General features: G+C 36.9%; 3 protein-coding genes and 1 non-coding gene across 4 annotated transcripts in view; 2 read left to right on the forward strand and 2 right to left on the reverse strand.

Annotated features, from left to right (window-relative positions):
- LOC136226777 (uncharacterized) overlaps positions 1 to 1,360 on the forward strand; it is a 3,378-nt gene extending 2,018 nt beyond the window's left edge. The window contains exon 4 of the mRNA XM_066015429.1: positions 1,061 to 1,360. Coding sequence (XP_065871501.1) covers positions 1,061 to 1,147 — 87 coding nt within the window. The 3' untranslated portion in view covers positions 1,148 to 1,360. The remainder of the gene's footprint in view (positions 1 to 1,060) is intronic.
- A 3,966-nt stretch (positions 1,361 to 5,326) lies between these two features.
- Positions 5,327 to 10,040, reverse strand: LOC136226900 (BTB/POZ domain-containing protein At3g56230). Its single transcript, XM_066015579.1, has 3 exons — positions 9,697 to 10,040; positions 7,973 to 8,155; positions 5,327 to 5,844 (listed from the first exon to the last, which is right to left on the reverse strand). Exons 1-3 carry the CDS (start codon positions 9,868 to 9,870, stop codon positions 5,374 to 5,376), a joined length of 828 nt encoding a protein of 275 aa, XP_065871651.1. The 5' UTR covers positions 9,871 to 10,040; the 3' UTR covers positions 5,327 to 5,373.
- A 13,710-nt stretch (positions 10,041 to 23,750) lies between these two features.
- On the reverse strand, positions 23,751 to 28,312 carry LOC136227654 (APO protein 1, chloroplastic-like). The gene is made up of 6 exons (XM_066016375.1): positions 28,173 to 28,312; positions 26,585 to 26,695; positions 25,811 to 25,866; positions 25,257 to 25,627; positions 24,309 to 25,148; positions 23,751 to 24,126 (listed from the first exon to the last, which is right to left on the reverse strand). Exons 2-5 carry the CDS (start codon positions 26,637 to 26,639, stop codon positions 24,314 to 24,316), a joined length of 1,317 nt encoding a protein of 438 aa, XP_065872447.1. The 5' UTR covers positions 26,640 to 26,695; positions 28,173 to 28,312; the 3' UTR covers positions 23,751 to 24,126; positions 24,309 to 24,313.
- A 23,001-nt stretch (positions 28,313 to 51,313) lies between these two features.
- On the forward strand, positions 51,314 to 51,420 carry LOC136228148 (small nucleolar RNA R71). The gene has a single exon (XR_010688482.1). It is a non-coding gene; the product is annotated as a small nucleolar RNA R71 (small nucleolar RNA).
- The last annotated feature ends 20,669 nt before the right edge of the window (positions 51,421 to 72,089 follow it).

Raw genomic sequence — 72,089 nt, forward strand, 5'->3', positions numbered from 1 at the left:
ATTGCAGATCTGATGGAAAATGATATTTTAAGTAACTTTAATTCTTAAACTTTTTGGTTTGGATGTTGTTTAAGCGTCGTTTGTTTAGGAGAAAAAAATTGTTGTTTAGAGAGAGAAAATGCAAAAATGGTGATTTGGAAAATAAAAAACGATAGTTCCACAGTAAATGTAGTTTTAAGAAATTTTAATTCTTTGAATTTTCTATTTTGAGATTGTTATCTGTCATTTTGTGGTTGTTTATTTTCATAATAGAGTTTATGTTAGTAAATTACAAAATTCAGGGAGTATGCTATGTTTTTAAATTTAGGGGTCATAAGAAAATAAGTCCAAAGTTGATAGGCCTATATTAATATGTTGAATTTGTTATAGAAAATAAAAATATTACTTGAATCTATGCTTAGTGTCTGTGTGATTTAGCTGTTACTTCTCGTTGTTGTTAACTGTTTATTATTTCTGATAGCCGGTAGATGTTAGTCGATTTTCTTTCTAAAATAGCTACCAATAATTGTTTTTCATCCTAACAAAACTAGTTGGTAGATTTTAGCTGATTTTTCTTCTAAAATCGCTACTAGCATTTGTTTTTCATTCTAACAAAACGCTTATATATTTAATGTTTAGATTAAAAAATCAAAAAATGAGCTCGAAAAAGAAAACCCCAACCAGCATTTAGTATTTGTAACGGTTTTTGGTCAATGGATCGAATCGATAAAATATTGTTACGTGTTATTATAAAGTCGACGTACATTAAGAAACATATTGCCTTTTTACGTGATTGAAGTATTATAGAATTTCTCGTTAAAGTAGATCCTTTAATCTAGGAGATACGAATTATTTCATTTAAAACATTATATAAAATTGATAATAAAATCTATTCTTAAATCTTCGCGGTTTAGTTGAATAATTGTTTGAAATGGTGTCAAAAATTTCTAAAAATAAAATGACAAGAGTTTGAATCTTAATAATATCCATAATTATAAACTAAATTTTCAATATCTTATTTTTTATTTAATTATTGAAAAAATTTCAATATCTTATTTGTGTATGAATTTTGATTTTGCAGAATGAAAGCATTGATGGTGAGGTAGTGAAACAATCAGTCTTGCAAGCTATCAAGAACTGGAGTGAGATTAATGCTGCTGAGGACTAATTAATCAATCAATTAATTAATTAATCAATTAATCAAATTAATTTTCAGTTCTTATTATTATAAATATATCCTATTTTGTAATTTTAGTTTCAGTTTTTCTTAATTTCTTAGTTTCATCTATCTAGGTTGGTTGTTGTTCAAGTAATGAAAAATTAGGGATGCAAATTCAAAAAGGGAATTGCAATGCATTAATAAAATCAAATGGTTTTTCAATTAGAATATATGAATTAATTAAAAGCATTATGAATAAGTGGTAAAGATATCAAGTCGCTTAAATTAGATATCGAGTTTGAGTTCTAATTTAAACATTAAACTTTAATTCAGAGAAACAGTATAGTCAAATATCTTATAGATGTTATGTGATTCAACTTACATTTGTTATAAGGTTGACACATATGTTTATATATATTTAAAATACATCTTACTAATATAGTTGAGTTTTTTTTCTCCATCTATAGTGTGAGATTCAAGCCCATCGACATCTTTTAAGACCACTCCTTGCTCGGATCTTCCAATCCGACATTAAGGATTAGGTCATATAAAGAGTAAATAAACAACTTCAAACCGATTAATCAGATGTAATTACAAAAAAAAAAAAAACTAAAATGATATTTATTTATTTTTGTTTAATTTATTTAGGGTAAACAATTAATTAAACCTTATATTTTTACTAGATACATAGTTCATACATATATTATAAGGTACTTAAGTTTTGCCTTAATCAACCATTTAGTCACTCCTTTTATTTTTGTATATCAAAGTACAAAACTATAAATAAGTAAAAAACTTATTTTTTATTTATTTTTTCAAATTTCATCAACGTATTTATAATAAAATTTCTATAGTATATATACACTAAAATTTCATTAATTGTACATATTAGTATATAAAAAAAGTATATTATTCATTCTATTAAATTTTGATACTATTAAATATTATTATTATAAACCTAGATAAAAAAAATTAAAATCATATTCTTATTTTATTTTAGATGAATTTTATAAGAGATAAAAAATTTACATTTACAATTACAATTTTATATAGCTCTATTTCCTAATTTAATAAATTTTAGATATTTTCATTCATTTTTAATAAAAAAAAATGTACATTAATAAATTAAAGTTCTATCATTACATAAAAAAATACGATTCAAATACTATACATTATAGATATTAATATTACGTCATAAAGAAAAGAAAAAAAATATATATATTTTAGCATTATAAAACAGGATAGAAGATAATTTTTTCATTATTTAGTTTAATTTAATCATCGACTCTAAAAAATGATTAAAGAGTTATCGAAAAAAACTAATAAGAAACTATATAATTATTTTTAAAAATACAAAAAATTATAGTATAATATGTAAAAATATAAAAATTAATAAATGGTTTATCCATATATTTATTGCAATGAAAATGCATATAAAGAATGAGAAGTTAGTGAAGATAGAATGATTCCAAATGTGTGAAAAGCAAATAGCAAATAGCAGACACTAGGTTTTAATTTAACACCGTGAACATTGGCAAATCGTGCAGAGATATGGGTTTTTGTTTTCATCTGAACTTCACAAGAATTCAAGAAAATTAAAAAGATTCCATATTTAAATAATTATCATTTCTTTTATACAATAAAGTTTTTACCTATTTTTAGTTTGTTTCTCTTCATTCTTTTCTGTCACATATAATTATAAATAAATGCTATTATATCAAATTTACCCATTAGTTTAAGTTTTTGGGTTAAATAAAATTTTGATATGGCCCTATTTAATTATGTTTCAAGGCTTATTTCATTTTGAAAGGCCCACTAACAAAAGAGAGCCCATAATAGAAGCTATCTGATCGCTTAAGTCAGAGGTAAGATGATATTTTTACACTATAAAGAACTGATGAAAAATGTAATCTTTACTTTCTCTCTCTTTATGATATATGATATTTTCTTTATTGGGATTGATCATTAACTTTAGCATCGGAGTGTATCCATGACCTCATCCAAGTGTAGGATAAGTCAATTCTTAACTTGGACCAGATTCAATATTTGATGTAGTAAGCATGAAACCTGGATCCCCAACCTTTGGATCTTCATCTTTTCTAGCTTGAAACACTTCTCCACAACATGGAAGGAAAGTTGCCTGAAGACACTGGTCGAAAACGACTTATCTCTCGACTAGAAGGGTGGAAAGATGCCTCTAATTCTACGTTGGGAGGGAAAGAAATAATCTCAATCAGTGACAACCAAGACCTCAAAATTGATAATTCGAGGATAACACAACAGATAAGCTTGATGCAACTTGGAACTCTACAGATGCTAGTATAATATTATGATGACTTGCCACATTATGAAATGCAAGAAACTCAAGCCCAAATAATTGAAACCCAGCTATAATTGCAATAGGAGAACTAACAATTGTGGGCTTATTTAACTAAAGACATAACTTCTTCCCCCGAGCACATAAAAAGACAAAAAATACAAGACTAAAAGCCATTCTCAAAGCATAAGTAGTGATCAACACGATAGACAAGGTGATCATCAAAGAAAAAGACAAAGAAATCTCAAATACTACTAGTCCTTACGATAGTGCTGAGAAACCTTCGATTGGAGAATCTTAGAAAGTATTTTTCCAACATTTTCCAGATAAAGGAATGCTCAAGAAAATGGTAGGAGATCAAATATCACTCCCCCCCCCCCCCCCCCCACCCTTTTTTGCAATGCATTATTGACACTTCTTTTCCACCATGCTGGAAAACCCTTATTTACCTCAATATTCAGATGTGGAAGATCCAAATGAGCATTGTGCTACATTCATAAGCATGATGAATATGTACACTCAGGACATTGCCATGATATGAACACTTTTTCCTACCACTCTATTAGGGGTGGCACATAAGTGGAATAGAGAATGGGCAGCTGGATCTATAAATTCATTTCAAAATTTATAGCTCAATGTGTGGAAGTAATTTAAGTTCGAAGAATAAGCATTGATCTTCATGATGTCTAGCAGTGGAGCATGAAACCTCTTCGTGATTACCTCACAAGGTTTCACCAAATGGCTTCTTTTGTTAAATCTTTAAATCAATAAGTTGCCACTACTCTAACAAAAGGAACCACTTATGAAGCTTTAAGGCATAAATGATAAACGGGCCCACCCAAACCTTCGAGTAGCTAATAGCTTAGGGACAAAGCTTCGTGCAGTATGATGATAGTAAAAACTTGTTGATTATGTTGAGGAAGAAAAGGACAAAGATCGTAAAGATCATGCTCAAGATGATAAAGGTAAGCAAATTGATAATAAAGGGGAATTACACGGACTGAGATAAACAACCAGTTTGAAAGAAAATTATGTTTTTAATATACAATTCGGTTTATGGGGCTTCTAATAAAATATGCGTATTTGAGTTTCGTTCTTGAGCAGATCTGAATCATCTCGCCCACTCTTCCAAAATATTTTACTTTTATAATGTGGATTTAATGAGTCATCCTCTAATTAGGAATTCGTATAGCATGTAGATAGTGCCACTTGATAAAGAAGATCGAATTTCTCGGTTCCCTTTTCTTATTAAACATAGAGTGAATTTTACTAATATTTAGTCTTCACTCTTATATAAAGGGGTCTAACTCCCTTGCGTAAAGGTAACATTCAATCTTTGATTATAGCTCTCGTGACCCCTCTCTCTCTCTCCCTCTCTAAGCTTTCTTGCTTTCTATCTCTAGAAAAAAAAAACTAACTTGCGCATTGGAGTGTCCTTCGTTAAGGATCTAATAGCCAAGTGTTTCTTTGCTTTGCAGGAATATTCGCCGTACATACAAGTCTCGTCAATCACTTTGTTACCTCCATCCAAAACACAACGACTGGATCTTCTTTGACTAGAGTGTCAAGATCCTTACACAGACAGAATTTCCTACCAAGTTATCATATAGCATTTTGTATTTTAAGAAGGTTTGAAAACAATATATATTTCGGGAATTTTAATTTATGATGTTTAGAATATAATCGGCGTGTTTGGGATGTTCCGAATAGAATAATATGATGTAGTTATATTATACAAAATTGATTTATAACGTATGGATCAAATCTAATAAAAATATTCTTATGAGACCTTTTTTAATTAAATATCTTTTTTTATTTTAACTTATATATTAAACGAACATTTAATTATAATTACACATTAAATTCCTAATTTCACGAGGCAAACTTCAAACTCGGTTAAAAATGCACGATACATATCTCAAACAATATAATTCTCATTCCTTCTTCTACTTTTAACATCCATTAAAAAAGCCCTTGTAACATGAACGGCAAGGTGCGGATTTTTAGTGACAAATGTTTCATACTTAGTTGAAAAAACTATGTCTTCCAAATTCTTAACAATGAAATTCAAAGCATTCTCCTTTAATACTTTGTTAGAACAAACATCGGAGATTTCAAGAACATCGAGAGCATTCGACGAATTTAGCGACCGATTCAAATGTCTGTCGCAAAATTTGAGCAAGAATGGGATTTCATATTTATCTGCTGCAATGGTTAAGGAATAGACATGTTTTTCCAACTTCTCCAGAGGTAAGATTCCTGTGTAGAGAAATTCCAGTAGAGATTCCAATTCTTCGTTGTTTAGTTCCGGTATTGTTATTGTGTCGTTTGCAGGTGCTTTGCACGAGTCTGAATCTAACATGGTCTTGAATATTTCTGATCTTGCTGCCTATCATATAAATTAAAAAAAAAAAAAGTTCCGTTAATTAATTTTAAATGAATTCGGTCAATTCGTTTAAGATTAGTCCTACGATCTTTAAATTACTACGGAGTTAAGGAAGGAAGAGGGACTAAGGATGCAATTACAACACCGTAGACACACTTCTTAGACAAATGAAGAAAGAAACTTTACCGTACTTCATGAGTAGTACATCCAACCAATGAAAATTATTTTAATACCACTTCATGGGATATGATTGGTGTAAAGAAATATATATATATATATATATCATTAATTCATTAGTTGGATGTATTACTGCCGAAATACTCTAAAAATTTACGACGGTAATGAAGACCAAGGCGAATTTTGGTGACCAGGGTGGAGTGATCCCTTGTGCACCCCTTTCTCCGTCACTGCCCATAAGTTGTTATTCTTCCCGTTAAAGTATATTGCGTATTTTAGGATGTACATTCAAGATATGAAACCACTTAACGGAATGGTTTTATATGTATCGTGTATTTGAAATAATTATCTATGAGGTGGAGATGGAGAAAATTTTATTTTCGATTCGAGTAGATACGTGGATCAGAAATGTCCTTCTCACTCCGCGAGTTCTCCATCCTTATTTCCTTAGAATCCCTAAAATTATTATTGTTATTATTATTATATATAATAAAACATGAATTAAAAAAATACATATCATTTATATTTAATTAAAGTATCAAATTATTATAAGTATCTTTTATTAGTTTATAGTTAATTTTATATCATTTTAAGAAAAAAATAAAAAAAATAAACTTTGTGCTTTGACGGGTTTATAAAGACAATTCTCACGATTTAAAAGTTTGCAAATAGGGTATATACTCTATGCAGTCTACAAAAATAGGCATTCAATAAACAAATCATTGTTGTGACTATTTATTCTAAAATAAGACCATTTCAAGCAATTAAAAAAAACTGATTTTGTAAATTACTCAAAATACAATGTCTAATCTTACAAGCAAATCAACTAAACTATAAATATTGTTTGATAAAAAAATTTACTCACAAATCCTTTAACGCAAATTTCACAATACATACCTCTATTTGTAAACTTTTAAACCATAATAACTGTCTTTACAAATTGGTCAAACCATATTATTTATTTTTATACTTTTCTCTAATTAATTTTTAATTAATATTTTAAAAAATAAAATAGCATTCCCATAGGGATTCCCAAGAGGAAGGAAATGGGATTTATATATAAATAGAAGGAGACTCGTGAAATATTTAGGGGTATGAACCATATTCATCTCGTTTACAATCCTAATCAAAGATATGATATAATTTCAACTGTAAGAACAGTTGAAAATTAGTTTTAAAAATATACTCTCTTTTAAAAAGCCTAATGCTCCTTCAGCCCCCTTAACTTGTTCAAATTGGTCATTTTACCCCATCAACTCATCGAATGTCCTATTTACCCTATTAACTCCATAAAAGTATTTCCCACCCCCTTAACTTGTCCAAATTAGTCATTTTACCCCTCCTCAACTCATCGAATGTCCTATTTACCACCTTAACTCTATAAAAGTGGTATTTCTCACCCCTTATGATAATATTTACCCGCATTAACTCCATAAAAGTGGTATTTCTTACCCCTTTATAGTGCATTAATAGCACTTATTCAAATGAGTTTGAAAATATATATTTCTAATATCAACTTTTTATTTTATTTTAATTTGATAATTATATCGATCCTTCATGTGTTTATTATAATAATATTATATTACAATAATTAGATAATCAAAATTTAACAAACAAAAAAAGTTGAAAAGAGAAAGAATGAATAAAAGATACAAATAACAATAACATTTTTTTTTTGGACAAGTTGAGGGGGTGAGAAATACCACTTTTATGGAGTTAAGATGGTAAATAGGACATTCGATAAGTTGAGGGGGTAAAATGATTAATTTGGATAATTTAAGGGGGCTGAAGGAGTATTAGGCCTTCTTAAAATATAAAAGATAAATTTGAATTACTTGTTAGAAATTAAAAATATTATATAAAATTTATCATGTTGAATGGTTGTAATAAATAAATAATATGAGAGGATGTAATTGAATCCTTATATAATAGGAGGAGTAGAAAGGAGAATTACTAATATGGCTTTGTGTGTAGAAATGGAAGGCCCGCCGTTGCCGGGCTTGAGTTGAATATCAGTGAGAATTTGTTCTCTAAATAAAGAAATAAATCCACTTAGGAATTTTATTTTCTCATTCAATTCTTCTTCTGTTTCCTTCATATTGTTTATCCATTTTGGAACATTTTCCAGTGGCTGACCCTGAAAAATTAAAAATAACAAATTCTATAATTTTCAAAATATAAAATTAAATTTCTAACTATTCATTTTGAAATAAAGGGTGGTTTATTCAACATCAACTATCATGTTCAAAACAACTTAAAAAGTTTGATATATATGAATTGGGTCGGGCCAGACTCGGGCAGGACCGGCAGTAGGGAATGACGGTGCATGAAGGCCGGTTATTGGAATCCATCCTGAGAAGGGAGGTTCGGTGGAGACTTGTTCAAGGATTGAATCGGACAGGATCTAACCGGGCTTAACACATAAATACTTTGTTCAAGCCCAAAAGCCCATACTATTTTTCCACATCAAGTTCGGGCTAGGCTGGCCAAACTAAAAGAACTATTGGAAAAACACAGCCTAATCCGCTCAATTAATATATCTACATTAAAAAATTTAATTTATATTTAAACTTAAACTATGATTATTAACGACAAAAAATACATCAAACTAAAATTTAATTAATTCAACAAACATATAAATAAAACAAAAAAAAAATATTTAAAAAATTTAATATATGGTAACAAAATATAAATAACTAATATAAAAGCATGTGAATTTGGAATTTTGAGATAAATCTTAAGCCTAACTCATTTTATGTGCGGATTTGAACGAATTTGGATAGGTTGAACCAAACATCAAATATGCATATCCAAGTTTAAGGGCTAGTTTGACATTATTTTTCAGCAGAACTTAAAAGAGTTTTTCGAGCTTCCCAGCAAAAAGCATTGCTTTATAAATGTAAAACTGATTTCCTTAAAAGTTGGAAAATTAGCTTTTAAGAAAAGCTATAATTTGTAGTTTTTTTGAAAAAGTAGCTTTCCCAATTTATGAGAAAAGCTAATATTGAATTTTTTTTGGATAAAAATACCCTAACTTTTAATATAACATAATATATATTTTTATATTTTTTCTTGATTTTTAGAACTTTTATTATATATTTTAACAAATATCTATCAACACTTTTCCCCACAGCATGTTCTGTTGGCCACAACAATGTCAAACTAATCATAACCCATAAAAGATGAACTTGTATAGGCTGGACAAGCCAACTGGTATATGACAAGTCTAATTTCAGGTGACCCTCCACGTACTAGAAGAGATTGCATCCCAAGACTTTCTTCCCCAGTTCTCCCTCAATTTAACAAAAAAAAATAAAAATCAATTTATTTTCTCAATCTCATGCTATAATAAAAAAAAAAGTGCTAAGAAAAGAGAATCATGAAAATCTCAAAGTTTCTTATTATAAGAAAAAGGCTTAATATCTTCTCAGCCTCCTCAAGTTGTTCCAAATAAACAAGTTGAGGGGGTTAGTTGTCACAAGTTTAAGTTCGGGGGGTCAGTTGCAGTATTGGGACAACTTAGGAGGCTTGGAAGGTATTAAGCCTAAGAAAAAACAAGAAACTAAGTGAAAGTGTAAGAAAAAACAAGAAATTAAGTGAAAGTGTAAGAAAAAACAAGAAAGTAAGTGAAATTGTAAGAAAAAACAAGAAAGTAAGTGAAAGTGTGAGAAAACTTGCCTTATTAGAGGAATTAGGCAAAGAAACAAGATTAATAACTTCATTTCCTCTATCAGTTTCAAGCTCTTTCACCAATGAAATAACAGTTTTAGCTCCTTCAAAACAAGAACCACAAATGGTATTTCTTGGAGGTCTAAGAATGGTTGGCATTGAGCTACAAATTGAGCAATCCATGTTTAAAGAAGAAGAAATAAAAATGTATATGGTGGTTTCTTTTTGTGACTTGAATTTAAACTATGGTTTTAATTAAGATTAGTTAGACCATAATCATGCTGGCTTTTTCTTAATTAATTTTATGATGGGGACAGACAACTATTAGCTATAAGCTAAATGATTGGTTGGTATAGGTTTATTTGATTCTTCAATTAATTTAATTTAACTTAATTAATGTTATCATGTAATGTACATAAATAAAAATCCTTAAATGGAAGGTGCAACTACTACTATTCTTCTTTAGGATTTCGTTATATTAAATTCAACTAATTTTATACCTTTTTACCAATAATTTCTTTCCTTTTTTTTCCCTTATCTTAATATGAAGTTTTGATCCATTCCAATCACTGTTATTGTTAAAATCTGGATGAAAGGAATTTATGAGAAATCAAATCCAAAGTTGAATGATTTAGTTCAAAAATGAAGTTTTATTGTATTGATGTTTCATATCGGATACTTGAAGGACTATGGATGCAATTAACCCGTATTAAAATTGTTAACATGTCCGTTTGATTCTTCTTTTTTTATTCTTCTGTTAGTGTTATTGTTGTATGGGACAATTACAAAACTAGCACCTTTTTGGGGGTTAGTTTTCATTTCTAACACACTTTCAAAATCTCACCAAAACTAACACATTTCATTAACTAATTTCCAACCTTACCCTCATCTCTAACCTTTTAATAACGTTGTCTTCCCCCCATTTTTCTCTTTTCGTCCCGCGCGCTCTCTCTCTCTCTCTCTGTCTCTCTCTCTCTCTAAAGAACGGGATCAATTTACAGCTAACGATCAACAATCAATCCAACCCATAGTGTGTGCTTCAAGATTTTATACACAATCATGTAAGTTTTTCATGAATTTACAATATTTAAAGCTTCGTCCTATTCATTGTTGATGTATCGGTTTGTTTCTTTGAAACCCAATGTATATCGTTGTTGTCGTCTATTCATGCTATTATTGTTCGTGCGAAACCCTAAAATCAGTGACATCAATGTAAGAAGATGCATTTGATTTGGAACTTCAATCTGCGATTTTCTCGACAGTGTCGATTATTGTCGATACTGTCGATATGAATGTCGATAATGTCGATATGAATGTCGATACAAGATTCATATCGACATACAGGACTGTGTGATTTTCCATTCTAAATCATAAAATTCAAACACAAAGCACATAAAACATAAAGATAATTTTTATATTATATATTTAAAAAGAAAGAAAGAAATACATAAAACATTAAAAAAACGAAAAAACAAAACAAAAACAAAAAAACACAATTATTGGTACTCAGGACCCATTAACACCTCAGCGTAGTCCTTTTTGGCCTTCGCCAAGTCCCGCTTGAGGCGCCTTACTGTCCTCCTAAGCCGCCTGTTTTGGGCCATGACTGACTCCAGAAGGTCAGAGGTCTCTTCTGCAGCCCAAGACATGGTTTGTGCATGCCCCTCATGAACCTGACGATTTCGTCCGTGTCTCCATCACGGAAGGAGAGGACGAAAGAAGCCATGAGTTCTTCGAACTCAGGCATAGGTGGTGGTGGTGGTGGTGGCGACTGTGGTGATCCCGGTGGTGACGCTGCCATTGTTTACAGATAAACTTGAGAACTGAAGAGTTTACTAGAATGAATAATAAAGTATGAACAGGTAATGAGTCTATTTATAGATGAAGGAATTGTAATATGCATGGGGAATCTCAACAGACTATAAAGTGATATTCGAATAAGAGTGACATTCGAAGAAGAGTGAAAGTCAAATTAATCATTACCTGCATTTAATGCTCACTAATAGAGTATTTCAGAAAAACGTCTATTCATATTCCGTCGATATATGTCGATATATAAGCTGTATCGACATTCATACCGATAATACTTTGCAGATACGTGTCGATAGGTGTCGAAATCTCTTTTGTATCGGCATATATCGACGTATTTAATGCTTAGCCTGATAGTCAAAGTCATCATTACATGCATTTAAGGCACCGCTTAACAGATCATTCTAGAAAAACGGCTATTCATATTCCGTCGATATACGTCGATATATGAACCATATCGACGTATATGCGCCGATATGTGTCTTTATGCAAGTTGCATCGACATATATCGGCATATCTCATAGTTTGAAGTGTGAATACCAATACTTATTTCGTTAACTTTCTTCGTTTAGTTACAATAATATACTAATATTATTTACTTATGTATTTATGGTAATGCAGAAATATGTCCACCCCGAATATTTGTCTGTGTATGGTTTTGTGGGATGGAGAATGGAAAAAAGAGGGGCCAATGGACACTATGATATACGTTGGTGGTCAATCTAAGGTGCTGCATTTTTCAATCCCAACTGATTACCAAACTTTGAGAGATAGAATTCACGCTTCCCTAAATGTTGATGCAACCTGTTTTGACATACAAATGGCAATGCACACAACATACGGTCCAAATAAACTTTTTGGACGATTAGCACAAATTGTGGATGACAGTGATATAGCTGGTTTCATTGAGTTTTGTAGATGGAATAAACCCGATGTGATGCCATTATATGTGACTATGACTTCTCGAATCCGTGTTGCGGAAGTAAGGCGACCAATGGTTGCTGAAGTGAGGCGTCAAAACGTTGCGGAAGTAAAACGACCAATTGGTGCAGAAGTAAGACGACCAACTGTTGGTGAATTCACTCCACAAAATGTTGCTGAAGCAGAGGCAACCAGAATAAGTTATTGTGTGCCTAACATAGAAATTGAGACTCGTGGTCCGGCAAAACATGTCATGAATCCATATACCCAATCTCCTCTTGGGCTAGACGATATTACATTGGATCAAGGATATGGTAATGGATGTGATAACGATGACCATGGATACGATAACGACTACAATGGATTTGACAATGATGATCACGTATATGATAACGATCATCGCCAAAGATCCGTTTCAGAACCATCGATTGATAATGTTCAACCAAGTTTGCATGAGATTGCTGATGATGCAAGAATGAGAAGTAGAACGGATCCATTTCGTTTTGTTCCACAAGTACCAGAGGATGTAGACATTCCGATCAAATGTACAGGATCTTCCGGGGGTGATGGGTTGAAGGCGCATGATATGTTCAAAAGCAAACGAGAACTGCAAGATGCACTTGGGAGATATTCAATTGATAATATGTTCGAATGGAAGGTGCACAGATCAACTAAGTCCTTGTTTGAGGTTCGATGCAAGCATGTTGACACATGCAAGTGGCGGGCTAGAGGTGGAGTCATACTTGGTTCAGATATGTTCATACTTCGGAGAATTGACAGTATGGACAGTCACACTTGTGATAGGGGTGGACAATTATTGCCACATCACAGGAGTAGCAGGTATCATACTTAGTGAGAAGTTAGACATGGAGAATCGGGTGTACCGTCCAAGTCACATCATTTGGGAGATTGAAAAATTATTTTCAATCAATCTATCTTACATGCAAGCTTGGAGAGCAAGATGTTGGGTGGTAGATAGCACGAGTGGTACACTTAAAGAATCGTACATGTTGTTACCTGATTATTGTGAGACACTGAAATTTGTTAATCCAGGTACGGTGACACATATTGAAACGGACGATGAAGATAATTTCAAATTCTTCTTCATGGCCATTGGTGCTTCAATCCGGGGTTTTAAGGCACATATTCACCCCGTTATATGTGTAGATGGAACACACTTAAAGGTTAAGTATGGCGGGGTACTATATGTTGCGGTTGGAAAGGATGGTAATAATCAAATTTACCCTCTTGCATTCGGAATTGGGCCAAATGAATGTAATGAATCATGGGCTTATTTCTTCACCGGGTTGAAAGAATGTATTGGTGAAGTTGAAGACCTCGTCATAATATCAGATAGGAACAAGAGCATTGATTATGCAGTCAATATGGTGTATCCAAATGCGGTACATGGAAGTTGTGCTCAGCATTTGAAACAGAATGTGAAGGCTAAGTTTGGGGGCGGGAAAAAGTTAGACATAGCGTATTGGCAAGTTGTAAAAGCATGGCGGACCTCTGATTTCCAGGAAAGATTCGCCAGACTTCGTAGTATAAGTCGGGGGGCAGCGGACTATCTAGAGGAAGCTCGTCGAGAGAAATGGACACATGCGTACTTCTGCGCACGTCGATATAACATTATGACGACAAACATATCAGAATCATTCAACGCAAGAATGGGAGATGGTAGATGTCTACCGATAACATTATGACCACCTTAAACGTTAAAAACAAACTTACATCAATCATTATAACAATTTCCCTTTCCTCCTGCTGCTTCTTCTCCCTTTCCTCCTGTTCTTTAGCCCTTTCCTCCTGATGCTTCTTCTCCCTTTCCTCCTGTTCTTTAGCCCTTTCCTCCTGCTGCTTCTTCTCCCTTTCCTCCTGTTTTTTAGCCCTCTCCTCCTGCTTTTTCTTCTCCATCTCCTCCTGCTGCTTCTTCTCCCTTTCCTCCTGTTCTTTTTTAGCCCTCTCCTCCTGATCTTTATTCTCTTTCTCCTCCTGCTTTTTCTTCTCCATCTCCTCCTGCTGCTTCTTCTCCCTTTCCTCCTGTTCTTTTTTAGCCCTCTCCTCCTGATCTTTATTCTCCTTCTCCTCCTGCTTTTTATTCTCCATCTCCTCTTGCTGATTCTTCTCCTTTTCCATCTGTTCTTTCTTAGCCCTCTCCTCCTGCTCTTTCTTCTCCTTCTCCTCCTGATCTTTCTTCTCCTTCTCCTCCTGGTCTAACTTCTCCTCATTTTCTCTATTCTCCCTCTCCTCCTGAACAGTTTGGTCATCCAGACCTTGTCCTCCAATCCCCATATCATACATATCAACATCGCGTTGTGACTTCAGTTCCTGCACATGACGTTCTACAACGGACAATCTATTTACAAGGGCATTCAGTTTCCTATCTTGCTGACCAAAGTGTTCAGTTATCATCTTCTCCTACTCAGCAAACTTGGCATTCATCTTTTTCTCGTGCTCATCAAACATCCTCCTCAGTACTCGTTCAATACCAGAGTGTTTCTTCTTCTGGACAGGTACTCTAGGTGAGACAATGAAGGCATTTTCATCATTATCAGTATCAGATTCACTGCCATCCTCTACATCAACATATCCGCCTTCATATGTACCCAATCCCTCATGTTCCTCCTTTTCCATACCTTCATCCTCTTGTTCCTCTTTCCCCTCTTCTTCCACCTCCTTCCCCTCTTCTTCCACCTCCTTCCCCTTTGCAACCTCTTGCCCTTTTTCCTCCTCTTGCACCTTTTCCAAATCGGCAAAGACATGGTCATAATTACAATGCAGACCATCCACATGGTTTACTAGATGATCATACCATGAGCTTTCTTTCTCGGTGTCTTCAGCTGTAAGTTTTGTGGCATTTGGTTTTACACCCGACTAAAAATACAATACAAATGTACAAATAAACAAACCAGTCAGATGTATAACACAATAGTGACACATGTAGGCACAATGCTTGGTCAACTTACTTCAAAAATGGTTAGGACTTTGGGCAATTGAGCGATAGCGGTCTTTTTCCATCGTAGCCATCGTGGGATGCGATTGCCTTTCTTCTCATACCATATCCGGGTGGCATCCCATACTTCCAACAACCAAGCCTGCAACAAAGGTCCAATTCATTATTTATGCCTATGACCAACATTTCTAGTATAAAGAATATACACACATCATACCTGAAATACGTATGCAAAACCATATAGGTTGTATGAGACACGGTTAATCCTTAAATTCTGCCTATAAGCGATCAATTGATCAATTCGGTCTTTTCCACCATCTATTCCATTAACAAGAGACCTGTAGGTCACATCCCAGCCACAAACACCCCACGGGAACTCGTTAAACAATCTTGGAAATTCAGCAAGTTCCAACACCCAACGAAGAACTTTTTTTTCGCGAGTGTTATCCAACACGCAGCCAATGGCAAAATACAACATAGCAAATGAAACTGCATCCTGATCAGACTGATCCTTCCAAACAGTTTGCAGCATAATTGTTTCCACGTCTTTATAGGATGGTGTAGGGATGCCTGGAAAAAACTTATTCCTAAATCTATATGGCTTCTTTATCCCACTGAACCTTTCCAGAAATGCTTCCATGTCCCCAAACCGTAACCCACTTAGGAGTCCAAACTCCCAATCCCCAAATCTTAACTCAACACCTCTAACTCTGAAGCAAAGCTCCCTGGGTTTGATGTCTTCACGTATGATCTCCCTTGTTAAAACGGTGTGGCATAGGACTCCTGCAAATACTGTATTGGTCATTTCCAAATACTGGACGAAGCAACTCTTCCTAAAGAGATTTAGTTGGTCTGATGTTAACAACCCCTTTATCTGTTCTGCTGCTTTTAGGTTACACCTAACCGTGATGACGCTTTCCGTTCCAAATGCTTTTTTGTATTTATATGCAGGTTTCTTCTTGGCTTTCTTCTTCGACGGAGAGGCATGCTCATCTCTCTTCCTCTTGTCTACACGATCATGCTGAAAAATGTTGTAGACATATCATCAGGGAACATAAAATCAAGCTAATTATAACGTGGACCTAGGATGAGCTAGGTCGATATGAATGTTCTATCGGCAATATAACGTCGATATGAATGCTCTATCGGCAATATAACGTCGATATGCATGTTCTATCGGCAATATACTGTCGATATGAATGTTCTATCGACAAACTGATCGACGATATCAATGTTCTATCGGCAAACTGATCGACGATATTAATGTTATATCGGCAGTATATCGTCGTTATGGATGTTCTATCGGCCATTAGGCTGTCTATGAATATGTACTATCTACAATTAGGTTGCCGATGAACATACACATCGACGAATTTCAACCAAACCGAATGACTTCCTAACAACAGACGAACCCAGGAAAAACCCTAACACCAGAAGCAGTAAACGAAACGAACCGAAACAAAATGTTCCTTCTCAAACACAACAAATGTACGTGCAATAGAAAAGAGAAACGCAAATGTAAAGTCAAGTTATTTACCCTCTTTTTCGTTCTTCCTTCTGAGTTCGATTCGTTGTCTGAGCTTTGTGTTCTCGCCATGTCAACTCCAAGTAACAGAGATTCGCCGGATGAAATGTACAGAATCGGCCAATGAATCGCCGGAAAGTTAGAGAGATGAATAGAGGGGTGTTAGGTTAGAGTTATGGAAGTTCGAATATTGAAGAGCGGGAGCGGACTGTTAGAGATGAGGGTAAGGTTGGAAATTAGTTAATGAAATGTGTTAGTTTTGGTGAGATTTTGAAAGTGTGTTAGAAATGAAAACTAACCCCCAAAAAGGTGCTAGTTTTGTAATTGTCCCTTGTTTTATTCCAAACATCAAATATGAAGTGTCTAATTAGTATTGACAAATAATTGGTTATAACTATTTTAAAAGAAAAATCAACTAATATCCATCCGTTACCAATAATAACAAACTTTAGATAATAAATAAGGTAATCAAAATAGTCTCAATATTTTTGAAAAAGTACCAATTTAGCTCCAATATATAAGTTAATATCATTTTAGCTTCAAAGTTTATGAAATTATGCAATTATAGCCTTAAGTAGAACTTGACACCTCAACTTTTATGAAATAGTACCAATTTAGCCTCAGCTATAATTGTACTATAGATTTGGTGTTATTTTGCATGTTAAAACTAAATTCATATCCAAAAAATTTAAGGTTATTTTGATATCTTATCCGCTAAACAACAAGCGTGAACTAAACGGGTCCGAATAACTAATTAAGAATATGGAAGGTGAAGGGAAATGAGAAGTTGGTTGGATGTGGATGTGGAATTGGAGTGAGTTTGAAAGGAAATTCTGTTTTGAATAAACAATCAGTTTAGTTAGGGAAAGAAAGAATCATAAAGTTAGGAAGCAGAAAATGACTTTATAACAAAAGCCCCACCCCATGTGTATGAACCAACCACTTCTCAAATACTAGGGAACCATACAACCTTAATTTAGTTGCTCTTTCTAAGGCCAGGTTGGCCTGCCTAACCCTAGGGATACAAATGGGGCGAGATTCTCCGTCCCCGTCGGTGATCGGTCCCGACGGAGATAGAAAATCGCCGATAAGAATCTCTGTGATAATTTTGTCCCCCGTAGCGAGGATGGGACGGGAATGAAGAATGGTATCCCAACCCACAGGGATCTAAAACCCCGCCCCGTTAATCCCCGATGGATCCCCAATTAAATGGACTAATCTTTCAAATAAAAAATTAAATGGGATAAACAAAATACTAGTCATGGACTAAATAGGGTATTTTTCTTATCTATCTTTATTCCTCCTAATTTAAAGTCATAATAATTTACTGCCAATGCTATAAAATCAATTTTATTTTTAGAATGATTATTAATTTTTGGTATTTTTTAGAAGTTTTAGTATATATTGATTTTTTTTATATAAATGGTGTTTCCCCGCGGAGAACAGAGAATGGAGAAAATTTTCTTTTTTGAACATCTATAAACGGGGATAGGGATCCCCGTGGAATGGGGATAGGAACAAATATGTCCCCATTTAACTCATAGAGACGGAGACGGGAAACCTTCGACTAGTCAAGAGACGGGAATGTGAAATGCATTCCCTGCCCCGCTTCGTTTACATCCATACCTAACCTTTCCCCATTGTAGCTCACATTTCCTAATCATTCGGGTATGCAATGCAAATTAGATGGTTTACATATTATATAAAGGAAAGTTTACAAACAATTGGTTTCTCTAGTATTAGAATTGTATGTACTGATTTTGGTCGTTTTACTCTTTTTTTTAAGACGAGTGTAATATATTTTTCGTATTTAATTTACTTTTTTACAACTGAGCGATTAATTGATTACATTTTACGCAAGTTTAGAGAACTAACCGAATATTTTATGCAAGTTGGAGGGCTATCATAAAACTTTAAAAATTCAGAGGGATAGTCAAGCTTTTTTAACAACTTAACCTTAATTGATTCTAATTACCTAAAGATAAGTCCATGATCATTTATTTATAAGATGAGATGTAAAAATACTCTTAATGTTTACAGTTAGGAGCAATTTTACCTCCTAACGTCTAAAATACCTCTAAGGTTGATAAGTTTGGTCAATTTCAGACATTATTATAAAACACATATTTTATTCCTTATTCTGCACCAATTATATATTAGTTGGTTCTAAAAAAATCATACTTTATGATTTAATAATAGAATTTGAGATTAATATTTATAAATTCGGTGAAATATTTGAATTTTTTTCCGAACTCGTACAAAAGATAATGTTTTTTTTACTTCACGTCTAATCCTATATTTGTGATCCATTACTAATGATTGATAAAATGACGTACATGTGAAATGTAGATGACAAGATTCATGACCGAGAACGGCGAGAAGACAGTTTGATGAATTATTTCTCAAATTGACCCAACTTGTCAACATTAGAGCTAAAATTGTAGGAATAAAACTGTACCATTTTAAACATTACCAGTAAAATTGCTCCTAACTATAAACGTTAATTGCATTATTTATTGTTGACTAATTTATCAATTAGGGACTAATATTATCCAAAACTTACAAGTACATGGACCAACCAGGGCCCAATAAAAGCAAAGAGACTTGTTGAAAATATTTAAGCAAAAAGGACACCTTTTATATGACTTCCATTAATAAGTATGGATCATTTGGAGTTCCTGCTAAATAATTCTATCACTTTCAACATTTTGTCCTTAATTTGATTGCAATCATATGATTCATTTTGTTCTGAAAAGCACTTGGAGTTATTTTGAAGTTTAAACTTCCACAAATTAGGAGTACAAGATCAATTAAGTTCATAAGTCAATAAAGACTCATTTTTTCAAATCTCATGTCCACCCGAGACAAATACACTCGACAATCGGAAAAAGTTTTAACGCCAACAAGAAACTTACGTATTATCCCACCTATGAAGCCTCTTACAACAGCATTAGGAATTGAACCCAGATGAAAGTATTACAAGAATTACTTCCTTACCGCAGTTAGCGCATGAACAAATTTAAATAATATAGGTGGTAGATTGTGACTCTAATCCATTACTTGTCACCATAAGTTTCTAAATAATTTAAACGAGAAAAGTACAAAAATAAATCTTGTGATTTGACCGATTTGTAAAAACAGTCACCGTGGTTTAAAAGTTTACAAATAGAAGTTTACAAAGTTAAACCTTAAATTTTGAATAATTTGCAAACTCAGTCTTTTTAATTGCTTCAAATCGCTGCCTTTTGCACAAATAGTCGCGATAATTTTGAAGGATGACTTAGTTTATAAACTGCAAAACCGTGGTGAAGCTCTTAGCCTAGTGGTTGAGAGCTTACCTATGCCTTGGGAGGTCATGGGTTCGAACCACATCCGGGTTTGGTGGAGATTTTTTTTTCTTCTTTAATGTAAGCGCATTGTGCGCAAAAATTTAAAAAAAAAACTGCAAAACCACAAATTCTTGTTTGCAAATTTTTAAACTGTGCGACTTATCCTTACAAATCAGTCAAACCACAAAGTTTACTTTTATATTTTTCCTATTTAAAATTTGTGGATTAGGAACAAATGAATTAATTTGGTAGAATCATTGCCAATGAAGCAAAGTGATTATTGAGGGAATAGAATTATGATAATTAGGTGGAAATCACTGTATCATACAATTATCCAGACATAATATTAAATTAAACCAATATTTTAGTAGTCAATTTGATGTTCTTATGAAGATAAAGTAAAATAATTGCTAGATAATGAAGGACCTTTAAGTGCAAATGCAGTCTTCGTTATGCATTTATAAAAAAAAAAAAAAAAAAAAAAAAAAAAAATCATTATTAATAATTGGCAAAATGCATATTTGAGTTCCTGAAATTGAATTGATTAGCTTTATGATGAATAGATTAAAATCAATTTTTTTTTCAACACGTTTTCTTAGACGGTCCAATTATGTATATAATTCAAACTTTAAAGACGTAGAACTACCAATATGCCACTATTTCTTAACATGTTAAACTCTTCTTAGACGGTCCAATTATGTATATAATTCAAACTCTATTTCTACCAACATGCCACTAAGTAAAACAATTAAACTAATGGTTCGTTTGGTATGACGTAATGCAATGGTTCGTTTGGTATGACGTAATGCAATGTAATGTAATCAAACTTGTAATATAATGGAATTGAATAGTGATTTCATTACCATGTTTGGTTGATAGATAAAAAAAAAAAATTTGTTGAAATGTAATTATCATTACAATACTTATATTTATTTAGTTAAATGTAATCATAAAATTTTATTTACACAATTAAAATCAATAAAAACAACAACAACAAAGCCTTAGTCCCGAAATGATTCGGGGTCGGCTAACATGAACCATCATATAAAACCGTGAAATCAAGTCGTGTCAGCGACACAAATTCGCTCCCTCCACTCCGTCCTATCCACTACCATATTTTCCTCAATTCCCAGTAAACTCATATCACTCTCGATCACCCTCCTCCAAGTTTGCTTAGGTCTTCCCCTACCCCTCACCACTACATCCCTTTGCCACTCTTCGGTTCTCCTAACCGGCGCATCAAGCGCTCTACGTCTCACATGGCCAAACCACCTTAGTCGGTTTTCTCTCATTTTATTCTCAATAGATGTGACCCCTACTTTTGTCCTAATTATTTCATTACGCACCCGGCCCTTTCTCGTATGACCACACATCCATCTCAACATAGGCATCTCCGTCACCGACATCTTATGGATGTGGCAGTGTTTCACTGCCCAACACTCCGTACCATATAACAATGCTGGTCTAATTGCCGTCCGGTAGAATTTTCCCTTCAATCTATTAGGCATGTCGGGATCACAAAGGAAACCCGTAACACTCTTCCACTTCGACCAACCAGCTTTAATCCTATGAGCAACATCTCCATCTACTTCTCCATCCGTTTGGATAATAGATCCTAAATACCGGAAGCAATCCAAGGCCTGAACAACTCTCCCATCTAGGGTGATTGTCTCTGCCTCCCTACTCCTATGGCCGCTAAACTTACACTCCAAATATTCTGTCTTACTTCGACTCAACTTAAAGCCTCTAGATTCTAGAGTTTGTCTCCATAATTCCAACTTTCTCTCCACTCCTTCTTTCGTCTCATCAACCAACACAATATCATCTGCAAACAGCATGCACCATGGCATACCATCTTGAAGTGAACTTGTTAGTTCATCCATAACGATGGAAAAAAGAAATGGGCTTAGTGCGGAACCTTGATGCACTCCAATCGTAATAGAAAACTCTTCAGTCTTCCCAACACTAGTACGTACACTCGTGCATACTCCCTCATACATGTCCTTTATGATGTCAATATATTTCCGCGAAATGTCTTTCCTTATCAAGGCCCACCAAAGTACTTCCCTTGGTACCTTATCATATGCTTTCTCCAAGTCAATGAAAACCATATGCAAGTCTTTCTTCTTATTTCGATAGTGCTCCATTAATTGTCTTATTAGATGGATGGCTTCCATAGTTGATCTTCCCGGCATAAAGCCAAACTGGTTTTCCGAGATCTTCACCGTCGTCCTTAGCCTTTATTCGATCACTCGCTCCCAAAGTTTCAAGCTCTGTTTTTTCTCGTTATTCGTGTTTTTACGTTTTTTTGCGTTTTTTCGAATTTTTCATTTTTTCGTGTTTTTTTCTTCCATTTTTCATATTTTTTCATGTTTTTTCTAGTTTTTTTGTTTTATCGTTTAATAAGAATTGTACATAATAAATATTAATATTAAAAATACAAAAGTGAGTCGTAACGAGGATTCATGTCTATTCTTTATGTAATGATCATTACATCAATTTGTATAGTAATGAGTCTCTATTATAATAGACATTCCATTACAACATTCATTACTGCGTACCAAACATGGCCTAAATGTGTTTGATTGTTTTATTTTAGGATTAGGGTAAAGTCAGTTAGGGAGTTCACGTGGTAAACTCATTTTAAGAGTTGACATTATATGTTTAAAAAAAAAGTTACCTAACATGACGATCTATATATCACGTGACATGTTAAAATGGTGACATGTTGACAGTTCCACACACGTTAACGTAGTTTGAATCACACACAAAACTAGACCGTTCAAGAGGAGTTTAATAAGTTTTTTTTTTTTAAGGGATCAATGACTTAATGTATCGTTTAAAAGGTCGGGATCTTAATCAATAAAAAATTGAATTAATCAAAAACTTAAATGTGAGTTTTCCTTAACTATTATAGGATGCTCTTTAATAAAATATGAACAGATGAAGAAAGGGTTAATTACACCCTGGCTCCTCAACTTGTCTTTTTTAACTTTTATTATGCCCTTGAACTTCATAACTAGGAATTATCGCTCCTGAACTTTGCACCTTACGAACATAATAACGCATTTTACCATTAATCAAGATGACCTTTCCAATAGCATGTAACTCTCCATTGTAGAGTCGATGAAACTGATATTCTTAACTAACTTTAATTTTTGAACTTTTTTGTTTTGAAGTCATTTAGATGTGGTTTGATTAGAATAGAGAAAACGGTTGTTTAGAAAAAGAAAGGTTTGAAAATTGTGATTTAGAAAATATAAAATTGTGGTTTTGAACAACTTTAATTCCACAAGTTCTCCATTTTTAGATCGGCATTGGTCATTTTGAATTGGCCAACCGTAAAAATGGACATTGTGTTAGTAAAGTGCAAAGTTGAGGGGTCACAATGTCCGAAATTGAAGTTCAGGGATCATAATGAAAGCAAGCACAAAGTGTAGAGACCGTGGGTGTAATTAACCCGAGAAAGAAAAATACATATTTTTTAGCAGAATACTTATCAGAGAACCACATATTGCTGATATATAACAGAGAATTATCATTTAGAGATTGTTCTTTGCAATGCCAGAAGCCACAGCCTTCACATTTAGCAGAGAATTTCAAACAAATAGGCCATTAATAATAATATGCAACTTCTTTCATACAATGGCATGCATGATAAAACTTGTTGTTCTAGGATCAAAGAAATGGTACCCGACACGTTGAACATTAGTCGTACTGTATTAGCTGGTTTCGGAGAACACCTTCAATCGTCTCGTGATGCAAATGGACTGCAATGTTTGAAAAGTTCGGAGATTTCAGAAGCAGATACAGAGCAACATCTTCCATTGCGATAGCTATGGCATTGTTCCGAACATAGTGAATATATAACACCATACTTAAACCATAGTTTATCATACCTGCACCATATATAACCACCAATTTACGCATCAGAAAAGCAAAAAATACGTTTCGATGATGGTACAACGAGCATCTTCAGCTTAGCAGGCCGAAACAAATCAGTTCAAATGAATCCAGATGCATTTCCTATCTTAAACTTACTAAACAGACAAATATTTCAGTAAAAAGGTGCAGAATTTACCGTCATTATGCAACCGAATTTGCTTCATCAAATTCAGGTATGATAATGTCAAGCCTCATCATAGGCTTGTAATTCTCTGGGATTTTTGCACCTGCTTGCATGCACATTTCAACAACAGCAGGTGCCTTGCCATAAAATGTTTTAAGGGCACTCTTCAATGGAGGGCCTTTCGGGTCTCGAACATGCCATACGTAATTTGATGGGATAACTTCCTCAATTACAGCATCCTGCCAACCATGTTTTCCATCTCTCCATTGATGCTTGTATTCCCCGCATAGTTTAACATTATGACCCCAAGGTCCGACATGAACCTCCTGACAATATCCACACGCCTTCACAGTGTACTTCAACATCAACTTCCTCACACACCGCCTAACAATTTCGTAGGCATTGATTGTCTCTTGTGCAATTCTCGGTACATCTTCGGGTGAAGGAGCTCCAAATCGTTCGCTTGCCCTGTACGTATCGAAATCAATAGGTGTCGTTTGATTTCCCAAACGCCATGGAGTTGGCTCCTCGACAAAGCCCCCCCTGTCTATCACTTTCTTTCCGATCATTCTGACTGGTTTTGTTCTTCGGCGAGAAGGATACTCTGGTATTTCCACACCAGCTTGGATGCAGAGTTCTACAATAGCTGGAATCCTGTCATAATCAAACCGAGTCTCGTGCTTGATTCGGTGACCAAAAGGGTCATAGAGATGGTATGACTCAATGGGTACAAGTACATCACTGACAGAACCCTTGATCCATGCGTGAAAGCCTCGACGCGTGGCACTAGCTCGACCAAGGCAGTCCTGAATGTCATGACCTGTATGAGCCACATGAACATGCGAGCACTTGCTGTACATGGAAAGATTGCAAGTTGATGAACAAGTTAGAAAACAGACTACCAAGCAACCCACTCGTACCAAATAATTCGAAGTTTAGGCTGTGGAAAAGACAACTTGCCTGCAACTATATACAGGAATAACATGCAAGAGTTCTGTAACTCCTTTTATCAAGACTTTCCAAGCATGAAGTAACTCATACGCTACAGGAACCAGATTAGGTACAAGTAATCCGTTTTTCGGAGGTTCAAGAGGCTTCTCAATACCCATTTCTGCAAGTTTTCTGTCTCTCCTTGCTGCCTTTTGGATCAGCTTGAAAGGAATGGGAAAGGGCTTCTTCTTTTTCTTTGGTAATATGCGTGGAAGATCCACATTCTGGCGATCTAATGACTCTTGTTTCTTAAAATTTGAATCCCGTCCCGGTCTCTGGCTGGCACAGATGATATTTCTCGATACTGTAGGCACATCTTTGTGTAGCTGCTGAAGCCGAAACTGCAAATAGACTAACTTGCATTAGAAGAACGAGTGGTTTGTGCTCGAAACAAAACTCAGACTGGAAAACTGCAACAAAATGCTGGATTGATGCCGAGAAGTTAGGGAATATGCAGACTAATACTTAAGAAAAAATAAACGCATAATAAACAGAAAAGGAATTCAAAAGAAGTATCATAAAACCTTCAACCTAAGGTTTTGTTGAGAGCTTCTAAAATCCATAAACCCCAAGCAAGAACCTGCAAAATGTGAGCCAAGCTAAAGTATAAGGAAGCATGTTGTGTCCTTCGATTTTTTTCTTTTTGCTGTATTAGCTCATTCAAAGGGTACATTACACCCATGACTACTCAAATTTTCCTTTACTAACATTATGGTCATTCAACTTCAAATTGGACACAAAAATCACTCAACTTTGCCTTTTGCTAATATAAAAGTCCCTTAACATTTTACCACTCCAATTAGATCCAGCATTTTGTTTGATAGGGTACTTCGGCATTTTTGCCGAGTCCATGTATCATAGGGTAACTCTACATTGTAGAAATGATAGAAATGACATTATAATCAACTTTAATTCTTGAACATTTTTATTTGAGGTCATTTAGGTGTTTGGTTAGGAACGATAAAGCTCTGAAATTAGTGATTTTGGAAAATAAATAATGTGTTTCAATAGGAAAATTGGTTCTAAACAACTTTAGTTCTAGTACTTTTCTATTTTGAGGTTGTTTACTTTCTTAAGGAACTTTTATGTTAGTAAAGCGTAAAATTAAGCGCTTTATATCCGGAGTTAAAGTTGAGTGGCCATAATGTTAATAAGGGAAGAATTGAGTGGCCATGGGTGTAACTTACTCTTCGTTCCAAAGTCTATAGTTACTATGCTCATTGTAGTGATACACAAGTCATCAAAATCCTAATTCTAAGCTGTAGATATAAGTTAAGGAAAGAAGAGCTAAAATTCACCCTTTGGCATTGGATTCCATGAAGTTGGAGGTACTGCTGGCAGATGTTGCAGCATTAAGACACTAAGTATACCCTGTGTATTTGTTGATGACTCGCACCAGAAACCGGACACTGCAAGGTATCATTAAAACTTGTTAAGAATTGAATCAGTTATTGATTATAACAAGTTTGATATGTGGAATAGAAAACTAGACATGCAATCACAAGAACAAACATGGTTTGGTTATTTTTTTACTACATCCACGGAGAAAGAGCACATAATTCATTAGTAATCGGCAACTTGGCACAAGAGTAACAAAATCATATCCTTTCCCCAAGTCTCTAGCTCTCAAAGCTCATGAGATGCATATCCGAATACACTCAAAAAGCTCACATATATGCATATTCCAAGGGCACAAACTCCAAAACTCGGGTAAATCGCACAGATGGTCACATATATTTGGGCAATATTTCAATAAAGTCAAAAAAGTTCATTTTGTCTCAATAAAATAGCACATCTTTGAATTGTACCGACAGTGACATTGAAGGTTGCTCAGCCACACCCTTACTAGAATTGCTGATATAGACGCATACGCAAGTCATCTATTCCACATAAGCGCCCTACGTTACACGGAAACTCTTCTTCGTTAGCATTTCGGCATTTCAGTTTCTATTACCGTCTCCTAGCTACATTTTTTTCAGAAATAACAATTCCCGGTGTCCGTTTCCGTGCAACATAAGCGCCACCTAAATTCACTTAAAACCAGGTGACATACAATTTGTTGCATCCCTCTTTCTTTATCTAACAGAATATATAACTTAAATAGTCGGTCTTAGCTTTTACGGTCTGCTTGGATGAAAGTTTCACAAGGTTAATTAAAGGAAGGTTAATTAAAGGGAGGGGGAGGGAGGGGAAGTTAGAGAACCTCCAGATCCCACCAATTTGGTGGGACTGAAATTGAAGGTTTTTGAACCTCCATTTAACTCTCATTTAACATTCATTTAAACTTAAACTCCTTCTCAAGCAAGGTTAAGCAAGGTTAGAAAAATAACCTCCATTTAAACTCCTTCCCAAGCAAGGTTAGAAAAATAATCTCCCTTTAATTAACCTCCACTAACCCCAAAACAAGCAGACCCTTTTAGGGTTAAATGGAATTCCTCTACTAATAAAGTTCTTATGGTAATTTCAACAAACACCTTACCTACAGAAAACCTGAAACTGAAGCAGTCAAAGCTAAGAGTGAGTATCAATGACGTTAACTAGAGAAACTCGTTTCCTTCACAACTTGCCAAATTTCCAACTACAGCGGATGACTAAATCATCGACACTAAGTTATAGAAACCTATACAGAGATAGATTAACTGCCCATTAACTGGAATCTAATCAATTTTAACTCCGCTCTTCTTTAATACATGCAATTACTAATATTAACAGCCTCAATTTCAACTCTACAGCTTAACCAAAACCAGAAATGGAACGCAGAACAAAAATAGCATATGAATCTGAAAACAATTTGGAGCTGAAGCTCGACTAACAGTCCAAAAAAGTAGCGAACTCTGAATAATTAAAGCAAAGAATGACGAAAACATAAAATGGAGGAAAATTTACCTCGTCTCCAAATGGAATTCAGGGCTTCTACGTTTCGTTCCTTATGAAATTGCGCTAACGATTGAATTTTTGTTTCTGTATGTATATCTCAGAATTTGACAGGCATATGAAGAAGGAAAGATAGAGAAGAAGGTGAGGAGATTAGCTAAAGTGAGAGATACTAATAATTCAGACTTGGGCCGGGATAGGCCCATCTAAAACTCCTTCCGGGTCAAATACATGAATATCATAATTAGGTACAAAATTACAACTAAATCATATCACCAAACTTAATTCTTAATATGTCATTATTTTCTATATATTATGATTTTACACTATAATTTAAAAATTCTAAACTCTAATTCATAAATCATAAACCCTAAAAAATATATTCTAGACTTCTAATTTACAAATTCTAATCCTTAAAATATATTAAAAGTATTGATTTTACTAGTTTGACATAATACAAAATTATGACTTGACATAGTTATAAATTGTTTATAAAAGATGAATTTCTGTGTAATTTTCCCAATTCCGGATCGTGTCTAATGAGTCCAACTTAGATAGCAAAAAAGAAAAAAAAAACTTTTTACATTAATATCATACTTGACTACAAAATTACAACTAAATCATATCATCAAACTTAATTTTCAATATGTCATCTTTTTTTTATATATACCAAATAAAATATACTTTTATACCTAATTTAAAAAGTTTAAACCTCAATTCATAAATCTCAAACTCTTGACAATATATTCTAGACCCCTAATTTATAAACTTTAATCTTTAAAAATAATAATTTTATTAATTTGATATAATCCAAAATTATGATTTGACATAGTTGTAAATAGTTTTTCAAAATAGAATTTCTGTGTAAATTTCCCAAAAAAAAAATCATACTACGGCACTTTGTTCCCTGGTAAGGAAAAAAATTTATCGGAAAATAAAATATCTTTTAGTGTTTGACTACAACATTGAAAAACAGAAAAAATTGATAGTAGGTATTGTTTTTAAAAGGATAAGAAAAATGGAGAAACCTCTTACTTTTTAAAAAAAAAGGTAAAATATTTTCCTTGCGTTCTTCGTATATTTTTCTGTTCACTAACTTAAAATTTTCCATTGACTTATTTACCGGAAACTTTCACATCTAAAACAATAGTATTTACCGACAAAACGTTACTTTGATTGCGATAGTTTCACTATCTTGTAGTGTAAAGGCTTTCATTTTAAAACTTTAATTGCTATAGACTTAGTGAAATATTTAGTCTTCGAGTTTGGAATACGTTGGCATTATTTAGAGAGGGGCTTACAGACATAGTATCGAGGAATTATTTTATTCTTAATACAAATCAAAATCTCTTGTACGGACGAAGCTTTAACCATTACAGAATGAGAGGGTATAAAATCGAGAGAGATGTGAGAATTTGGATTTTCATAAGAGAAAAAAGAAGCAAGAGTTTTACTACATGTTTGTAAAAAAAAAAAAAACCGGATAAATTATTGGTTCTTTGAAAATGGAGATTTAAGAACGATGACTCGCAAGTGAGACGATTGCATTCTTTATAAAGTAGTCAGCAAGTTGCTAGAGTTTTGATGAAGAACGAGATAAAATCTCGAACAGTATATCAGAAATAACTTGAACTTGGGTAGAACTAGATTCCAGTTAGTAGGATGAAAAAGATTTAGAAAATATAGGAAAGAGTTGTTTTGACAGTGGCGATAGAGAAGACTTAAGAAAAGAGTTGATTGAGCAGGAATAGGATTGTATAGTTGTAAAAAAACAAACACTGAGAAATATTTTCATAGATAATATTTGTTGAGCGATTTCCGCAAGTGCACGGTATACGCTTGTAGTAATAAAATATATCGATCCCACAGGGAACGTTTTTTAACAAAACTTATTTACAATCGGTTAAATTTACTTTTAGGTTTATGATATGGAAAAATCGTTTAATCGGTTTTGGTTTTGAAATTGCTAGAATGAGAATTAGATTAGAGTATGAAAACGTTAGAAAATATTCTGATTTAAGAATGAATTTGCAAGATAGGAACTTTTAGTACTTTTTAGAAAAGTAAACGAATGTATTTGTTTGCATTAAGCAAAGAAAACAACTTTAAACTTTGTACGAATTATAAAGATGAAATAAATGACGGAACCTCTAATTAATTGGCTTTGAACATGACAAAACCCTTTCGGGATAGTTGCCCTTAATCAAATTAAAACTCTTTCGAGATAATAATTTGCCTAAGTGTTCAACAAAGTTTCCTTGTAAAGATTTTGGATTAAATACGTTTTAATGAAAACACCAGCAGTCACTTTAGTGGATTGGTTACCATAAGTGCTGCAAAAAAATCTATCGAATAGAACAGACTTTATTAGATGAAATATAAATTGATACAAGTTTACAGAGAACATGGAGCATGGAAACATTCGACGGCTTGCAAGTGAACGGGTTAATCAATCCTTTCCTTGGGTTTCGTTAGAATTTGTGAGGCTCAGGGGCGGATCCTCTACTCAATCTTCTCGTTGAATCTTCGTAATAGAGACTGGGTCGGTCTACTACCAAAATGAAAACTAAACTGGAACAATGACTAAACGCTACTAAACTTGTTATTATTGAATAAACAATATGTGTACAACATATTGCTTTTTACAGAATCGCAATCTAACTTCTGAATCACTTGATTCGGAATTTCTGCATAAATTCTATACTAATCTCTTTTTTCTACATATCTTCAACTCTCCATCAACTCTTTATTTATAGATGTTGAAGAGTCTTGATTGAAGTGTCGTGTCCGTTGTGAAGGATCGTGTCCGTTGTGAAGGATCGTGTCTGTTGCGAAAGGACATCTTTATCCACCCGAACGATCGCGTTTCGTCGAAAACGAAAGTGTGTAACTAGGCTTCTAAAATCTCCTGCTCGTACCGAGAATGGGGGAGCATCAATTGGTCTTCAAACGAAGGAAGGAGAAGCTGGGGAACGCGTGTCGCGATCGAGAATTTGGGGGCTACGGTCGCGGCACGGAACGTTTTTTGGTTCTTCTGCTTTCGTTCGCGTCCTCGATTTGGCGTTATTAATTTATGTCGTCTTTGACTCCTTTTGTAGGGTTTTTCTTCTGTTTTTGAGCTCTTTTCGTTCCTATTTGGATTTTACCAAATATTTATGTACCTTACAAGAAAGAAACATATTCGAGAGTAAAAGCTTTCTAAACAGTTATAAATAGCATAAAATTGTAGCAATATTGATGTAATTATTGATGATATTTTAGGTATATTTTGGGCTTAACAAATCTTCACACTTAATCTTTTGCTAGTCCCGAGCAAAATTTCACTGAATTTATTCTCTAACTAATCTCTTTATGAAAATAAAACATATATCTCTGTATTACCTTTTAAATTAGTTAAGCCGAAAAAACTAACTTCGCATGGCAAATTTATATACAAAACATCAAACTAACTTAGTATAATATACGATATATCATTTGTCTTGTATTTCCAATTTTGAATTGAAGCATTCGGGACGATATAAACACGCATGTTTTGAGTCTTTCGTCTCAAGGCATTTCAAAGCACAAAATTTCCTTTCCCAAACCTAAACTAATATGTGAGATATATTAAATTTAAATAAGTACTTGGGTTAATTATTTACTTAGTTACGCCCGAGATAAGGGTGGTCTTGATCGTAACCTTATACGTATTTTATTGCTTTGTGTTTGCTTAAGAGGTACCGACCATGCCATGGGTGGACGCAATCGTTACTTTAAACTTATACACGCTTATAATTTTGCTTTTAAACGTTCCTTCCATACCTCGATTGTGATAAGGGTGGTCGCAACCGTGGCCAAAAGTAAACGGTACTTAATTTTCTTTCCTTTCATACCTCGATTGTGATAAGGGTGGTCGCAACCGTGGCCAAAAGTTAAGAATTCAACTAATTGATAAATTAATATGAAATATAAAATTGAATTTGGGAAAAAGAAAGATAGCACATTCATCCTATATTGACTTAAAATTCAACATGTATTATGGCTAAAGTTTCCTTAAAAACTCCAATTGGTGTTAATCTAAGACGAAATCAAACCGAGCTAAAAAATTGTTAGTTCAATTTAATGCCTATAAACCTAATTGAAAACTTAAAATAAGATTTATTGTATCATGAATTGCATGATATAAAATAGAGATTGAAAATAAAGAATTTTTGAAACTAAAATACATTTATTCGAGACAATTTTACTTAAAATCGTATCGGAGATTTGTGAAAAATTTGAAAAATATTACCCGTATAGAAATATTATTTCTAACAATAATGATAACCTAAACAAATAATCATATTAACAAATAACCATATTAACTTATGGTTAATTTATAAATATATGAAAATGTGTTGCAAAATATTAGTGTTGCATTTGCATAAAAATTAATATTCGTTGCATTTTTTTTTTCGTTTTGCAAAATAATATCTTCGTTGCATTTATTCGTATTCGTACAGAAATTGATATATGTATGTCTCCTCCCACACTTAAATTGGACCATGTCCTCATTGGTGCAAAAATAATGGAGAAAACATAAAAAATAAATACGAAATAAGGCATACGAAACAAAGATGGAAATAGTAGGAAATTAAACATTCAACATAAAATTAAAAAGAGAAAATGTACCAAACATATGAAAAATAAAATTGTACCAAATTATAACAAGATAAAAATAAAATGAAATAAAAACAACCTATGCTTGAGGCGGGGAATCCGAAGGTGTAGGTGAAGTCTCCACATTGCGGCGTCAGAAAAAGGAAAGCATCCGATGCCGAGTCGATCTATGCTCACGCCTCAAAAGGTTGAGGTTGTCATTCATCACCATATTATTTTCTACCAAATCATCAATTCTCAAGTTCATTTGACGATTGTTGGAATTGATTTGGTCCAAAATTCTACGCAAATCCACCGGATCATCCGCTTGAGGTGCTTGGGGTTGTGGTTGAGCTTGGGGTTCATCTTCCTCTCCTACCGCCTCTCTGCCGCCTTCGGTACCTGCAAATTGAGAACTTGAAGCGCCACCATCCATAGTGCCACGAAGGTGGGCAATACGGGAGGCATACGAAATAAAGACGGGGGGACCTTGTGGAAGCAATAAATGAGCTCGCTCAAGAGCTGAGATATCCAAAAGTGGAACATACCCACGGTAGGTGGACATGTCAAAATCAGCCAATTCACCCCGAGCTCCCAACACAATAGCGGTGATAAAATTACAAAGAGGGATTTGAATGGTAGTAGCCCTCGAAGCACGGAACAAATTATCGAACAACATACCAATGCTATCAATCCTCAAACCTTTAAACAAGCTATCCAAAACATATAAATCCCGAACCTGAACCTTGGAACTCTCCACACGACCAAACAAGGAGAAACTCAGAAATTTGTGAAAGAAGAACACACAATTGTCCTTAATAAACTTGCTTGAAGTGTTCTTGGAATTAAAATAGTCTTGGTCCGAAAGAGTTTGCCAAACTGCATCATTATCAAAATCTTTAGGCTTATCATAAAAATTAGAGGTAGGTAAACCAAACATAGTTCCCATTGCATCATAATCAATGGTGTATGTGATACCATTATTCCTAAAAGAGATTGAGGTTGTCTTCTTATTCATGGTCAAAGTGACCAAAAATTCCACCACAAATTCATTAATACGCGGAAAACGCATATTAACGAATTCTTGCCAACCTAACGCCTCAATAAAAGCATCAATTCGAGTAGAGAAATTCAATGTTCTTACCGAATGGAAGTCTAAGAAGTGCATATCCACAAATTGGCGGTCGGCTTGTGAAAAATGTTTGAAACGAGCGGCTTCTTCCTCCGAAGCGATGTCAAAATAAGCTCCACATTGAACCCGAAGGCGATTAGCTTCCGTAACAGCGGGCTTGTTACCAACACGCTTAGTCCTAACCATGGTGATGGTGTTTAGTGTTTTTAGGGTTTGAGAAGAAGAAGAAGAAGAAGGAATTGAGAGAAAGAGTAAAGCTTGAAGATGAGTTTGGGGGTTTGAATTGGAAGTGATTGAAATAGAAAAGAGGATAGAAATTTGATAACTTGCTGGATCCGCTTTGATGTTCTTTGCCGGAGTTACCTGCAAAACAAAACCGGAGACAGGATCTCCGGGAAAACTCTCCGACGATCAAGTCAGTTTTTGTAAGGATGAGTCTATAATTTAGCAATAGCTCTGTGGGAAAAAAATGTGAACGTACCTCCTCCCTTATTCTTAAGGCCTTTTATAGGTATTTTTGGGTAACCGCCGAGGGCGGTTACTCCTTAGTGGGCCACATTCTGAGGGCGGTTCCCCCTTTTTAGGCCATGTCCCTTTCGTGGTTTTCATGGCAACGAACGTGGTTCTGAGTGGGAGTCTTGTCGCTCCGTTTAGGAATTAGGGGCGGTTTACTCGCTGCGCCCGCTTCCTTCATTCGGGTCCCGTCCAATCTTAGCCCATGGGGCTTTAATATGGGCTGGGCTTGCGAAATGAGTATAACCCATTTTGGGCTTCGCGGGTTATCACATGCCTCCCCCTTGGTCTAGCAAGAGCCCTTTTAGGGTCTTTTTATAGGGGACGCTTCGTCTTTGTCCGATTATTTCAAAGTTTTTGAATTTGTGCATTTCCCCTCTTTCGTTTTCTCCGGCGTCGACCTTTTAATTCCGTTACTTCTTTTCCGGCGTTGACCTCTTAATCCCGTCACTTCACTGTGTTGTCTTTTTCATGTAAGTTTTTCTTTTCACATTTGCTCCTTGTTCGGCTTTTTGCTTCTGTTTTCCTTTTATCGATCATGTCAGACCTCGACTTCGCGCCGTTTGACGATGATTATGTCTGCGAGGTCTCTAACGAGGTCGAAGAGATGGTTGAGGAAGCTTCAACCAGCTCTCCTGGGTGTAATTCTCATCCCGCCGACTTCCTTCATCTGGCGAATACAACCGACGAGGGTTTAGGTTTTGACCCCAAAAAGTTGATTTCGCCACCTGTCCCAACCCCTCGTTTGTTACCCAAGAAGGACAGGTCGGGAAGTCTGGTTTGTCAAGAGACAATCGATGATTTGCGGGAGCATTATCCCTGGCTCCGAGGTCTCGAGACGATCATTCCTGGAGAGGATAGGGGGCCAGGCGATTACCCAAAGGGGTACTTCACTGTTTTCGTGGCCCAGATTATCTGCGGCTTCACTTATCCGCTGGCGGATGAGATTGCTTCCGTCTTAGGCGGTTATGGAATCGCGCCCGGGCAACTGCATCCTAACGGCTGGGCCGATTTGACTCTGGACAAATTTTTGGCGGATTGTTTGGAGGTTCCCTTTTCTCTCAAGATCTTCTCCAAGCTCCACCATTTCAAAAGCTCGGTGGGGTATTTCACTTTCATCCGCCAGAGCGGATACTATGGTTTTGACGAGAAGCTGAACAAGATCCGCGAGTGGGATCGATCTTACTTTTTTATCAAGTTTAATGAGGAAAACCTGAACTTCCTTCATTGCTGGAGCCGACCCAACGTAAAGAGTTTGAACTTCGGGTATCCCAGCCAGGAAGAATCCGCCGTTATCAAGTTCCTGAAGAGCACTCCACCTTTTGTATGGACATACGATCAGGCCTTTCATATGCTAAGGAGCCGAGTAGCGATTGCATACCGCGAGGGGGATCGCGTTGTCTATATTCCTTATCGCGTTTTTGTGCAAGGTACTTTTTATTTCCAAGTTGATGGTTTCTTTTAACCCTTTGCAGGGATGATCCTTTATCTCAAATCGCTGCAGATCGGGAGGCCAAAGCCCTGGCGAGAAGAAAGAAGCGGATGATGGAAACCGCTTCCGTTGTAGGGGCGGATCCTTCTGGAGGGACGATTCCTTCTATTGGGGCGGCTTCCCCGGTTAGGGCTTCCGCTTCACAAGGTCCTGCTTCTGCCTCCGAGGATCTACCTTTAACTAGGAAGCGGAAGATAAGTGCGGATACAGAGTCTTCTCGTTCTAAAAAGAAGAACACTTCTGTGTCCCTTACTGTTGGCGGCGCACCTGTATCCGCCTCGTCTAAAGGAAAGAGCAGTACCCCCATTCACGAGGTATCTTGATCTACTCCCTCTCGTATTGCTACTTTTTCCTCATGAGCTATCTGCCACTCCTTGATATTTTTCTTTATGCTCTTGCAGCCAATCCCCGATATTAGCGGATGGTGGACTAGGACTTTCGGCCTGGCCGTGAACTTCTCTTGCAAGGATATTGTATCTTCCATATGCAATGTCCTCGGGCGACTTCCCTCTGCCTCCCGTGTGCGCGAGCAAGTATCGCTCCCTACTGCTGTGGAAGGGATCGAGAAGCGTTCTGTAGAGGTATATTATTGCTTTGTACTTTCGCTTTCAAATATCTTGTGTTCATTGTAACCGCATATTTCTATTCGCCCATTTTTATTTGTGAGACGTGTTATATGCAGATTATCAATTTTGCTGAGGGCATTCTCCGAAGGGATGCAGAGCGAGCCCAGGAGTTGGAAAGTCTTGGTACGGAATTGGCGACTCAGAAGTCGCTTTATGATGATGTCCAAGGGAAGGTGAAGGTCCTAGAGGGCACCTGTCAGAAGGCCGTGGGCGAGAAGGAGGAGGCCCTTAAATCCCTTCAGGCCAAGTCCGATGAACTGCAAAAAGCCCTCGACGACCTAGCTGCTTTCAAGGAGGCCCAAAAGAAGAGGGTTGAGGAGATTTTGGCTGAAGATGGCGCCCGCATCTACTGGTATGGGGAGCGGATTCATGCGGCTTATAAGCACGGGCATCAGGGTCTAGTACTTAACCGCCCCAAAGTTCCCATCCCTGAAAAGGATTTAACTGGGGAGTGGGATAAGCTGGAAGCCGAGGATGCTGATATGGATGAGGTACTCTTCTTAGATTGGAAGAGTCTTCAGGATCCTCCGATTAGCTGCGAGATCCCTATTCAGCCCGCGGAAGGAGAGGCACCCCAAGCCGTTTCTCAACCTGTGCAAGAGGTACCTCTCACCGAAGAGGTTACTGAAGCGGTTACCGATTCAAGGGTCGAGGATTCGCTTGAAGTAGATCCTCCTACCGGAGGAGATGAGGGAGTTGCCGCAGTCCAGGAGGGCATTAGGGGCAAAGGAGAGGAAGCTGTAGCGTAGCTTAACTTATATTTGGACTTTTGTATGTAAAAACCATGTAACAAACCGCTCTGATATATATATTTTCTTTCGGTTGTTGGTTTTCATATGTGTGTGATTGTCAATTTTTTGCCCTTTATATGTGCCCTTTGTCTTTTTGCCGACTCCATATTTGTGTTTCTTCATAGCTAGGGTGGCCAGACCCTTTTTGCAATTTTGAGTACTCATTTATCCGCTTAATTTTATGCCTTAACTTATAATTCTTCTTTCAAAAATAATCATAAGTTTTGATCATAAGGTTTTGCGAGTGATGCGTAATCATGCATCCGCCTTTCTTTAACAGGCAACACGTTTATGTGTTTTTGATTTTAACCCTAAGGTTTTTTGATTTCAACCCTAAGGTTTTTTGCGAGTGATGCGTAATCATGCATCCGCCTTTCTTTAAGAGGCAACACATTTATGTGTTATTGATTTTAACCCTAAGGTTTTTTGCGAGTGATGCGTAATCATGCATCCGCCTTTCTTTAAGAGGCAACACATTTATGTGTTTTTTGTAAGGAATCCGCGTTTTGTTGTAACATACTGAGTGAATGTAATAACTTTTATTGATGACGAGAAAAAGTTTATTATATATGTACACCAATTGTGCGGGATCGAAGCCTCATTAAAACCTTTTATCAGAAAACCCAGTGGGAAAAACTCATAAAAGGAAAAAGAGTACTCGTCATTTCCTCGAACTACTCGACCTTTCTATATAGGCGTAGATTCTCTAGATTCCAGGTGCGCGGGAGCTTCTTTCCGCTCATTTCTTCTATTTCAAAAGTGGCTGGTCCCAGCTTCTTGGATACTTTGTATGGTCCGATCCAGTTGACGCCCAGCTTGCCTTTGCCATCTCTGGATTGTATTTTATCCGCTTTTTTCAAGACCAAGTCGTTTTCGTTGATTATTACTTTTCGCATTCTTCTGTCATGGTATTTCTTGATTCTATTGCGGTACATTGCCATTCGCATGTAAGCTTTCTCTATTCGTTCCTCCACAGAATCCAAAGCATCTCTGATGTTGATAGGATTTTGTGTGTCGCAATAATAAATTGTCCGATCTGTGGGCGACTTGATTTCAACAGGTAGGACTGCTTCGGCTCCATAAACTAGCGAGAAAGGTGTTTCGCCTGTTGCTGCCTTTACAGAGGTTCTGTATGCCCACAACATATGGGGTATCTCATCCGCCCAACCTGTTTTTTTGTCACCTAGCCGCTTCTTGATGCCTTGAACCATGGCCCTGTTGGTAACTTCTGTCATACCATTTGATTGGGGATGGTTTACAGAAGAAAAATGATTCTTGATTCCCATGCTTTCGCAGTATGTTTTGAACTTGGCACAGTTGAACTGGGTGCCATTGTCGGTTATAAGCTTCTGCGGGATCCCAAATCGCATGATAATGTTCTTTCATAAGAACTCGACCATTCGCTCAGGTGTTTGTGCAGTTACTGCCTCCGCTTCTACCCATTTGCTGAAGTGGTCTACTGCGACTATCAAATACTTCCTTTTCTTTGTTGTTTCTGGGAATGGGCCCACTATATCAATTCCCCATGTTGCGAATGGCCACGCCGTCATTATAGTGATTTGTTCAGCTCCGGGAACATGCTTTTCATTCGCATGGATTTGACAGTTGTGACATTCCGCAACCATCTTCTGGGAATCTTCCACCACCTTGGGCCAGTAGTATCCCAGCAGTTTGACCTTTCTTGCCAATGCCGCCGAAGCTTCGTACGCGCCACAAATTCCTTCGTGTAGTTCTCGCAGCACATAGTCCCCTTCATTGCGACTAACGCATTTCAACCATGGACATGTGTATGATTTCCGATACAAAGTTCCATCCCGCATTGAGTATCGTGCCGACTGCCCAATTATTTTTCTGGCTAAGCTCTTATCAACCGACAAATCTCCCTGCTCCAGATATTGACGGATTGGCATCCGCCAATCTTCATCGTCTTCCAGTTCCTCGATGATCATAATCTGATCAACCTCGAATGCTGGTGCCGATTTTATTTCCAAGCTGCATGCTTTTTGACTCCATGGTTCTCTACTTGCCGCTGCCTTTGCCAATTCGTCAGCTTTTGCATTTTGGCCTCGTGGAACATGCACCATCTCCCAAACGACTCCCTTGTGCGTTAACTTTTGTGTCAATCGGCCGACTACCTGATGGTATTTTACGAGCTCCTCCTGTTTCACCAGATAATTTTTTGTGATCTGGTTTATCATGAGTTTGGAATCGCTGTAGATTACCACTCTTTCTGGGGTGAGTTCATTGAGCAACTTCAATCCGCATATCATTGCTTCATACTCTGCGGCATTATTGGTAGTTTTGAAAGTTAATTTTGCTGCGTAGCACAGGCGGATAACCTCCGGACCTTTGATGACGATTCCTAGCCCAGCTCCGTCTGCAGATAAGGCCCCATCTGTGTACATGCTCCACTCTTCTTTTTGTGCCTTTGGACATTCATCATCATCCCAGGTGAATTCGTTCACGAAGTCGGCGAGCACTTGGCTCTTTATTGCTGGTCTTCCTTCATAGTGGATATCGAATTCGCCCAGGCGAATTGACCATTCCATCAACCGGCCGGATGCGTCAGGTTTCTGCAGTACCTTTCGCACTGGGATGCCAGTTCTCACAATGATAGTATGCGCCTGAAAGTATGGTTTCAATCTAGCCGCCGTGGTTATCACTGCGAGGGCCATTTTGTCCAACTTCGAATACCGGAGTTCTGCATCCTTCAGGACTTTGCTCACGTAGTACACTGGATATTGTTGCCCTTCTTCTTCTCGCACCATCACAGTGCATATCGCCATGCTGGTGACGGATACATAAAGAAACAAATCTTCTCCGTCTTCCGGCCTGCTCATTAAGGGCGGATAACATAGTAATCGCTTTATCCCCTCAAATGCTTCTTGACAATCCGGCGTCCATTCAAAGGACTTGGATTTTTTGATGGCATTGTAGAAAGGTAGACATCGCCTAGCTGAGCATGATATGAATCGCCCTAATGCCACCAACCGCCCGTTTAGTCTCTGTACTTCCCTTATGTTCCTTGGCGTCTTCATCTCCATTATTGCTTTAACCTTCTCAGGATTCGCCTCAACCCCTTTGCTGCTAACAATGAAACCCAGGAACTTTCCCGCTCTTGCTCTGAATGTGCATTTCTCTGGGTTCAATTTGAGGCCATATTTGATCAACACTTCTAGGATTTCTTTGATATCCCGCGGGTGGTCTTGCATGATCATGTCATCAACATAGATCAAGAAGTTCTCGCCGGATTTGTCTGAAAATATCTTGTTCATCATCCTCTGGTATGTTGCTCCCGCATTTTTCAATCCAAAGGGCATCACCTTGAAGCAATAAGTCTCCTGGTGAGTTATGAATGATGTTTTGATTTCATCCGCCTTCTCCATGGGTATCTGATGGTAACTGGATTTCACGTCGGTGAATGATAAAGCTTCATATCCTGCAGTTCCATCTACCAATATATCAATGTTAGGAAGTGGATACATATCTTTCGGACATGCCTTGTTCAAGTCTTTGAAGTCGACGCACATTCTGTACGTTCCATTTGGCTTTTTGACTAGCACCACATTGGCTAACCACTCCGGATAGGTGACTTCTCGAATTGCATCTGACTTTAGCAAATCCGCCACTGCTTTTTCAATCGCCTTTTGCCGCTCAGGAGCATGTCCCCTCTTCTTTTGCCGCACTGGGGTTGCCCCTTTGTCTACATTCAACCGATGGGTTGCTATGTCTGGGCTTATTCCTTTTAACACTTCATTTGGGGCGGCAAATGCCGACTCACATTGGATCAATACCTCGGTAATGGCCTTCTTTGTTTCCTCTGAAAGTCCAGCCGCTATTCGCACGTTCTTGTCATTCGAGATGGCGAATAGTTCCGTTTCTCCCAATGCTTCCGCCGGGAGCTTCTCTTCGACTTTATCCTCCTCTTCCGGTTTTGGTTCAAGTGATAATGTATAGGCCTGTTGAGATACAAGTTGATCACCTTCAACTATGACTCGCCCTTGGTGTGTTGGCAAATGTAACGTTAAATGCTTCATTGAGATGAGCGACTCCGTCTCCGACAGGAATGGCCGTCCCAGAATTATGTTGTAGGCCAGTGGGAGATCAACAATTGCGAATTCTAAATCACCTCACCATTTTAGATTCTTATCGCCCATTTCTGCCTCCAACACCACCTGCCCACTTGTTTGGGAGGATTGACCCCCAAAACCAGTTACATCCATGAAGGTGTGTTCCACCCGCTCGTCGTTGATTCCCAACTTGTTGAATGCTGTCCGGGTAATGACATTGCAAGAACTGCCTGTGTCGATAAGGACCCGTTTCACGTCCCATCCTTCAACGGCCATCGTGATCACCAGGGCATCCGCATGTGGCTCCGTGATTCTCGCAAATGAGTAATTGAGGGCATCCCCCCTATGTGTATTGCTCTTTCACCGTTCACGGCGAGTCCTTTTTGTTGGAGGCTCGTAGATTCCGCCTACTATCACGTTTATCACCCCTTTCTTTTGCTTCTTTTCTGGCCGTGTTTCTCCCTCATGCGGGAGCGTTGTTTTCTCATCAGCTGTATCTTTTCTTACAAATTGACTCAGCTTGCCTCTCTCAATCAGTTTTTCTATTTCCTTCTTCAGTTCGTAGCAATCATCTGTGTCATGGCCATTCAACCTGTGGAACCTGCAATATTTGTTAGGATGTCGCCCCAAACTGGTTCGACCTTTTACCTCGGGGAACCGCACATCCTTCTTTAGGGGGCTCTTTTCGATCCAAAGTAACACCTCCTGGCGAGTCGTGTTTAGTGGCGTGTGATATCCTCCACCTTGAAAGGGACGATCGCCTCTTCGAACAAAATTACTTTTGGACTGGGTCTGACGCCGACTGTCCGAAGTGGTTCTAGCGGCATCTCTTTCTCGCCGAGTTTGGGCCCTATGTTCCCTGTTGACATCATCCACTTCCATGAATTCCTTTGTTATCTTCATAAGCTCGGCTACAGTGCGTGGTTTGTTACGGATGATTTCTTCCCGCATGCTCCAATCTGTGGTTCCATCCGCCATGATGTTGCGAATACTCACGATATCTGGGTTCTGCAATCGCACCAGGATATCGTTAAAGGCGACAACAAATTCCCTTAGGGAATTATAGTTCCTCTGTTTGATCTCCTTCAGCTGCCTATCTGTCACATCTGCTGCTTTACAGCCCACGAACTTCGCACAGAAATCCCGACTATATTGTTGCCAATTGTGAATAGATTCTGCCGGTAAAGATCGAAACCAATCAGATGCCGCACCACCCAAAGTTGTCGAGAATAACCTGCAAATTATGCTTTCGCTTGCCCCTGCAACATCCATTAACTCTCTGTAGTTCCTGACGTGAGCCTCAGGGTGAGAATTTGGATCCCTATAGTATTTTGGTATGGCAGGCGCTTTGATTCTATGATCTGGAATGAATTCCCGTAATGAAGGGGCAAAAGGTGAATCACTCTGGATCTCTGCTCTCGGCCTAGGCGAGTACCCCATTCGCTCCATCATGCTTCGTAATTGATCTTCTAAGTCAATATCGGGTATTCGCCGGACTTCTTTCATCCGCTACTGGTGAATTCTGGGTGGCATCCATCCGCCCATCGGTGTTGAGACGTGTGCCTGTTGGGGGACTAACCGCTGTCCCGTTATAGGATCAAAGTTCCATGTGTTCTCTCGCCCAGGAGTCATCAACTCCGAATGTCTGGGAGGAAAAGGTTCCACTTGCTGTGGCGGAAGAGTGCCTTGCACTCCTGGCAACGGTTGGGATGGCTGCCAGGTCGGATGTATCATCGTAATGAGATCTGGGTGCGAGTAGTTGCTCGGGTGGCTGTGTGGGTTTGTGCGACTACTCTGGCCCACTTGATTTGGTGCCTGAGATGGCTGCGGGAGGGCCGACATGACAGGGATAGTCGGTGATTGTGTTGAGATAACCACAGGTTCTTGAGGAGCAGCCGCCACGGCGATATTGTGTTCGGCGAGGGCCGTTAGTAAATTAATCATTCGATCTCCAGCCGCCTGGCTCATGTTCGAAGCCAAGACTTGTCCAGCCATCTGTACGAAATCACTATTGGACATTTCCATCTCAGTTTGCACTTGGACCTCCAATAACGGACTCAATTGTCCCGAAGGACCCGATGAGCTAGGCACCACAGGCTGTGTACTTGCAGGTTGCGAATTCGCAGTCCGTGGTCCCCTGGAGTTCATACTGGTTGATCTAGTGGTAACGCCGGTCGTTCGTGATGGTTCTGACATGTTCTTCATGTACCTTTAACCAAATGTTGGTAAAAAAGGTCCACGTTCACCGCACCAATGATAACTTGCTGGATCCGCTTTGATGTTCTTTGCCGGAGTTACCTGTAAAACAAAACCGAAGACAGGATCTCCGGGAAAACTCTCCGACGATCAAGTCAGTTTTTGTAAGGATGAGTCTATAATTTAGCAATAGCTATGTGGGAAAAAAATGTGAACGTACCTCCTCCCTTATTCTTAAGGCCTTTTATAGGTATTTTTGGGTAACCGCCGAGGGCGGTTACTCCTTAGTGGGCCACGTTCTGAGGGCGGTTCCCCCTTTTTAGGCCATGTCCCTTTCGTGGTTTTCATGGCAACGAACGTGGTTCTGAGTGGGAGTCTTATCGCTCCGTTTAGGAATTAGGGGTGGTTTACTCGCTGCGCCCGCTTCCTTCATTCGGGTCCCGTCCAATCTTAGCCCATGGGGCTTTAATATGGGCTGGGCTTGCGAAATGAGTATAACCCGTTTTGGGCTTCGCGGGTTATCAAAATTGGAGTGAATAAATTGGGAAGAGTAAAAGTAGATTTTTGGGGAAGAGTTTGGAGTAAGGGATTGGGTAAAAATAGAGGTGATGTGAGGTTTGTGTAAGAGGTAGGGTTAGATAGGGTGATTAGGTGAATGTATAGGTAGAATAGGAATAGAAATAGGCAAAAATATTGGCAAAATCGGAATCAATAGGGCATAAATCACGCGTGTCGCGACCGCGAATAGCAAAGCCGCGGCCGCAGCACGCGATTTTCAGGGAATTTTCCTCCTGAAATTCGTCCATGTTTGGTGCTCATACCGAGAATTATTAATTCTCGGTAGAGAATTGGTCAAAATGGCCTATTTGGGTGCCTATTGACATGGTTTGTGCAATTTTGTTGATGATTTGGTTCCTGAACTTAATATAAAGTGTCCCTGCACTTAAAAACTAAAATAAATGACATTAATTGCAAGGAAAACCAAAGGTTTAACCTTAATAAATTGAATTAAAGTGTAATAAATTGGTTTATGAATAATTAATGAAACTTAAATGTTCATTTATTCATATAAGTTAAAAGAATCATATTAAGTGCATAATAAGTGCATATAAATATATATTAATTATAGGAACTTAGTCACTTGAATGAATTAATGTTTTAAACTCAATGAATGAAGTTTGTGAAAATTGGATTAAGTGTGAATATATGTGTTAATTAAGAAAACCATGATTTGTTCAATATTATAGATTTTATATAGATTTAACCATGATTATATAAGAAAAGTAACCAAACATATATCTAACCTTGTAAAAATAGTAAATGAACTAAAATGAAATAGAACTTTATTAAATAAAACAAACTATAAAAACAAAGAATGAAATGAAATAATACAAAAACACACAAAATATTTACAAAAAGAAAACCTATAAACCTAAACTATTCTATATACTCATCCCTATCAAGTGGGATATTTCTGGCCTTAATACGATCAATTTGAAACTGCACGAAAGTTTCACGTTCCGGTGCAGACAGAAAGTGAGGCCCTGCTCGAAAGACACGTTTTACAAGTCCTTCGTGCTCGAGAAACTCATAGTCAATTGTCGGGAAGAATTCATCATCACTCTAGGGAACATCAATGGTACCCTTTGTACCGAGAATTATTCCACAGATTATATTGCCGAACCCAATCTTCTTATCCTTGGATCGAGAAGCGGCGACAAGACCCTCCATCAGGATCTTTGAAGAATCTACTGCATTTCCCTGGAATATATCTCCAAGGACATAAAGATCTGTGTCACGGACCACACTACTGAATGTGCGACCGAATAAACTGTGACACAGGAATTTGTGCAGATACAGCATGGAGTTGGAGTGAAAAGAGTGATTATAGGCGAGTTTTGAATTGAATCGCCAGAATCCAGTGAGCATTCTCCAAATGTCCGAGGATGTCATGTCTCTTCCAGGATGACGTTTGATTGTATCTCTCGAGGGAAAACCAAACCAAGCATGCAACTCAGGATAACCGAAAGTAAAGATTTCGCCTTCCCGACGAAAACTGAGACGTACTCGTCGTTTATTAGTGAAATGCACGGTACAGAAAAATTCGAGTATCCAGTCGCCTATTATTGGAAATCGCATTTGGGCGAATTTTGTCCACCCTAGGCGTTCCATATAGCGGCTCATGTCATCAGTAATGCCTAATTGGCTGTTAAGAAATTCATCCATATACAACATTCCGGTGAAGAATTTGTAACGGTGATTCCAATAACGCCTACCTTCATCGTGATTGAAGATAGGAAAAGGCACCCCATATCGCTTGGATAAGTCTGGGCGTTTATTGCTTGAGGCAGCCTTATGCCTTGAAGTTTTGTATTTGGTAGGCATGGTGGTTGTTTGAATGAAACAAAGTTTCTGGTACTAAATAAAAAATGGTGTTTTGAAGAAATCAGAGTTCTGATAAAGATGAAAAGAATTGTAACAGAACTTGAATCCTCTAGGATTAATTTATAAGAGTTTTAGATGAAAGGAGGTGTTGTTTTAATCATGAAAATGTATAAAATGACACCTTTCGGAAATGAAGAAACTTAAGGTTTTAGTTGTCAAAAGGTTTGTCGAAAGGTTTAGGTTGGTTCAGACCTGAATGTGCAGGAATTACGCGTGTCGCGACCGAGAATTCCGAATTCGCGGTCGCGACACGCTGATTTCCTTGCGAAAATCAGGCGTCGTAAGCCATGTCCCGATTCACGGTAGAGAATTTATAATTCTCGGTAAGTTTAGAGAAAATCTAACCTATTTGGACAAATCTGAAAAATAGAATTCTCGGCAGAGAATTCCAAATTCTCGGCAGAGAATTGCCTGAAACTTCAATTTCATTCTAATTTCCTAAAATTAATTCTAAAATCATGAAATAACCATATTTTATGCATATAAATCATAACATAAAGTTATCTAATCACAAAAATTGGCATTTTGAAAAAAAAATTAAATAAAATAAAAATAAAAATAAAATAAAATAAAATAAAATGAACAAAAATATAAAAAGAAAACAAAATAAACTGTGATCGAAAAACTGAGTGATTTATACGTCAGAAAATCTTGTTACGAACGAAATCTCTAGTTGTGAAATATTTTCGTAATAGATTTTACATCGATTACCATTAACTTTGAAACGAATTCCGTTTGGACCTTCCAGTTCTAAAGAACCATAATCGAATGTTTTGACGACTAAATATGGTCATATCCATCTAGACTTAAGTTTTCCTGGAAATAAACGAAGTCGTGAATTAAATAACAGCACTTTATCCCCAACATTAAAGTGTTTGACTTTAATTTTGGCATCGTGCCATTTTTTCACTTTTTCTTTATAAATCTTTGCATTTTCGTAAGATAGATGGCGTAACTCATCTAACTCATTTAAATCGAGCAAACGTTTCTTACATGCTTGTCGTAAATCAAAGTTAAGTTCCCTAATAGCCCAATAGTCTTTATGTTCTAATTCGACAGGCAAATGACATACCTTTCCATACACTAAGCGGTATGGAGTCATTCCTATTGGTGTTTTAAATGCAGTACGGTATGCCCATAACGCATTATTTAGTTTACAAGACCAATCTTTTCTTGAGGATGAAACTGTTTTCTCTAGAATCCATTTGAGTTCTCTATTTGATATGTCCGCCTGACCATTTGACTGAGGATGGTATGGCGTTGATACGCGGTGGCGTACTCCATATTTTTTCATAAGCGTTTCAAAACTTCGGTTTATAAAATGAGCACCACCATCACTAACGATGACTCTTGGACAACCAAATCTACAAAATATATCATCAAGAAAATTAACAACTTTAGAATCGCTCGTCGGGGTTGCAATTGCTTCAACCCACTTTGAAACATAATCAACGGCGACTAATATGTAAGTTTTACCATTAGAAGGGGGAAAAGGTCCCATGAAATCTATTCCCCACATATCGAAGACTTCAACTTCTAATATGGTTGTGAGGGGCATCTCATCTTTCCTTCCTAGATTTTCTGTTCTTTGGCACTTATCACAATGAGTAATAAATGAACGGACGTCTTTAAACATCGTAGGCCAAAAGAAACCACATTCAAATATTCTAGCTGCTGTTTTGGTAGCCCCATTATGTCCTCCATAAGAGCTAGAATGGCATTCCGACATTATGGATTCATATTCATTTTCACCGACGCATCTCCTAATTATCCCGTCACCACAAGTTTTGAATAGAAAATGATCTTCCCAAAAATATTGTTTAATGTCGAAGAAAAATTTCTTCTTTTGTTGGAAATTTAATCCTTCCGGAACAATATTGGCTGCAAGATAATTAGCAATATCTGCATACCAGGGTGACATGCCACTTTTCATTTGATAGAGATGTTCATCAGGGAAATCATCTCGTATACCGTTAGTTTCACCTATGGGACCGTTTTCATCTTCAAGTCTCGATAGATGATCGGTGACAAGGTTTTCTACTCCCTTTTTGTCTTTTATTTCTATATCAAATTCTTGTAACAATAAAACCCATCTAATTAGACGTGGTTTTGCATGCTTCTTAGCAAATAAATATCTTAATGCTACATGATCAGTGTAAATAATAACTTTCGAACCTAACAAGTATGACCTAAACTTATCACATGCAAAAACTACAGCTAACATTTCTTTCTCATTGGTGGTGTAGTTTAATTGTGCACCGGAAAGTGTGTGACTTGCATAATAAATGACATGAAGTTTCTTATCATTCCTTTGTCCTAAAACACATCTGACAGCTAAATCACTTGCATCACACATAATTTCAAATGGTAAATCCCAATCGGGTTTAGCAATAACAGGTGCACTGACTAAAGCTGTTTTTAATGTTTCGAAAGCTTTAACGCAATCTTCATTAAAATCAAAGGTAGAATCTTTCATGAGTAGATTAGTGAGTGGTTTGGAAATTACAGAAAAATTCTTGATAAATCTTCTGTAAAAACCGGCATGTCCTAAAAATGATCTTACTCCCTTAACAGTAGTTGGAGGGGGTAGTTTCTCTATTACAGAGGTTTTTGCTCTATCTACTTCTAATCCTTTTTCAGATATTTTGTGACCTAAAACAATTCCTTCGTCAACCATGAAATGACATTTTTCCCAGTTTAATACCAAATTTGTTTCTTCACACCTAGACAAAACTTTATCCAAGTTTTCTAGGCACGAATCAAAAGAATCTCCATAAACTGAAAAATCGTCCATAAAAACTTCCATGATATCTTCAATGAAATCATTAAAAATTGCAGTCATACAACGTTGAAATGTTGCAGGTGCGTTACATAGACCAAAGGGCATTCTCCTATATGCAAATGTTCCGTAAGGACATGTGAAGGTTGTTTTATCTTGGTCATCCGGGTAAATGTATATTTGAAAGAATCCGGAGTAACCATCTAGAAAACAGTAGAAAGCATGACCAGCTATCCTTTCGATCATTTGATCAATGAAAGGAAGAGGAAAATGATCTTTCCTAGTTGCTTTATTTAGATTTCTATAATCTATACAAACCCTCCAACCAGTGGTGGTTCGTGTAGGTATTAATTCACCTTCTTCATTCCTTACTACAGTTATGCCTCCCTTTTTAGGTACGCAATGGATTGGACTAACCCATTCACTATCCGAGATAGGGTAGATGATTCCATTGTCCAGAAGTTTAGTAATCACATTTTTTACTACTTCTTTCATATTCGGATTTAGGCGTCTTTGCCTATCCGCTTTAGGTGGCTTATCTTCTTCTAAGTGAATTCTGTGCATTACGATGCTCGGATTAATACCTTTTAAGTCTGAAAATTTGTCAACCCATACTTCCTATCCTATTTCTAACAACTTCTTTCAATTTCTCTTCTTGGACTTGTGTTAATTTGTTAGAGATAATAATAGGTAGAGAATCGCCTTCGCCTAAGAAAGCGTACCTCAAATGACTTGGTAATTCTTTAAGTTCTAATTTAGGTGGAACTATAGTTGAAGGCGGAACTGGTCCATCTTCTCGAATCAAAGGTTCTGGGTCCTTATCTTCTAGTTCCTCACTCATTATAGGTTCTATTATTTCTTCTTTTTGAACAATGTCATTTACACATTCCTCAATTAAATCAAGTTTCATACAAGCGAAATCCTCCATAGGATATTTCATCGCTTGATTCATATCAAACTCAATCTTATCATCGCCTATTCTTAAAACTACTTTCCCTTCCGACACATCAACTAGAGCACGTCCCATGTTCATGAACGGTCTACCAAAGATTAACAGACAATTTACGTCATAAGCAAAATCTAAAATAACGAAATCGGTAGGAAAAATAAATTTGTCAACTTTAACTAAAACATCCTCAATTATACCGTATGGTCTTTTAGTGGTTTGATCCGCTAATTGCAAAACCATATTGGTACGTTTGATGTCTTCTTCTAAGCCTAACTTATTAAAAATAGATAATGGCATCAAATTAATGCTTGCTCCTAAATCACAGAAACAACTGGGAAATTCAATATCTCCCAATTTACACGGAATGGTAAAACATCCGGGATCCTTGAGTTTTGTGGGCAAATTACTTGACACAATCGAACTGCAATCTTCAGTTAGCGAGATGGGTGAAATTCCTTCCCAACTGATTTTCTTTGAAATTAAATCTTTGAGGAATTTACCATAATTGGGAATTTGTGTAATCGCATCCATAAACGTTAAATTAATATGCAAATTCTTAAGTTTGTCTAAAAATGTTAAAAGTTGTTTGTCATAGTCCTTATTGCGGACTTTGTGTGGAAAAGGTGGTTTGGGTACAAAAGTTTTTGTACTAGAGTCAATTGGTGCATCTTTTTGTTTTAATGTATCTTCTTTGGGCTTTGGTAAATCAGTTCCAGGTAAAGTTGAATTTCTGGGCATTTCCGGGCCTGAGTAATTTTTCCCTGAACGAAGAGTGATAGCCTTAACATGCTCTTTCGGATTTTCTTCCCTATGGCTTGGAAGACTTCCCTCTTTGCGGGATGGAATTGATTTAGCGAGTTGTCCAATTTGAATCTCCAAATTATGGATGCTAGATGATTGGTTTTTAATAAGCTTATCGAATTTATTCTCGATCTGTTTAAAACCATCGTCGTGATTACTTATTTTCCCGCTCATAGCATCAATAAATTTGTCGATTTTAGAAGATAAAGTGCTAATCGTATCTCTTGATTGATTTTGATAATTAGTAGTACGATTTTGATTAGCATTAGTATTATTATTATCTCTCCAGTTAAAGTTAGGATGATTTCTCCATCCAGGATTATATGTATTGGAATAAGGGTTATTATTTTGGTTTTGCCCTTGGACAAAATTTACATGTTCAATTTCACTCATACCTTCGTAATCCACATCTGTTTGGATTGGCTTACCATTAGAATCACACGGTGCCATAAACCTATCAATTTTGTGCGATAAGGCAGAAAATTGGGCTTGCAACATCGCTACTGGATCAAGATTCACTATACCTTTAACTGATGATGTTGTTGAGGATGATGGTTTCGCTAATGGTACGTGTCCACGTTCTGCGGGCCACATACTGCTGTTGATTGCCATTTCCTCCAAAAGTTCTCTTGCTTGGGCAGATGTTTTCTTCATGAATAACCCTCCAGACATAGCGTCCAATGAACCTCTAGTTGTAGGATTTAGTCCATTATAAAATGTTTGCATTAAAAGTTCAGCGGGCAATTGGTGGTGTGGGCATAAACGTTGAAGTTCTTTAAAACGTTCCCAAGCCTCATAAAGAGTTTCATTATCATTTTGAGAAAAAGATGTTAACTCTTTAATGACTCTTGCGGTTTTTGCTAAAGGAAAAAATTTTGATAAAAATGCTTGGGCTAATTGCTCCCAAGTCTCAATTGATGCGACTGGCATAGAAGTTAACCATTCTTTGGCTCGATCCTTCAAAGTAAAAGGAAAAAGGCGAAGTTTGATTGCTTCTGCAGTTACATCAGTAATTTTAAAAGTGTCACAAAATTCTAAGAAATTTGTCAAATGGGTATTAGGATTTTCGTTAGGTAACCCGTAAAACGTTACATTATTTTGCAACATATTAAGCAACACATGCTTAATTTCAAAATGATGTGCATTAATTTGGGGTCTAACTATACTGTTTGTTACACCGGCCACTCCTGGCCTAGCGTAATCCATAAGTGTGGCCATAACTTCTGGCTCGGTAATTTTAGTTTTTATTGGGGTTTTGTTTTTCTTTTTCTTTTCTTTCTTGTTCTTTTTAAGAGTTCTTTCAATTTCTGGGTCAATAGGATCTGGTGACGTGCCTGAACTTCGAGAACTGCGCATGAACTTGAAATTTCGCACGAACCGAAACTACCTACAAAACAGAATTTGAAAAATAAATATGTTAGTAATTGAAAATAAATAAAATATAAAAGTTTGAATAAGTATGAATAAACCTAGATTCGTAATAAAACACGAAAAATTTAAAATTTTGTCAAAAATTTTGGCGTTCCCCGGCAACGGCGCCAAAAACTTGTTGAGCGATTTCCGCAAGTGCACGGTATACGCTTGTAGTAATAAAAGATATCGATCCCACAGGGAACGTTTTTTAACAAAACTTATTTACAATCGGTTAAATTTACTTTTAGGTTTATGATATGGAAAAATCGTTTAATCGGTTTTGGTTTTGAAATTGCTAGAATGAGAATTAGATTAGAGTATGAAAACGTTAGAAAATATTCTGATTTAAGAATGAATTTGCAAGATAGGAACTTTTAGTACTTTTTAGAAAAGTAAACGAATGTATTTGTTTGCATTAAGCAAAGAAAACAACTTTAAACTTTGTACGAATTATAAAGATGAAATAAATGACGGAACCTCTAATTAATTGGCTTTGAACATGACAAAACCCTTTCGGGATAGTTGCCCTTAATCAAATTAAAACTCTTTCGAGATAATAATTTGCCTAAGTGTTCAACAAAGTTTCCTTGTAAAGATTTTGGATTAAATACGTTTTAATGAAAACACCAGCAGTCACTTTAGTGGATTGGTTACCATAAGTGCTGCAAAAAAATCTATCGAATAGAACAGACTTTATTAGATGAAATATAAATTGATACAAGTTTACAGAGAACATGGAGCATGAAAACATTCGACGGCTTGCAAGTGAACGGGTTGATCAATCCTTTCCTTGGGTTTCGTTAGAGTTTGTCAGGCTCAGGGGCGGATCCTCTACTCAATCTTCTCGTTGAATCTTCGTAATAGAGACTGGGTCGGTCTACTACCAAAATGAAAACTAAACTGGAACAATGACTAAACGCTACTGTTAGACGAGGTACCGCGGCCTAATCTCCCGGGCGGACCGGGGGGTGGACAACCTCATGGCGACGTAAGCGGTGATTGGCGCCGAAAGCAACCAATCGTGGAATCAAGCTGCTCGGCAGGACCGGAGCTCGGAGATATGGAAGAGTCGCCACCCACGAATGGGAAAATGAACACCGATCCCTTGCGGGAGACCGGTGTGGGTTCGGGAAACTTAGGTACGAGCCGAGAAGGCTAGCTCCTTTCCGGAGAAAGGCTACTAGGCACCCCGACATCGCCCGGTTATGAACCACCGGCTTCCTACTCAGCATATTAGGCGATAACGGACTAATCGTATACTTCTTTAAGTTTAAAATTCATTTGAAACATTTTCTTTCTTTTTCAGAAACCGTTTTGAGCATATATTATTGGAAAGCCATATTAGTAAAGAATCACCCATTTATATTATACATACACAGAGAAGGGGGAAGAAAGAAGTGGTTTATTTACAACTTTATTTAAATGTCATGTTGTGTGTTTACTCTATGCTAACTCATTTCCCCAAAACGAGTTCATTTACATGGTTCGCACCTTAATCGCCGTTGGAACGATTTAGGAGCGTTTTAAAACCCCGCTTGATGAAGTTCACCCGAATCGCCATTGGAACGACTCGAGTGTTTGAAAACGTTAGAATAAAAACCTTTTAATAGGAAAACATGATTAAACATACAAGTCAATTTTATTTTGTACAAACCCTTTTAGAAAATGATTCAAAAACTCTATTATTCACAAAGAAAACGATTTTAATTACAATGTTCGCTTAATCCGCCTTTGGAACGAATTAAGGTTTTAAAACGTGATGTTTTGGAACCAATTTAGAAATATTGACAAAAATAACTCCATTTATTTACATTAGGAACCTCTAAAAGTTCATTAGTGTAAATGATTAAATTGAAAACTCTCTTTTTGTGATTTATTTTCCCCTCTTACTTAATGGACTCTTTACCTATTATGATTATAATAATAAACCATTTAAACCAAGATTCACACTCAAATAAAGCCCATTTGAAACCCGGGCCCATGGATGGGCCAAAAGAATAAAGAAAACAATTTAAGCATATATATATATATACATTTAAATCAAAAAGAGAATATGAGAATGAAAGTTAATAAAAAAGGAACTATATAATACATGTATGAAAATACTAGATGTAATACATTTATACTTTAAAAATGTGAAAATAGTAAATAAATCTCATAAATAAGAAAATAATCTTTTATCCAAAATAGTTTCATATAATAATCAATAACATAACCCATATACCCCAAAACTACATATATACACAACTAATATAGTTTTAAATATAAAAAATAACATATACCAATATCTACTAATTATTTTCCAAAATGCCCAAGTAAATAACCTTTAAAATAGGATCTAATATAACTCAAATGAATAAAAAAGAACATATATATACATATACTTATGTTTAAAAATTAAATAAAGAATGATATACAAACATCCTAAATAATTATATACACTAAATATCTAAAATAGTTTGAAAACATATATTACATAACTATACGTATATATATTAAGGATTAAAAGCTTAAAAGTTAAGAAAAAGGGACTGAAATGGCAATTTTTACATTCCAGCAGATTTACCGACGGAAAATCCGTCGGTAAACAGCAATTAGTGACAGAAAAGGAAAATTACAGCAGCACTCCAATTGTTTCCAGATTTATTCAAAAACTTTAAATTAAGTCTAATTCAATTGTTTTGGATTTCCGAACTACCAAAAATGGATTATAGTCAATAACGGAAGTTCCTAAAACGACGTTTTTATTTTAAAACATTATTCGGAGATTCTTTTAAATTAAAACTTATAATTACAACGTTTTTAACACCCGAACTACCTTTTTATCGGATCACGGTTCGTATTGGGATATCAAAACGAGGTTTTTTCTTTTAAAGCAAAACCGAATTTTATTCAACACGAGACGGGAATTAAATAAATACGAAAAATTAAATAAAACGTGATAAATAAATAAATGACAAAATAAATAAAATTATAACATAAAAATAAATAAAGGAAAAGAAATAAATTAAATAAAATAAAACGAGTCTAGTCCTCGGATAATACCTCAAGTTCGGTATCTGACAGTCGAAGCCGATTGATTCCACGAGTCGTGATTTTCCGGTTTTTTGTGTTTTTTTTAATAAAAATTTAACTTTGGGAAATTCGGAATTTTTGAAAAAAAAAAAATATTTTTCTCAAAAAAATCACTTTCTCTCTCTAAAAATGTCTAGAGTGAGAAAGGCTCCAAAAAATCCCTTTCTCTTGCATTGGGATCCGTGCCCCTATTTATAGGGAAACGGGTCCCGGAACAATGGGCGACGCCCGAGTAGAATCGGGCGTCGCCCAAAGCCGTTGGGCGGCCGCCCAACGATTGTTGGGCGATCGCCCAACAGCGTTGGGCGAGCGCCCAACGCGCGGTTGGGCGCGCGCGCCCAACTGCCGTTGGGCATCCACCCAACGCGGTTGGGCGCTCGCGCCCGCCTACCGTTGGGCTTCCGCCCGACGCGGTCGGGCACTCATTCAAAGGGCACCGGGGCGCGTCTCACGTCGTCGGGCGTGCACGCCTCGCGGCCGTCGAGCTCGCGCTCCGCGTCGTCGGGTGTTCACGCGTCGTGACCGCCGAACGCGTGTTCCGCGCTGCCGGGCGCACACGCCTCGTGGCCGTCGAGCGCGCGTCCCGTGCCGCCAAGCTCGTGTCTTGCTCGGACACCGAGCGCGTACCATTCATGGTTGGATGCGTGCGTCCGACAAACATCGAGTGCGCGCGTGCCGTTAAGCATTCGCGAGCTATCCGATCGACAACAGCGACCGAATGTAACTTATTTATTTTATTATTTTTGAAACTTTCGGAATCAATCGCTTCAACCGTCTTGTTTTCAGGTTTTCATCACAGGTCCTCCGACTCGGTGTCTACAGCTACTAAACTTGTTATTATTGAATAAACAATGTGTGTACAGCATATTGCTTTTTACAGAATCGCAATCTAACTTCTGAATCACTTGATTCGGAATTTCTGCATAAATTCTATACTAATCTCTTTTTTCTACATATCTTCAACTCTCTATCAACTCTTTATTTATAGATGTTGAAGAGTCTTGATTGAAGTGTCGTGTCCGTTGTGAAGGATCGTGTCCTTTGTGAAGGATCGTGTCTGTTACGAAAGGACGTCTTTATCCACCCGAACGATCGCGTTTCGTCGAAAACGAAAGTGTGTAACTAGGCTTCTAAAATCTCCTGATCGTACCGAGAATATTAAATTCTCTACCGAGAATGGGGGAGCATCAATTGGTCTTCAAACGAAGGAAGGAGAAGCTGGGGAACGCGTGTCGCGACCGAGAATTTGGGGGCCGCGGTCGCGGCACGGAACGTTTTTTGGTTCTTCTGCTTTCGTTCGCGTCCTCGATTTGGCGTTATTAATTTATGTCGTCTTCGACTCCTTTTGTAGGGTTTTTCTTCCGTTTTTGAGCTCTTTTTGTTCCTATTTGGATTTTACCAAATATTTATGTACCTTACAAGAAAGAAACATATTCGAGAGTAAAAGCTTCCTAAACAGTTATAAATAGCATAAATTTGTAGCAATATTGATGATATTTTAGGTATATTTTGGGCTTAACAATATTTTTCAACAAACAAGGAGCTTAGTTTCGATTTAGTTGTCCATTCCTCTAAATCAATCTATTTTTAAATGGACATGAGAATTATAAAAATAAAATTATTTAATTCAGTTTAATTATTAAATATATATTTATATATGCATATATTTTTTTTTTTTGGTAGGAAAGGGAAAGAAAAAACAAACAAAAAACCCACAAATTAGCCCGGGATTAGCCTAGGGAAGCTAACCCCCACAAGATCATTTGAGAGTAAAGAAAGGAGGAACTCCGGCGGACGCGAGAAAGTTGAGACTCCCAACAAACTCACATGGCCCTCCGCAGTAAGACGGTCGGCAACCCTGTTCTGCTCTCTGAAAACATGTCCAAAGAAGATGGACTCGAAGAAAGGACATAATCTTTTGATCCATTTCACTAAATTTTGGTTACCCAAACACAAAGCCTTGTTTTTAGAGAAGAAATTAACCACCTCAAGGTTATCAGATTCCACCAGAAGTCTTTTCACATCCAGACTCTTAGCAAGCCTAATTCCAGAGAAAATCCCCCAAAGCTCGGCAGTGAAAGAAGAGCCCACCCCTAGATTCTGAGCAAAGCCAGACACCCAGGCACCACCCTCGTCTCTTAAAACACCACCTACCGCAATTCTTCCGTCTCCAAGACACGAGCCATCAGTATTCAGCTTTACAATCCCCTCCCCAGGTCTACTCCATCCCACAAGATGAATCGCATTCCTCTGGATAGTACCAGAAGAATTATTCTCCCTGAAGCTATTGATAATAGTATTGACTTTTTTTGAGAAAAAAGCAAGCAAATTAGGAAAGATAAAAGCTCCTTCACCAAAAATCTCGGCATTTCTCCAATGCCACAGCTGGTGACAGACAACTGCAAACAGGATAGTGTTGGTCCCGTGTGATTAGTTCCAGGGGGGTTAGGAACTAATGTAACTTTTTCGCTAAATAATGCTGACTTAATTGATTCTTTAAGTTACTTAACTTAGTTTAGGTCAGCACGGCCGAGAAATGTAAGACAGCTTTAGTCAGATGCTGACTAGAACTGTTTTACTTGTGAGTTGGGAATTAACACTTGAGGTCAGCTTCCAACTCAGCACCAAGATTACTCAGTGTCAGCTTTTACAATTTATATCCTGAGCAATTTAATCAGACAACACATATATAGATATATTGAGAGAGAGTTAGAAATTACTCAGCACGACTTATCCTGGTTCGGCCTCTCCGCCTACGTCCAGTCCCTAGAGTCCCTCCGGGCTTTTTCAATCCAATACTGAGCTCTTTAAAGGTAGAGCACAAACCGTTTACAAGGCAGTTGAATATGCAAGAGTACCTTCCTCTATTCGTCTACTAAACTCCTACTAAGTGCTATAACCGAACACCTAGATTTCTCTACCACTGAGTACTTAAAACCGAGTACTCAGCACCACTCTCTCAATTTTACAATTGATACAAACTTGTTCTTTCTAGATGAAGAACACTTTAGATGATTACAAAATCAATCTAGCTTTTACACAGAAATGGAAGTTTGGTGTAAGATCTTTTTCTTGTTTGAATGTGCTTTGTATCTTTTCTCTTTTTCTCTTGTATTTTTCTTGGCAAAAATCGGCTTAGGATCCAAGCATGAACTTGTCCTTTTATAGTTGAAATCTGAAGACACAATCATTTGAATCCGGAATTATCCGTTGGATTCAAACGGCTCTTTCTTGCGACATTGGTCTGGTCAGCTTCTGATTTGCAGGCCAATCCTGTCGTTTAAATTCCGCAGGCGTCAGGTTTGTCTTCTTCCCGTAGGTGTGTCTTCTAGTGCCAGTTTGTCTTTTAGCTAACGGAAAGTTGACCCATGCATCTCAAAATTGACTCTGTGCGTAATTCCAAGGTTTCTATTATTGGTGCAGACAGTTGTCGGATCTTGTCTCCTAGCAAATGGATCATTCATGCTGTCCTGACAAACACTCAGCTTGACTTTACTGACGTTGCTTTTGTTCTTCGTTTCTGAGTTACTCTTACTCAGCTTCCGTGGTCAGCTTCGTCTGCAAGCTTTTTGTTTAGAGAAGGACTTGCGTTTCACTCAGCTTCTTTGGTCAGCTTCATCTTTAAATATTTGTTCTGAAGCTTGCTTTTCTTCTGTTCCGCTGAGTTGCACTCCACTCAGCTTATGCTGAGTTCTCATGCTGACTTCGTCCTGTCTTACTTTTTGATTCTGTTTTCATATATACTTGTACTCACCATTGAACAAACATATTAGTACAATTAAATCAAAGAACTTAAATTTAATTGTCTCTTAATCATGGATTAACTTAAATAATTTTGTCAAATCAAAATCATGTGGAAAGGTGTTTCAACAAACTCCCCCATTTTGATGTTGGCAAAATTTTTAATTAATGGAACTCAGTTTTGAGATTCCCCATGATTGAGTTATCTTTCATTCTTCTGCAGTTACTCCCTGTTGGGGTTTAGTGTCCTATAGACAATTGTTCTAGGATACAAACTTAATGTAAATGAAGTGTTCTTTATATCATTTGTTTTAATGAGATATATGTTTTATAACTATATAAAGGAAATCCCTTTTAAGCACTAAATAAAGTCTAATAAAAGGAAATCCGTAAGTTTGTTTAAAGTGATTATAAAGTGTTCATACAAGCATGAAGTGAGACGAAACTTTATAATAAACTAATAAACTTAAAACCACCCCAAGTCAAGCAATATGTTTGGGATTGACATATCGCGGTTGAGACTTGCATGTAACAATGTCTTCTGTCCGACAGAAAGCTGATCTCACAAGCTTCATATATATAGATATCTGGACAGTTACATGGATCCGATGAAAAGTAGTTCATTAGGATTGGGGACCCGACTTGAGATAACAGGATGGGTAGATTCATCCTTGTCACCTGTTCATCTCATTGGTATTAATAGGTATAAATAATCCTCAGACTCAAAGGAATGTTAATTGGTCATTCTGGATTACTGAATGTGACGCTTTGATCCTGTTGTAACACGATCCTTAACAGAGATGACTCTGGGGTGTGAACGGCAGAGGTTGGGTATCACAGGAAGTGATTGCGGGATCTTTATACATTGGATTGAGCATTTATCACTCCCGATAAATGGGAGATATGTCCATGGATCGCTTGTGGAAGTCTTGACTCTAAATCCTTGCAAGGTGATAGCTTAAGATTGAAATGAGATTTCTCTTAACCTATCTAATTGGAGTTGACTCGACCAGAACAAGTAAAACGAACGTCTCGCTATATGTGACTTGACATTACCCATAGTCATAAGATTCAGTTCAAGGACGTAGTTGATAAAGGATCGAATTATACCGTAACTAATACGGAAAGGTCAACAACAGAATCAACATGTCTTCTTATAGCTCTAGGGGAATGATTACGGACTTGCTAATCACATACTTTGTACATCATTCCGTTATGCAAAGATTAAATATAATTCTTTGAAAATTAATTTAATAAGTTGCATACGGCTAGTAGCAATAAGAACCTAATGGGTCACACATAAGACTTGGAACCCAAAAGAGAGACAGATGCTAATTAATTGACGGAAGCCCAATTGAGCCCAATAAGGTCCAATTACTCAAGGGGGGCGATTTATGTATGTAGATACATAAATAATTAGTTTGATTTTATTAATCCTAATTAGATTAGGATTATGAATTAAATTAATTAAAGGATAAATAAGTTAGGAGTTTTAATTAGATTATATTACTCCTATTATTATCCAATAAGGTTATTGTTATTATCTTTTATATTTAGATATATTAATAGATAATATTTAAGAATTCTATTCCGAATTGAATTCTTATTCAATAAACCTAATTCTATCTAACTAAGGATTAGATACAAGAAAGATTATAAATACCCCCTATGTAGATTTTCGAAATCTAGCCCGAGTATTCAAGAAAGAGAATTTCGAATTCCAACCCTTAGAAGAAGAGAGAGAATTTCGACCCCTAGCTCGAGGACGAGATTTTCCACCGCTTCCTTCCGTTCAATTGATTTTCATCTCTTTCTCTTTATCCTTGATCTTGTGTTGATTAATTAGAGACGATCTACTTTAGTTGTTAATAAACGGTTGATTCTAACTTGATCTTCTGTTGTTTTGTTTTGTGCTCGGGAACTCGAAGTAAGAGTTGTGGGCACTTCGTTTGCAACGGTAGATAGAACATCTAAAAGGTATTTCTTCTTATCCCTCTTTGTATGAAATAACGGTTAACGGATCTTGAGGTTAATGGAAATAGGTTAAAAATTTTATATTTCCGCTGCTATACGTTAGCCTATTTTCCTTTTAGTGGTATCAGAGCCTGCGTTAAATCCGTTATTTCATATATGAAAATTTAGAAGTTTTTCAATCAGATTGAATAAATATTTATAGTTAGGTTAATTAATAAAACTATTTTGATTAATTAGTTCTAAAAGATAAATAAGTTTTAATTAATTGTTAATTAAAATAAGTTATGCACATGTTCCTAATAATTTTGGTTGATAATCATTATAACAAAATCTATTAGTTTTATGGTTAGATTGATAAAATCAGTTTTATTTATTCTAAAAGATAAAACGGAAAATCTATGATAGTTTTTCCTATTTTCTGAAAATCGTTTTAAAATCATTTTAAAACCGATATATATATATATATATATATATATATATATATATATGTTTTATATTTATATAAAAAAAATTACAGCAGTTCGGGTCGCGCCTTACGGCGCGACCCGACTGCTATTGCGCGGTTACTGATGACGATCATGCCGGATGCATCATACTTGCATCGATGACACCGGAATTACAAAGGCAACATGAGGAAATGGATGCCTATTCCATCATCATGCACCTAAAGGAATTGTTTGGGAAACAGACCAGGTGCGAACGCTACGAGATATCCAAGTTATTATATCGTTGCAGGATGCAAGAGGGCACATCTGTGATGACACATTGTGTCAAGATGATTGGCTATATTACCAAACTTTCTAGTATTGGATTCGCGATGGATAACGAACTAAGCATAGACTTAATTCTTCAAATCCTTCCCAAAGAGTTATTCACAGTTCATCATGAACTGTCAGATGAATGACTTGCAAACCTCTCTTGAAGAGCTTGTAAATATGCTCAAGTCAGTTGAGCCCAATATGAGAAAGGACAAGGCAATATCAGCTCTTGTCATAGAGGGATCTAAGAAAAGGAAAGGGAATTTTCCCAATCCTAAATATCCCAAGAAAGGCAAGGGAGCCATGCCCACTAGAGCTAAGGGAAAGGAAGTGAAAAAGCCCAAAGGAGAGTGCCACTTCTGTGGTGAAGACGGGCATTGGAAAAGAAACTGTTGGTGTACCTAGCCTTCCTCAAAAGGGGAAGAAGCCGGGACTTCAACATCTGGTATGTTTTATATTGAAATTTCATAGTCTGAATCTTTTGGTACTTGATACCGGATGCAGCCTAAGGATATTCCAGGAATATCTACAAATATTATTTCTATTAGCCGTCTTGTTGACGACGGCTTTCATATTTCAATAAAAGACAAACATTGCGATTTCTATAGAGATGGGATTTTCTATTTTTCAGGAATATCACAAAATGGGATTTATGTGCTAGATGACAAAATTTCTGTTTTCGCAATTGATACCAAAAGACATAAGCTAGATAATTCAACTTACTTGTGGCATTGTCGTTTAGGCCATATAAACAAAAGACGCATGCTTAAGCTACATCAAGATGGGCTTATAAATTCAATTGATCCTGAATCATTGAAAACATGCGAATCATGTGTAAAAGGTAAAATGACAAAGACACCCTTTAACAATAAAGGTGAGCGTGTATCAGACACTCTAGGACTTATTCATTCAGATGTATGCGGTCCTATGTCAGTCCAAGCAAGAGGAGGATTCAGATACTTTATAAGGTTCATAGACGACCATATTAGATATGGTTATATCTACTTGATGAAGCACAAGTCTGAAGCTTTTGAGAAATTCAAATGCTTCAAGAATGAAGTAGAAAATCAATTAGGAAAGAAAATAAAGACACTTCGATCCGATCGAGGTGGCAAATATCTTTCAGATGATTTTCTGAATTATCTAACTGAATGTGGGATATGCTCACAATGGACACCTCCCTATACACCACACAATGGTGTATCCGAGAGGAGGAACAGTACCTTACTAGATATGGTACGATTCATGATGAGCATAACATTACTTCCAAAGACATTCTGGGGCTATGCCTTAGAAACCGCCCTCTTCACCCTAAATCGAGTACCAACTAAATCCGCTAGTTCCACACCATATGAATTGTTCGTTGGTAGGAAACCCGTGTTCTCATTCATGAGAGTATGGGGTTGTTCAGCATATGTCAAACGCATTGCGTCCGACAAACTAGATTCTAAATCTGATAAATGTTTCTTCGTTGGATACCCAAAGGAAACTGTGGGATATTACTTCTATCATCCAGATGATCAGAAAGTAATAGTATCCAAGTACGCAACCTTCTTAGAGAAAGAGTTACTCGAAGACACAAAAAAGGGAAGCATGATTGAACTTGATGAAGTTCATGAACAAGAAACACCAACTGAAACAACAGAAGCGGTCGAGGAACCCGATGCAGTCCCATTAGATGAGACTCAAGTGCCACCCCTTCATAGATCACAAAGAGTTCGTGAACTCCCTATTAGATATGGTTTTCTAGTGGGAGATAATGATGAGGTTCCCGTGTTAGACGATGAACCCGAAAACTACGAAGAGGCTCTTAATAGTCCAGATTCTAAAGCATGGCTTGAAGCCATAGATTCTGAGATGGATTCCATATACACCAACCAAGTGTGGACTTTGGTTGATCCACCCTAAGGGATAAAACCCATTGGGTGCAGGTGGATCTTCAAAAGAAGACTGACATGGATGGAAAGGTTAGCACCTACAAAGCTAGGTTAGTAGCGAAAGGATATCGTCAGAAGCAAGGAATTGATTATGACGAAACTTTCTCTCCTATGGCTATGTCCAAATCAATCAGAATAATGCTTGCTATTTACGATTACGAGATTTGGAAAATGGATGTGAAAACAGCTTTCCTAAACGGAAACCTGCTTAAGGATGTATATATGATGCAACCTGAAGGTTTCGAGATCCATTTATGGACTCAAGCAAGCATCTAGAAGCTGGAACAAGCGTTTTGACGAAACCATAAAACAATTTGGTTTCGAACAAAATTGCGAAGAAGCTTGCATTTACAAGAAAGCAAGTGGGAGCTCTATAGCATTTCTGATATTATATGTGGACGATATATTATTAATGGGAAATGACGTAACTCTACTACAGTCGGTAAAAGTTTGGTTATCTGGTAACTTCTCAATGAAAGACCTCGGTGAAGCAGCTTATATACTTGGTATAAAGATCTACAGAGATAGATCACGAAGACTGCTTGGTCTTTCACAAGCTACATACATCGAAAAGGTGCTAAAGCGGTTTAGCATACTAGAATCGAAACGAGGTAACTTACCCATGCTACATGGAGTAAAGTTAAACAATCATCAATGTCCTAAAACCGATGATGATAAGAAGCGCATGGCTGTAGTCCCGTACGCCAGCGCAATCGGTTCGATTATGTATGTGATAACAACCCAAATTATTCTTGAATAAGGAATAAGGGAAAATTAATAGAAATAATGGCAAACCATTATTCCTTCTAAAAGAGATATTTATGCATGATTAATGTGGAATTAATGATAATTAATGCCGGATTAATGCAGGGGTGAATATGCAAATAATGAAGAAAAGGAAGGAGTTTCTAGCATTATGTCACACCACGTGGACCATGGCGAGATACGCCATAACGAGATACGCCCGATGAGAGCGAGTAATGGAGACCCGCCATTGTTCTCAAAGAGAGTGTACATACGCCTTGACGGATCTAAGAATACCAAAAGGCGCCTTTATTACCATCCATGAATGGGAATAAATATAATTAAATAGCAATTAATAGCCATTAAAGGGGAATAAAGACTTGACTGTTCGAATACTCCAACTCTGAGGGTTTCAAGGATAAATGCTGAGATTAATGGAGAATTGATAGCAATTAAAGATGAGTAATGACATGACTGTTCATCTACATCTCCATAACATCCAAATATCATACATGGTGAAAAAGGATAATTAGACAAAGAATGAAGGATCCGCCATCAATACTCTTATGGATAAGGATCCACTGGCGAATCTCCAGATGGCGTATAAAGCAAGACTCATAGGTGGCGGATCTATAGATTCTCCAACACGCCACAAAGAGTCAAACGCCTTGGGAGACCCGCCACCATACCTCGATACGCCAACTCAACGGCAGAGCCGATTCCCAATAAAGGCAACTAATAACTTATTAATGTGCTAACAGTCATACTTGAATAAGATCAGTAACCGCCATTAATGGAGCATTAATGGAGACTTTCAAGTTACCGAGGGTTACAACTACATGACTATAAATAGCTTGCATCTCAAGCTATTGAGGTACACTTACTGATTCTCTACTTTTGTGCTTACAGTTTATTCTCAGAAATATTACTGACTTTGGCATCGGAGTGTCCCCGGCCGATCCCAACGGCGCCTCATAGGGAAGTGCTCCGATCAAGGATTTTTCCACAAGTTATCAATTGGTGCGGTGATCGTGGATCTCTAATAAACAGAAGATCACAAAATCTTGATTGTATAGAGTTTCACAAAGAACAAAACAATGGAGTCAACAGAATAGAAATCACAATCTCAAACTTTGGCTCAATCAGTACAACAAATCTATCTAAAGATACAGTTCTCCATATATTGGTGGGAAAGAGTTTTCTACATTAAATCTGGAATTTTATGATGAAAAAGATAAGTTTCCTCCCCTTTCTTATTCCATTTTTAATTAAAGAAAATTGAGATCCCTCTCTCTTATAAAGTGCTATGAATATCATTACATGTTATTATGATAAATCTAATAAACTGTGAAAGATGAAGTCATAGACACAAATCTTTCATTAAATCTTGCATGCTTACTATGCCCTCATATTTTTATGCATGACAAGTATAATATGATATTATTATTGAATTAGTACAAACGCATGTATAAGACCCGTAATCTTGGGATTTACAAAAAAAATCATCCATTCAATGTGATTTTGTCATTTGATATTAAAATATCATAAAAGGGCTCATGTAATTACAAATGATTTAGATCTGATCGGTCTTTTGGATGAACATGCATATAACTATTAGAAGAAATTACAAAAAAATCATATTTAGTTTTTCCTTGTACAATTCACCATATATATATGGCTTTTCTCCTATATAGTACTTTTAATATCAGAAATTCATATTTTTGAATATTGTTTTGTCAAACAGTTATTTCATTCCCTTTTTTACAAGGATGTGTCTATTCATATAAAAACTGTTTATTTGACATTGTTAGAATTTCTGTTACCAACACAAGAGACTTGAAAATATTGAGTCTATTTGTAATTATCCTGTAATTGTCCCTAACTATTAAGGCCATTATGGACTGATGAATTACCAAATGGGATAACCAAAACTTTCATGTCCTGAGCTAACTACAAAATAGTGCAAGTGTCGGTTTCGGATCAGAACATTAATTTATGCAAAATTCTTAGGATATACATGAGAATTCCTTAAAGATTGGAGGATTGTATGTGAAGGTAGGTGAGAGTGGATTTTGAGTAATTTTCCTTACACTCCAAATTGGAGGAGAATCATGGTACATGTATTTTTCTTCCAAAATTACCCTTTCTCTTTTATTTTATTCGTACAAATGAAATGATATAAGAGTAATTTTATATATAACTATATTATTAAATCATCACTTACCTTTCTTTAATTACACCTCATTCAAATGAGGTTTTAATGATCTCTGAATGCCATTAATGTATGGATGCACAATATTAATTGCAAGTAAATAGCAACTATGTAAGATATCTTACCCAATATAGAATGTCATAACTTTTATGACGTTTAAAATAAATACGCTATCTTGGATATTAATGCGCATTGAAATACAAAAGGACATTATTCTTAAACCATTCTCATTATGGTTATTTATTAAGAATTCATTATGATATTCATGTGCAGTAGCAATCTTTATGGTTATGACCGTTATACGTGATATTATTATTAAAACAAGCACGATTAAAATTCTATTATGAATTTGTTTGACATATAATATTTACTCGGTTTTATCCTTTGACTAAGTTCATTCTAGAGTCAGGGACCAACGTGAAGGAATTATTAAGTTGATTCCAAGATGAACTAAAAATTCCATAAAGAGATATTGCATTATACATGATATTTGCCAACAAGGCCAATGCAAACAGTCTTTTGCTATGAAGTATGTTCCGTGGATTAAGCCACTGATCCCCAAGGTAAGTGAATATAGCTTTTATGCCTTACCATAATCTTTTAATAATGGACAGGGTATGCCCCACTTCTGGAGTTCTTTCAGTGCTAACCCACAGGTACAAGGGAATTGCTAATAATGCAATCAGTGCCAAACACTAGCATGAAAAATAAAGCTCAATCCAGAGAAGTGTATATTCAGAGTCACTTCAGAAAAATTCCTTGACTATGTCATTAGCAAAAAATGAGTTAGAGCAAATCCAGATAAAGTAAAAAGCCCTGCGAGGAAAAAGGTGAAAAGAGCGCCTAAATAAAAGCCATACGAGGAAAAAGGTGAAAAGAGCGCCTAAATGAAAGCCCCACTATGGGTGAGAAAGATCCAGAGGTTGAACGGGCGAATCATCGTACTAGAAAGATTGTCAACAAGCATATCAAGGTATAAAACAATTCCTAGCAGAACCACCCTTGATGAGCAGACCAATCTGAAGGGGAGACCTGCATTTGTATCAATCTGTCATGGATAAAGCTATATGCACCGTGGTTATTCAAGAAGAAGAAGGTCAACAGTTCTCCATCTATTATGTTAGCAAAATGTTGAAGGATGCGGAGACAAGATATTCGAAGCTAGATAAAATGCCTCCCACGGTTGTGACAACATCCATCCGTGTTAAACCATAGCTCCAAGCATAACCTCAACATGATCGAGATCAAGATCAAGAGCCGGCTCCACCATCATGATTCAACATTGAACACACGAATGATGAGATTGAAAGGCGAGTGCATGCCACTCTGGATAGACAAGAGAACAATGCAGAAAGATATGCCATCCAGTTAACAGGAATTCGCCATTCACAGAACGAATCATGGGGTACGAGGCGGAAAAAATGATTAAAGCTTCCAACTTGCCACAATATAAAAGAAAAGAATCAATATAAGTGGGACATTACATATCCCGAACCCAAAGGAGGGGAGCATGTAACCGTTGGAAGAAACGCCAAAGCGTACTACAGGTTGGCCACCACACTGAAGCTTGCTGGGAGCTGGCAAACTAGATAGCTTTGTCCAGAATAATAAATAACAAGACGACAAGCAGAAGACAGATCCCAAAAAGAAATTCAAAAGTGTCATTAATGTCATAGCAGATGGACCATTGTATCAGCCACCCGTGGAAAAAGCAAAAATATCCGTTCTGGATAAAACATCCCTCAATTGCCCCTTTTGCAGAAACAGGTCCAGTAATCTCTCCACATACAGATGCGTTGACAATTGAAGGATGGGAGATGAAATGAAGCGAGTAATGGTAGACACGGGTAGTTCTTGCAATGTCATCACCATAGGTGCATTCGCCAAACTAAAGGTTGATCCGATCCAAATAGAAACAACCATTGTTGACATCATGGGAGTGACAAGTCACACTATCCGGACCAAGGACCAGGTAACTTTAGAATGCAAGCTGGCGGATGATGATCAAGCATGGATTGGTGATCTGTAGTTCTCTATTATGAATGGACAATCAGCTTATAACATCATTCTTGGGCGGCCGTTCATCTCAGAGGTTGCAGCCCTAATTTCCATCCGTCGTATGGCAATGTACATTCCCACCAGCAAAGGAGGAATAATGATTAGCGGGAACCAAAAGGCGGTTCAAGAGACCTACTCGGCGTCGCTATCGATCCGCCCACAATTCAAAGATGACGAAGGTGAGGAAGATGAACTTGTCACTACAGCTTTGGGCGACACAGAAACACTCCTTATTGCTGATGGAAAGCGGGTGCGGATCGCCAAAGGATTAAAACCTGAGATCAAGGAGGATGTTACGAAAGTTCTCATTGAGTCTGAAAGCCAATTTGCATAGGAGAATGAGATCCTCACAGGAGTAAGCCCAAGTGTGATTACTTATAAGTTAAACATCATTGAAGATGCAAATGCAGTCGCTCAGAAAAGATGGAACCATGGGTCTAAAAATCAGTATTTTTACATATTCTTATATGTGCATTAAACTGTTATAGTATCCTATATTTTATAATTTATTTTTTCTCGCCATACTTCTTATATTCATTTGCCTAGCTTTTATTCCTGATATACGCCCAGTGGCTGGCGAATGAAAAGTTCCACAGACGGATCAATTACCTCAAAGATAGGACAATTGATCCCCATCACGGGCGGATCCCCTTTTCATAAAGATAAGAAGCACAGACCCTCAAGAGCTTTCAAATGAGCTCAAACTCTCTCCTCAAAGACAGGAAAAATATTGGTCACCATCAAAAGCGGGTTAAAATTATCTCAAACATGAGAAAATTGTTGGTCCCTTGTAAGGTTGCAAGTATAGTTCCAAGGGGGGGTTAGGAACTATTTAAAATTTTTTGCAATTAGGGCAGACTTCTTTTTCTAAGGAAAAAGGTTTTAACAGCGGCGCTGAGTAAACAACAAGATACTGGCTTAGTCAACTGGTGACTAGGTCAGTTTCTTAGCTTGAGTCAGGAGATAGCACTTAGAGTCTATTCCTGAGCTCAGATGTTCAACGCGCACAACTCAGCTTGACCTCTTTACTTGGTCAGTTTTTGGTTATTTCAAGCAAGCAATATATGTAAGGAGTTAAAGGTAAGAAATACTTTACTCAGCAGATTTATCCAGGTTCGGCTTCTTCTAAGCCTACGTCCTGTCCCCGGAACACGTTCCGAGATTTCGAATCCTCTACTGAGCTCTTTAAAGGTATAGCCTCAAACCTTTTACAATCTTAGCAACTGAGTATAACAAGAGTACCTTCCTCTATACCTCTACTCAATCCTAATCTCTCGCTGAGTACTATAACCGAGTACTCAGCCTCTCCTTTCTATCTTCTAGAAATGATAAGTGTTTTGTCCTATACAAAGATTTGCTAAGACACTTTAGACGATTGAAATAATCACTCTAGACTTTTACACAGATATAAGAATTGTAGTGTAAGATTTGCTTTGCTTCTTTGCTTGCAGAACTTGTGTAGAAATTTGGTCAGCGTAATGGCTTGATCAAGTTCTGTGTTGAATGAAGCTTATGATGGCACTATTTATAGAGACGTCTGGGCATCGGTCATTTTGAATTTCAAAATAACCGTTGGAGGGAAACGGCTACCTGTCGTTGTCATCCTGACTTGCTCAGAGCTCTCGGCCAATCAGAATTGTGTATCTTCTGTCCTCGGTCAGCTCAGCAGACTGTCTCTCCTTTTATGGTAAAGTCAACTGGACAGCATACTGTGTCGTCTGAACTTTACCCAAAGTAGAAATGCTTTGTCTGGAAGTTTTCATTAGCCAGCTGCTGTCTTGTACGCTTTGTCGAGACTACTCAGCATCTTCATCTTGAAGTTGTTGCCGAAGGTCTTCTAGATCCTTCTCTTGCTGAGTTGCGTTTTGTCCAAAACGACAACGTTTTATCAAACGCGGGCCGAGTTGTACTGAGTTGTTTGACTTGGGCTTTAACACTTGTATTGGGCTTGGGCCTTTTAATTCTTGTGTCTTATAAACAGTTTTAACTCAACATTGAACAAACACATTAGTATAATAAATCAAAGCATTTAAACTTAGTGTGTTTAGAATATGCATTTCAATTATACTTAAACAATTTTGTCAAATCAAAATTATGTGGAAAGGTGTTTCAACAAACTCCCCCATTTTGATGTTGGCAAAACTATTCAGCGAAGAACTCAGTATTGAGCTCCCCCATGATAGTTGACCTGTTTCAACTTAGCAAACTCCCCCGTAAGGGTTGAGCTACTGACTTAGTTTTACTCTAAACATTTAAAGGTTTAATTCGAGTAAGTCTAAGGTCAGTTTTTCAGATATAGGTCAACTTATTAAACATATTCTATTTACTCAGTATTAAGCGGAAGGTATAATCATATAGAGTGTGCTGAGTAATTTGTTGTTCAATGAGTTCTTAACAGACAATGTTTTATAAGCACATAAGTCAATATCAAACATGTTATCAGCATTTGATTCAGTCAATAAGATGTATAAGTATAAAACATAGCTGATTTAATTGAAGATACGTAATGACTCAGTACACAGTAACATATATTAACATATATCATAACTCAGGAATAAGAATCAAAGATGCATATATGATATATTGATAGTAGTCAGTGGTTACACAACAAAACTTATAGATAAGGCATATAGATTACATCTGACTTAGTCAATACTGAGCTAGCCTATCTATTTCTTTTTCTTATGTTGAGACTGACTTCGCTCATGCTGAGCTCTAGCTGCTTGTTCTTTCTCCCCCGTTTTGTCAGCATCAGGAGGAGGAAGTCTGAAAGCATCAGTTAAGACAGCTCGAGTCAGTTCTTTAGACAGCTCCTTAAGTTTCTCAGCGCTTTCGTTGACACCGTCAAAGATTGCAACTCCATCAGCTGATACCTCTTCGGGTACATTGAGTTCAGCAGCACTGAGCATGTTTACGCTAAATGCTTGAGCTTTGCCTTGCCAGATGAGAGCTTCTGTAAGACCAGCAAAGATTTGGTGAAAGGTCTTTAAAAGGGCTGTGTCGTAATACTGACGTTGAATATTGTTATGATGAATGTGGTTGAAGGTTTATTGCATGATAGACTGCATCTCATTCTGTTTCATTGCGTCAGTATCCATCTCTTGCTTATTCAGATTAAGCAAGCGAATAGCCTCACCAATTTGCTCTACTGAGCACTGATTGTAAGAAACCATTTGCTCGTTGGTCTTGAGTTGCTCAGTGTGAAGCTGAGCAAAGAGCATCTTGACTTCAGATGAAGTGGCATGGTCGGGGTTCACAGCTGACAAGTTCTGGATCTGTTGTTGTAAGGAGGTTAAGTATTGCACGGTTGTCAGCTGGATCTCAGCCAGTTTGGCAATTGAATCCTGCTTAGCTTGTTGTGCTTGGAAGGTAATGATTACATTCAGCAAGTCCTTGAGTCCCTTAACCTCGTTGAGAAGTTGAGTGACCTGGGAAAGCTGAGTATTCTCAAAAGTTGAAGACCCAGCAGCAGGAGGAGTGGACTGTTGAAGGTCTCTGATCAATGCTTGCACTGAGTCAATGATCTTTTTGCCGGACTCAGTGGCATTCAAATAGCTTTGAGAGCCTTCAGGGACATCAGTGTGACCGGAAGGAAGAGGAGTGAAA

Source organism: Euphorbia lathyris, chromosome 4, assembly GCF_963576675.1.
Source record: "Euphorbia lathyris chromosome 4, ddEupLath1.1, whole genome shotgun sequence".
Classification (NCBI taxonomy): Eukaryota; Viridiplantae; Streptophyta; class Magnoliopsida; order Malpighiales; family Euphorbiaceae; genus Euphorbia; species Euphorbia lathyris.

Coding starts and splice junctions, on each gene's coding strand:
- LOC136226900 (XM_066015579.1), bottom strand. CDS start 9,870: ATGGATTGCTCAATTTGTAGCTCAATGCCAACCATTCTTAGACCTCCA. Junction 8,156..9,696: donor TGCCTAATTCCTCTAATAAG/GCAAGTTTTCTC, acceptor TTAATTTTTCAG/GGTCAGCCACTGGAAAATGT. Junction 5,845..7,972: donor CTACACACAAAGCCATATTA/GTAATTCTCCTT, acceptor TTTATATGATAG/GCAGCAAGATCAGAAATATT.
- LOC136227654 (XM_066016375.1), bottom strand. CDS start 26,639: ATGCTGCAACATCTGCCAGCAGTACCTCCAACTTCATGGAATCCAATG. Junction 25,628..25,810: donor AACAAAACCTTAGGTTGAAG/GTTTTATGATAC, acceptor GTCTATTTGCAG/TTTCGGCTTCAGCAGCTACA. Junction 25,149..25,256: donor ATTCCTGTATATAGTTGCAG/GCAAGTTGTCTT, acceptor TTCCATGTACAG/CAAGTGCTCGCATGTTCATG.